The 53438-nt window shown below is 46.5% G+C and overlaps 2 protein-coding genes across 3 annotated transcripts; both read right to left on the reverse strand.

Annotated features, from left to right (window-relative positions):
• Positions 1–723: 723 nt before the first annotated feature.
• Positions 724–41892, reverse strand: SLC9A4 (solute carrier family 9 member A4). 2 transcript variants are annotated; one of them, XM_032474224.1, is made up of 12 exons: positions 41149–41892; positions 34983–35446; positions 21227–21486; positions 19819–20036; positions 17117–17319; positions 16466–16552; positions 15821–15891; positions 12441–12602; positions 6926–7022; positions 2844–2975; positions 2045–2132; positions 724–1569 (listed from the first exon to the last, which is right to left on the reverse strand). In XM_032474224.1, exons 1-12 carry the CDS (start codon positions 41402–41404, stop codon positions 1214–1216), a joined length of 2394 nt encoding a protein of 797 aa, XP_032330115.1. In that variant the 5' UTR covers positions 41405–41892; the 3' UTR covers positions 724–1213. The 2 variants fall into 2 exon arrangements, with proteins under 2 accessions (XP_032330115.1, XP_032330116.1); XM_032474225.1 differs by lacking the exons at positions 724–1569; positions 2045–2132 and adding an exon at positions 3983–4055 and having other exon boundaries at positions 2879–2975.
• A 6785-nt stretch (positions 41893–48677) lies between these two features.
• IL18RAP (interleukin 18 receptor accessory protein) lies at positions 48678–53159 on the reverse strand. The gene is given in 4 exon segments (XM_032474184.1): positions 48678–49122; positions 49124–49479; positions 50225–50398; positions 52964–53159. Coding segments are annotated over 4 exon segments (876 nt in total). The 3' UTR covers positions 48678–48972.
• Between the last annotated feature and the right edge of the window lie 279 nt (positions 53160–53438).

Raw genomic sequence — 53438 nt, forward strand, 5'->3', positions numbered from 1 at the left:
GTAATGTTTATAGATAATCTGCCGTGTATGTACGAGGCCCTGTAATGTCTAGGAGAGCAAATTGATAAAAGCAAAAAACATAGGAAAAGATGAGCCAAGGGACAAGAAACACCACGGATAAATGGACGAGATTTTAAATGAACAAACCACCCTCCTTGTTCTTTAGGCCACGGCAGGCTCGTGAGCGCGTGTGTAAGTGTAACTCCCAGATGCGCTCTGTCTGGGACACGTGCAGCGTGGCGTGGGCGCCCCGAGACGGAAGGGGATCAAGTCAGGCCTGCGGACTCCTGGGATGCGCCGGATCGTGGCCCTTAAAGACGCACAGGGGTAAATCAGTTGGCGATTGCGGCAGGTGACAAGGGCTGCCTGGATAACTGGTGATTATGGATTACTTACGTGGCACAATCAGTGGCACTAATAAAGTCTTGCTCACCTGTGGGTGGCCAGAAAGAGAGAAGGGGAAGAGAGAGGAAGGAAGTCAGGCACAAAGCGGGCGAGCTGGCGTGTGAGGCTCAAGGTCAAGTCTAGGGGATGATGAAGGCGGAAAATTAAACTGGAAATGAGTCTCAGACCCTAGAGAAAGATGTCACCCCCTACAAACGCACATATAGTAAATGCCTGTGGTTTTTGTCGTTGCTATTAAAGCGTGTTTATGGCTGTTTCGTTTCTAATGCTTGTTTCTAAAATAAGCATTCCAGTGACAAAACAGACCGCAAGACCCCAGATTCATCCTGTAGTGTGTACTGCATCTGTCTACAACTGCTACTGATTAAATGCAGGAATGTGATGACAGATTTTACCTCGCCCCGGAAAGGTCATCATTGCATCGTGCATACCAAAATCAAAACCGAATGTATTCCCTTGGGATGGAGGACAACGAGCTGAGAAGGCAGGGACTCACCCTGTGACCCGGGCAAGGCGTGCTCATTTGTAAGCACGGTTGGGGTGGGGGGGGTCTGGCCAGGTCGTTTCCAAAGCTCCCCCTGGTTCTAACTTGATTAGAAGTTACACACGCATGGAGTCGAAGGGAATTACTGCCCGATCATGCTTGCATCTCAATAAATTACATGAATGACACACTTAGGGGATAATCCTGGGGTGACTGACATCCATCGCTTGCAGCGAATTCATCTACGAAGTGTGCCCGCTAGGACCTGGCGGCAGCCTGCCCGTTTGCTCCCAGTGCTCAGAATAATCCCCGGGGACCACGACGCTACTTTCTTCGGAGCAAAGGGCTGTGGGACCTGTGGTGTCCCCGGCTGGGTCGGTGCTCAGCTGACCATTGGGACCCGCCTGCTGAGGCCCCCTCCTCACTGTCCTCCCCAGAGTCACGCTCCTCATGCACCGTGTGACACAGCGGCTTGGGCCTTAAAGCCGCCCTCCCGCCCCCGCCCACGTGCTCGTCTCTGCTCGTCTTTCTTTGAGAACCAAAGCTGGGCGGCTTCCCTCCTCTGGGCAAGCTCTTCATCGGGATTATTTCTTGGGTCCCTCGTCTTTCCTGAAGCCACCCTGTTCGGGGGGGTGTGTAGAACGGGCTGGATGGGAATTCTGAGTCACTGTCACTGTTACCTAGGAAAGGATGACAAAATGGAAGGAAATATCCCAGTCAGTAAATCTGGAGAAATTATTTTAGGAAAATTTAGCCAACTTTGGAGAATTCTGCTAGTATTTATAAGCCGTGGGTGAATCCAACAACTTCAAAAAAGTGCCATTTCATGCTTCTCTAAGACAGGGGTCAACGAATGATGGCCTCCACGTAGACCCACCCCAACGCACCTTTTTATATGGCCCCTGAGCTATGAATGAGTGTTACATTTTTAAATGGCTGTAAAAAATTAAAAGAATATCTCATGATAAGTAAAAATTATATGCATTTCAAATTTCAGTGTTCATAGCTAAAGGTCCGAATTCAATGAATAAAACATTTATTTTCTCTTTTTCTTGTCATACAGGTACCCACGTGACCATCCTGATTTTGCCTTCTGGCCCACAAGCCTGAAAATCTGAGTCTTTACAGAAAGGAGAAGCCAGGCTCGCAGGTTACCTGTGCAGTCAGCAACCCTGGCGTCTCGTCCTGCCGGCTGAGGATCGCTGTAGGGGAAGGAGAGGTAGTGGATGTTTTTGGTCCCAGCCTGAGGGTGAGAAGTAGACATAAAAGCAGAGTTAGCTGCGCAGATGAGTGCCACCCACGGTGGGCGGAGCTGAGGACACGCCCCGCCCTGGAGCATCACATTTGCACCACTGACTCACTCACTTTAGTTTGAGGGAAATGCTTCAGGCTTCAACAGATTCCCTTTCCCCCTAAAATAAAATAGACGGTGATAAAATAGACACCTCTCCAAGTGACTCCACAGCCCCACTAAGATTAGGGAAGAGATGAGGGTCCACTCCAGACCCGAGCTCCATCCAGAAGTCCCAGTAAGACGGCACTGCAGGGCCGCTGGTGGAATAGTTCAGAGGCACAGCAAGGAGATGGAGAGAGGGCCCAGGAGTCTTGGCAAGAACAGATTCCTCCCTGGGAGAGACACGAGCTTCTTGGAGCCCGGGCCCCCAGCCACAGAAGCTTCCCTGGACGGCCCAGTACCTGGCCACCATGGGTCCGGTCTGGCCTCCCAGCCCAGGGAGTGCGTTCAGTCACTGACCCAACCTGGGGGGCAGACTTGCTGCCACGTACCCTGTGGACAGATGCCCTGGACCCAGACAGGCAGGTGTCTGGTGTCCTGAGCCCCCTTAGTTTTGTCTTTCTCTGGCAACAAGGTCATGGTTTCATTGGGTTGTTTAAATACCGCTGGTCGTCGCCTGAGGGTCGTCGCCAGATCTCAGTGAGTCCGCCCCCCTCTTACCGGCTTCCCCCAGGGCAGGCTGTGGCCCTTCCTCACGCTCTCCCTCAGGGTGTTCTGACGGCGGATCAGAATCTCTTTAGCCTGCTTCTCGCTTGTTTGGGGCTTGAGGTTGTATTTGTTGTAGGACAAGGTCTGTGGACAGAAAGGGGACGTCAAATACGTGCAGACCTCTCCAGGACAACTTTCAGCCACAGGAGACCAGGGAGATGACACACAGACAAGCAGAGCAGAAAGGCCACATGGAGGTCCTCGGAGCTCCTGCCTCAGTCACAGGGGCAAGGTGGGGCCCCGGAGGAAAAGTGTGTGCCAGGGTCCACCCGTCAGGACAGAGCTCTGCCTCTGGCTCGCCCAGCAGTGTCCTCCATCTGTACTGTCCCTCTGAGACCCTCGCAGTGACCCACCCCTGCCTCCCCGAGGTACCCACGGACTTCGGCTGTCCCACACCCACACTTTCTTTCTCAGGTCATGTTTGTTATTCTAGACCAGTGGTTACTGAGTGTTCAGATTTAACGGGTCAGGAAAATGTCAAAACTACTTTGGAAATTTCTATATGCCGGTTACTTTTTAAATTTTGCCAATTCACAATACATTCGAATAATCAACCGATTAGGATCACCATCATCAGTTCGAAAAAGAGGACGTCTCTTAGTCAACACAGGAGAAAGGCCATCATCTCAGAGAAAGAAAAGAGTTTTCCAAACTGAATCAACTTAGTTTTATGAAAAATGTCTCCCTTGTCCTCCCCAGGCCAGTGGAAATCTGTTTGGAACCACAGACCAACATCGGTCCTCAGGTGTCTGCAAAGAGCTTAACTGGAATGTCTTTCTCCCTTCTCTCACCAGTGCGAGTATCCTGTCTCCCCTGGGTCAGCGGGTCCCAGGGTAGCAGGATCAGGGCTGCGGGCGCTGTCACGTGGGTTCATGGATGCTTCAATAAGGGTTTTCAGTTCAACGGCAAGAGAGCAACTGCTCTGTGTGCCATGGTAAGCACAGGGCTTTAAAAATTACAAATTATGGTCCTTCAAAAGGCTTACAACCTACTGCTGGAGTCAAACAAATGAGCCCATACTGTTATGTGTGCAGGTTAAGCAGTAAGAAATCGGGGTCCACAGGGAGAGCTGGAGTACAGGCAGAAGGCACCCTATTTGGTCCAGGGGGGGAAGGTGCGCTGCTGCACTGAGCTGAGTGTTGAAAGACGTGTGGGTGTTCGCTCCTGGAAGAGGGAAAAGACAGAGCCGTGAGGCAGCGTGGGGTGGAGGTCAGAGGGGACCCCAGAGGAGTAGAGCTGGGAATCTGTTATCATAGGAAAATGAAGCACTTTATTCAAAGTATGGTAAAGGATGAGACTGGGGTGCAGGAAGATCTGGGGACAACCCTCCAGGCCAAGAGTCTCTCAGGCGGGGTGCACATGATCTCGGGGATGCTGCAAGCTGCCATTAAAGAATATTAAAGAATGAGATATTCAAGAATAAAAATTCTTCTTAAAGATACTTAAGAATTATAGACGACACTACCATAACATTAAAAAATTAAGCATCTAAAATTCCAAGGAAAACTCAATGTTCAATTCATGCAAAATAAAATTCAGTGTGTGCGTGTGTGTTTACACATACATGTACCTATATGTATGTGTGTGTGTTTATGCATTGCTAGTGGGAATTCCCCACACCTTAGCTTGAAGGGAGGCTATACTTCAAGGAATATTTAGGCATTTTTTTCTTCCACTGGGCCTCGTGGCGCATCACCATGAGCTGCCTGATGGGCCTGTCTGCGGGGGGGTGGCAGGTCCTGTACATGCAAGTATCTTCCCGCCCCTTCCTCCACGTCTGCCCTTCAGTGAAGGAGCTGGTGATTGTTTCACGCCTGTATTTCCCGCTAAAACCGCAGCTCTACAGGAGAAAGGTGTGCATTCCAGATGTGCGTTTAATATTTGCTGAAGAAAACTGAAGTTTCAGAAGTACGTAGAAATTCTGAGTGAGACCGATCATTTAGGACTGCCCGTCAGTCTCTGACTTACCTTGGGTCTGGGTTGGGACCCGTTTCTTCACTTGTAAGTTTAGGAAGAGTGTTTCTCAATCTCCCTCCCCACCGTGTTCCTGAGGGCTTCCACTGACTGCCCTCCTGAGAAGCTCCAGAGGTCAATCCTCAACCTCCCCCCAAGGGAAGACCTCCCACTGCTCATGTTGAGGAGTGTGGCTTCCAACCAGAGTGGCCGGAGCCCTCTCGGGTACAACAGATCAGTAGGACCAGCACCGTTTCAGATGGACCAGGTATTAGGATCCCCCAGAATCGAACCCTGCACTCCTGCCAGCCTTGCCTTGAAGTGACTCCTGACTCCCAGGGTGGCCTCTTCCAAGATGTGGACTGAGAAATGTCCCGACCACTCGACCCACACCGTGCGGGGCCTCGTGACCTACCACCCAGGCTAGAGGACTGTAGGTGTCACCCTTTGTGACAATCAAAAGTGTACATTTCCTGCTAGCAATGAAGCAGGCAGACAGTTCTTCTGGGTTGCATCTTTGGAGGGTTTTTCCCTTCAAGAGAGCAAGAGGATCACGGCGGAGGAGAGGGGGTCCAGGACCTACATAAAGACAGGGTGCAGAGGGAAAGACAGAAAGGCCCGGACTGGTGAGTCCCACTCTCCTGAGTAACAGAAGTGGAAGCAAAAGCCATCTCAGAGGTGGCGCTCCCCTCCGGTTATTGTGTGTTCTCCCCCTGGGACTTCCCAGGACCTACTGGCTCACTGGGGACAAGGAAGGAGAAGCCGGCACAGGTCAGAAGGGAGAAACCTGGAGGGCAGACTGAATAGGCGTTTAGCAAAGAAGAAGAAAGATGACTATCAGGAAATCTGCAGAAAAGAAAAAAAAAAAAAAAAACAGACTGGGCAGTTAACCTCATTGTAGACTGGGTTAGAGTCTCAGAATTTCTATTTCTGGACTTTCCTTAAAGGCATCCTCCACCAACATGGGAGAGACTGGGTGCCAGGCACCTTCGGGCTCTGGTCCTCACTCAGCTGACCGGCATTCTTCAACCAGGACGTTCCTAACTACTTATACAAGGCAGAACGTGCTAGTCTTACTGAGACACTTTCACTTGGAACGATTTGAAAGCTGCCGGATTCACTCGAAACGTCTGTGACTGACGCTGACCTGGGTTCCTTCAGCAGGTGCAGAACCTTCTGCTGACACATGCCTCCTAATCACTGACCTTTCCGAAACGCGAGCTGGAGAACTGGCCCTTTCCCTGGGTCGTGTGAGGCTGGAGTCATGGAAAAATCAGCGGGGAGGCAGGTGGAAGACCCGGGTGCTTAACTTGTATTTGGTTTGTGACCTTAAACAAGTCAAATAAAACAGCTCCGCCAACCTTGGCGTCTCCTTCTTGAGAATGGGGACCTTTGATTAGATGATTTTTTGGGTCCCATGACATAGTCACAAAAACCGAGACCCTCACAGTGAATTCACTTATAATCCTACTCAGGAACTAGAATGTTCCATTGACCCCTCAAACTTAAATACCTCCTAATTAGAGGACCCAAGTTTAAACACCATTTGATTCAATCAGGCCCAGGAGGACTCCCCCGAAATGTTCTTTCTGCACACTTTGGACTAGTTCCCACACCTTTTTCCAAAACTGAAAAATAATATGTCTAATGGGTCCTTTTTCTTTTAGGCTTTCAACACTGTAGTTTCCGTGTCCTAATTAAAGCATCTCGGTTTTCTGAGCTCTGTTACAGCCAATCGCGCGGCGACAGCTCCGCTGTCCCCGGCAGCCTGATGCCGTCCTTCTCCCGTGGTGGGCGAGCTCCACCACTTGTCCGTGCCCGGTTCTGTCTGGTTCTGGGGAGCCCGGGACCGCAGGGCTGGGGCAGGCTGACCCCTAGGGCCGGCAGCCGGACTTGCATTTCTCTGTGCACCACGGTGCCAGTTCCATCGCAGAAACATAACAATTAACTTTCTGTTCTCCACACTAAGCAGAGAGAAATTGTTCAGCGAGAAGGATTCTTTGAGAGGACAAAGTGACCAAGAACTGATTCCCGAGGGACTGGTTCCGAGGACAGGCATAGGGACAAGCCTTTATACACACCCTCTGTCGGACTTGGTACATGTTGTGTGTCAGAATGTCCCTCATGGACTTCACATCTTCAGGGGAGAGTCTTTTGGTTTCCTGTATCCTCTGGGCCCTGGAAACATCATGGAGGGAAGCCAAGCATTAATCTTCCATCGTGGCAAGAGGACCACAAAAGCATCAATATAAATCTACTTTTAGGATTTCTAATTCCAGAACCCCTGTTTTTATATAACCCTCCCTTCGTCCTAGTAAGTTCATAGAAAACATTAGCACATGTGTCTTGACTTAATATGGTTCCTTTGCCTTTAGCTTTTATGTAGGAATTATTCTAACTCATTTTTAAAAAAGGTTGAAAGTGGTGATAAACCTGTTATTTTTTTTCCTCCATATCGAGTATGAACAGACATGTTTTGGGGGGAAAAAACCCACTAAAAATCAATGATTAGAAAATAAATTTTGAAAAAGATACTGCAGAGTGTAAACCGAATGTTTCACAGTTTGATTCAACAGAAATAAGACTCCTCCTTCAAGGCTCAGGGACACCACCATCCAGTCCTCACACTTTGAGTAGCTCTAATCTATGCAGTACTTTAATTTCATGAGTACATTTATCTTGCAATTGTCCCTTTAGGGATTTTATCTTTGGTTAAATAATAATGGTAAGAAACGAAAAACCGTATTTTACAAGGAGAATTTGGACCATTTCCACTGTGAAAACCAGGCCAGCTCAGAGACGTTGGACACGCTGGGATTCTAGAAGCAGTTGACCGCTTGCTGCCTCCTCACTGACCAGCTCCCATGGCTTCCTTCACCAAGAGCCACCCCCCACCCCCGAAAGGGCTCAAAACCCAAGTCATGGCCAGTTTAGCAGTCAATGCACAATTGTCCTCTGAGGATTTCAGTCATGACATCGCTATGTGCAGAATTCTCACGTGACGCACATATTTGATTTCAATCATTGCAGCCTAGTGGTGGCAGTTTCTAAAAACGTATCGTATGAATTAATATGTATTCACTGCAGAACATAAGAACAGAAAAGAGCAAAGTACAGAAAATAAACCCATATTTTAGTACCACCACCTCCCTTAACATCTTGGTATAAACCTTCACAGAGTGGCGATTTTTTTTTCCTTTCTAGATGCAGCTCTTCGAAATGCACACGTGCACTGATGTGCAAATATCTGCTTGCAAAGGTCTTGGGATAGTTGATCGCAGAGACTAGTAGTTATTAGTTCGAATACAGGCCACTTTTTAAGTACTTTTCCCCCCAAATATTAGCAAGAGTGCTATAAATAGCAAGGCTATTCTGTAAGTCACATACAGCTGGTAAAAGACGTTTAAGGGCTTGCGTGGTGGAGATCACAGTGCGCCAGCACTGACTTAGCCATGCTCTCTGTAGGCTGACTAATGCCCTCGCTACAGAATCACTGAACTCGGCTTCCATATCTCAGAGCAGAAAATGTCAACATCGCTGATATTCGCGGACCACCCTTAGTGATTTAAACATTATTATCGGGCTATTTCAACCTAACTGTTTAAATGCCCTTCAAATAGAATTTGTTCTGATTTAGATACACCCACACGTTCCCACAGTCTGAACACATTCCTTCATATCATGGTGGAAGGACTCTATTGCTAAACAGAAACAGCTAATCAAACAGTTCTAACTTCTGTGTTCATAATAAAGTGACCACATAGGAAAAACCCATCAGTAAGGGAAATGGTAGAGTTCAACCTGAGAGAGCAGATCTGACTTGGAACCCTCCCCAGTTTATAACTGGCCACTTTGGGAAGGACCAGACTTAATTAAAAGTCCATTCTGGCTGCTGGCTGGACGTGCCACACAAGGAACGCAGAGGCATGGCCTCCCCCCGACCCATGCTGAGAAGCTGCAGCTATAAAATTATAAGGAGGAATGACTGACTTGGCAGGGTGATAGGCAGACTTCCCCACCTGATCTTTCCTTAGCAAAGTCATCCCTGAAAAGATCATACCATGAGCACAGGAAAGATACAGTCCTTAGAAAAACTGACTATTAGTAACTTCCAGGTCAAAAGACTGTAACCTGAAAGACTTGTCACGGGAATGCTCACTCATTATCCATAAAGGAAGTCTCTGTCACCTTAAATAAGTCCCGTAGTAACTTCGTGGTCATTAAAATCAAACTGGAAAATCTGAATCAAAATCTATTTGAATGAAGGGTTCCTATTTCTCTTAACCTTTTTTTTTTTTTAAATCAGATGCTATAATCATGTAATAAAAGGTTTCAGTTCTAAACACAGCAAGATCGACAGAAATCTAGTAGACGCTACATTCATGCTGTGGTATGCATTCCCATAGGATCAAATAGGTCCTGATTCATTTAGATGCATCCACCCTCTTTGAGTAGCTTTATAGATGAAATCCAGGAAATGTATGCTGGACTGACGGATGGAAGGCCCACTAAGTAAACAGTGGTACCCAGTGGTTCTCCTCTGTGTGTGGCCACCGTGCGTCTTCTGAGAAAGCTCACCAAGATGACCAACACGCAGGATAAGTGGAGAGTGGGCCCTGCCCCGCACAGGGCACGGCTCCACCGTGGATGTGAAAATGGCATTGCAATCTTCATTGCAGAGTCTTTGGTGTAAGAGTGCACGGCTGTATCCTTGTACCTGCCAGCATGCGATCAATTCAAAAATTCTTAAACGCCCATAAATTAATTCGTGTCCTTTTATAAATGACATTACAGTTATGGGGGGGGGTTAAATACAATATTCTGAAATTGCAGAGCTGCAGTGTGTTATGCCTATCCATTTATTACAAATAGTTTAATATCTCTTTACAATTAAGCCAATATTTGTTCATCAGCTCGAGTGTCTACCCACTGACATTTCGAAGCACTGACTGTTTACTGGTGAAAGGAGGTGCCTCATATTTAAAATGATCATCCAAGGACATAGTCTACCTCCTCCACAGCGGTGTTCTAAAAGTCAAATTAAATAACATATGTAAAAGCAACGGAAGTCCATGAAATCAGCATCACCTCAGTGTGTCAGAGAGGGAGTGTTCTGAAGGCCCCAGGGTTTGGAAATCTGAACCTCTCATAGAACAATCGTTTAAACTTCTAAAGAAAAAAATATATGTGCGTCTTGTTGTTACCAACTCATACAGAATAACAAAGAGCGAGCTGAGTGCACACTTCTTTTTCCTATTATTGTATGAAGGTTTGTTTTTTAAAAAATTAGCTGCTTTGATCTTAAGAGAGGAATTCCTTTTTGCTTGACGTCCAACAGTTTTCTGATGAGATCAAATAAATGCGATTTAAATACTAAACTTGTATTAAACATCAGTTTAAAAAATCCCCTCTCCTACCTCAGTGAACTACCTGGTTATAGGAGGAAAAAAAAAATGTCTCTAGCCTGGAAGGCTCTCTTAGTAATTCTGAATAAATGTCTGAAAAGTAATTGACTCAACACAAGGACATCCTCCAGAGAAAGCTGGCTTGAAACTGCCTTGAGGTCAGGAGCTGGGGCTCCTGCTTGCAACCAAGGCGATGCAAGACAGAGATTCAAAATGTGTTTTAACACATGAGAGACTGATTCTCATTTGAGATAAGCGTCCTTGCATTCCTAGACCCGGTGCTCACCTAACTAGCAAGCAAACATTTGGGGAAGTTCCTAATGGTCTAAACTGCCTGGGCCCGTCCAGGTCCGGCCCTCCTGCTGAGCACTGAGTTCACTCCATTCATCCTTCAGTGAGCAGGTCGAACACCTGGGGACCAGGTGAGGTTCCCTCTGCCACTCTCATGGCTCCTGGCCTTTGTGGTCCTGGGTCGGGGGGAGCTATTTTATTAACTCCATGACCCTGCTCTGGGGGTGAGCTCCGTGGGCAGGGGCTGTCTCCTTTCACAGCCCCCTCTCCCCCATGGCACAGAACAGATGCCCGAGGAATGGGGCTGGACCTAGGAAGGCAACTGAGGCACTACCTTCGGGAAGGGGGTGCCCAAAAGTTCAGTAATCAAGGGACATGGGATTTGAATTCAATATGGTAGAAAATGAAAGTCAATGCAGAGATCACATTCCCCGTTTTACTTTCTGTCTCGGCTCTAACGTGGCTGAGCACGGCATCACCAACAAGTATTTGCTCGCACATCCCGTGTGAGTGTCAGAAGCTTCCTTAAAGCCACGTAAGGGGCAGTCAGAAAGCAAACAAACAAACTGCAGACACAGCCCCACTGAGAAATGAGGCAGAAAGCTTTCTGTTTATGCGGAGATGCCCTCAGGGACAACACTTTAGATTTTTTTCCCAGGCTGGGATTTTTCCCCCGTAGGAAAGGTGACAGTGTTTCTGACTCATTGGCAAGTCAGGGCTGGGAAATAACACTCGGGCATCAGTGACAACTTCACGGCCATCTACTCTTAGTGCTTCTCTCAGTGCGCTTTTCAAACGTGAGATCACTGAAGCTCATGATCTTCTCAAGAGGCCACGATGGAGGAGCGAGTGTCCCTTTATGCTAAATATATATATATTTATATAAAAATATATATAAATATAAGTATATTCCTGTCCTCAGGAAGCTCCTCGTTCATACGCCTCTCACCCACGCCCACGGCTTTGGGTACCAAATACTCATGGACCACTCACCACTGTATATATATAGTGACTAATTCCTCTAATTCATAAACTGCTTCTTGGAAGAAAACTAGGCATCTTTGGGGAGTGGGGGGGCGAATAAATTCTTAGGACATTGAAGGGGTTCTAGTTAAGTGGCAGAGAGTTAAAGCAGCTTTAGAAAATGTTCTGCCAGCTCTTGGGACAACTGGTTTCCAAATGTTCCAATGGAAGCATCAGGCTTCAAAGGAATCATCTTGTAGTGATGGGTGTAGACACTGGTCCTACCCCTCCCTGCACCCCACCTCTTCGCCAACTCCCGAGGGCCCTCTGCTCCACAGGAAGCCAGTCCCCTCTGCTCCTATGCCAAGCTGGTCTCACACAGCTCAGGCAATCTCACAACTACACACAGTTTTACCTTAGACGCAGTTACAAACGCCGCCTCCTCTTCAGACAGCCCACCCATCACCACACCCCATCCCCAAGTCCAAGTCAGCATTGCAGGATGCCAACCTGGTCTCTCTTCACGCGAGGCAGGGAGAGAACTGACTTATGGAGAAAGGCAAGGGTAGGATTACAGAACCAACCAAATGAGCCGGGGTTAAAGGGCAGACGTGTCGAATAGGACGAGCCAGAAAAAGACTTGTAAAATAGGCTATAAACGTTCCATACACTCACTTGCCCCTCCCTCCTGAGGACAGATGTCATTCAACTATAGTAGGTAATTCTACCAGAAGGAAATTTTCAGAAACGAGGTGAAACAGATTGAGTATGGACCCAGCCGCAAAATGCCAAGATTTGGATCATATTTTTAAATTTTTTCCTTTGTCATATATCTGTCCCTTCACTGCTGGTATTATCTTTAAACAGAACAGTGGATTTTAGTGCCCCTTGTAATTCTGACGGTGACAGTCGAGATCAAGGGGCAAGTGTGACTTACGGACGGGGGACGGAAAAGCCTGCAGAACTCAGAACCCCAGTCTCGGCCATCTCGATGGCTTGTTTCACTTCCAGCTTCTTGTACAAGGAAACAATGCTCGATTTGGGCAGGTTCTTTCGGATTAGGATTTTCCGCAAATACTTATGATCGAACTTCTTAAACCTAAAGAAATGAAAACCAACATTTTGGAAATCTTTCACCTCTGTACATGTTACGTAAGAGTGTATTTTTCTTAAAACAAACTACCACTTAACTTTATTCTGAAAAACACCAGGACTGTGCCTGGAATTATTAGACTTGGAACCCATTAAAAAAAAATCATAGAATGTATGTATTTTTTTAAATAAAAAAATGACGCCCTAGTGGCCTGAATACATTGAAAATCAACCAAACAAAAGGAAGGGACAAGCTGTAATCAGGGCGAAAACTGTGCATTAAGTAGGGAGCAGGGGAGGCCCGGCCAGGCCAGCTCCCACTGTCAGAGGAGAAATAAGGGGGCTGGAGCTTGTGAACACGTGTCCCGGTCTAACAGCTCGTAACAGTGACAGCTGCGCTTACACTCATGCTGGCCTGTCCAGCCAGAACCCAGTAAGTGTAAACGGCCGGGTAGCTGCAGTAGTTGTGCCCATTATGCTGGAGATCGTTTTGCACCCTGCCAATCAGGCGGGGCTGCGGGGAGAACCCTCAGATACCCTGACAGTCCGGATGACGGAGCATCTGCATAGAGTGGACCTGGTGACAACTAACTATGGCAGCAGACCTCCGGCCAATCCACTGGCCTGAGCTACACAGAGCAGATGGTGTCTTCAGATCGGCCCTTTGTTGGGGGAAGGAATTTTCAACCCCTGCAGTCATTCTACAAGCAGAGAGTGATGTGTCTGCCTGTTTCACTTCCTGGGCTGGTGGCTTCTGCTCTGGTGATCGGTGTCCTGGTCAGTGAGGTGGGGGGACCCTTCATCCATCAAAGCTCCTCTGGGTTTGGAAGGCAGTGATGCCCTGAGCTCCACGATCTGTGTTTGGCTCATACCAGGCCCGCCCTGGCTCCAACTGGATCACGCCCTCGCCTGCTCGTTTTCTGCCTTTCTTCATGAGGGGATGTTGCTCCTGTCTACTCCTCACTCCACTGCAACTGGTCCGCCAACCATCAGGACTTCTCTGACACCCTTCGCCTGAGCTCACCTTGAACCTGTGCCGTTCTCGGCCAGCGGTTGCTGTTGCCCTGGTCCCGTCAGCCACCTGCTTCACTCCATCCCCCCTCAGGACTCCCTCTGGGTCTCCTCTGCTCCTTCCTCTTCCTCACCTGCCCCGCAGGCATGGGAGCTTCTCAGGGTCCTGTCCTCAGGAAGCTCCCCATTCACACGCCTGTAGTCCTCTCACCCACACCCACGGCTTTGGGTACCAAATACTCACCAACCACTCACAAACTTTATCAGCAGCCACGATGTCCTCGTAAACTTGGGACTAAATTCCCAAAGAGGGCAGAATAAATATTTGAGGCATCTTAAGCAGAATCTGTTCTTTAACTCTCAACCTTCTTCTACAGTCTGTAATTTAACCACAGCCGTGTCAGCAGCCAGGATCCCCACCTGGAGATCCGACGGCCACTCTCATTGGCACTTCCCTCCTCTCCCTTCCCTACGCCTCAGTCAGCCACCACGCCTACCTGAGAAGGGTCCTAGGACCCCTTCTGCAAGCTCCTGATCCTCACTAGCCTGAAAGCTCTGTGGTTCAAAACAAAAGGCTTTAAAACCAGACCTGAACTCAAATCAAGGTTCCGCCACAGAATAGGTTAACTGCCCTCTCAGAGTCGGTTTCCTTGTCTTTAAAATGAGAACAGCAGTGATAACACAGGGCTGTCAAGGAGAGACGTGAGAGATAATTCCTCACTGTACTCCTTCTAACCCAGCTTCCATATCGCTGCTGTAGCTTGCTTTCCAAAAGCCACGCGTGGTCACGCCGCTCTCCTACGTAAAAGCCTCTGGATGTGAGTTTTAAAGGTCAAGTCGAATTTCATCGCAGTAATGGCTGTGCAGAGCTCCGTCGCACTGCGCGCCGTAAAAGCACTTCTGTCCTTCCTTGTCTCCCCTTGTCACCTCTCTGACCGCATCCAAACCACGACACGCTCCTCCTTCCCTTTGCAGATGGAAATGCACTGCCGCGGCTGCTCCTGTGTGGCAGGTGTTCCCGTCTTCTTTGCCTGGAGAATTCCTTTATTTTCAAAACTCACTCCCATTTGCTGTATTGTTATCATTCTATGCATTTGCCCCTGTTATGACATGATGCTTTGTTGACCATAATTATCTGTTCAGGTTGCTTCTCTCTTTCCTCCCCGAGGGCCCCGTCCACGACATTGTGAGGAAGGCACCGAGTGTTCCTTCCTGCTCTTAACATCTGCCTTAGTGTTAAGAAAATTAGCTACAGATTTGGCTAAATGGGAGAATACTGAACGATGTTTCATTGGGGTGACTCTGGGATTTGGACTTAAAAAAACCAATGGCCTAAATTCTAGATCAGGGAATAGACACGTAATTTAAATTCTACTTTAACACTCAGAGGAGATAAAACTCTCCTTCTTTCTACCTTATATTTTAAAAAGCCAACCCAAAAGCTGTCATTTTCCCTTTTTGGTGCCACCACCCGACAAGAGCCAGACTTTTAAAGATCTAGTCTCTCTCGGCATCACAACTTCAGTTCGCTGGCAAAGCCCTGGAGAGGAAATGTCTCGGTCTGGCTCACTCAACTACTGCTAACTCCTGCGTGCTCCTAGTGGCTGTGCACAACTCCAGGAGACTCATCTTCCCCGTCAGCCATCAAACTCTCCTCAGAGCCACGTCATTAAGACATGGGGCTGTAACCAAATCGAGAAGAGACTGCGTTCTGAATGTGAGACACGACAGGGAAGAGGGGCTTCGGCATCCGCGAGAATCCTGACGTGGGAAGGAGCCTTCAGGATCTTCCACTGCAGCCACCGCTGTGATGGGGGACTCTCTTCCCCAGGGTCCCTGATGAGTCACCAACTCCCTCTGCAGCCTCAGGAAGCCTCTCACTCCCCAGGCGAGCATCTCTTATCGCCGGGAAACTTATCCTTGTTTTAAACTTGAACCTGGCATCTCTAATTTCCACCTGTCAGTCCTGCTAGTTTTGTCTGAAGCAGCCTGGCCTGAGTCTACAGCCTCCTCTGCCTGGGAGCCTCCACTCCCAGGCTGGGCGTTCCCAGGACCTCCGAGGCTTCTTGTAGGGCCTGGCTCCCAGGCCCTTTATCTTCCTGGTCCCCTTCCTTGGGATTCCTTCTAATTTGATGTCAGCTTCCAATGGAACCTCCTGAGGTGGCCCATGTCCCATGCATCCTCCCTCGATGATGAGACCCTCAGCCTCCTTACTTGTCTCTCACTTGGTAGTGGCTCCATTGTCCACACACATCTTCAATCCCAGCCTTCAGGTGATCCATCAACTGCCAAAACAAACGGAAACATGATTGCTGGAGAGACGTTAACACTGAACCACCTTGGAAAACAAAAGAGGCTTGACTTTCCCAGAGTCTATCTTCTTTTCTATCACTCTGTTCACATAACTGAAACTCATGCCTTTCCCAGTAATGCAGCTCATTCTCGTGACTCAAAGCCTCTGCAGATAAGCTCCTTATTAAAGCACATAACTTGTAATGAGAACAAGGTACCCGCCATTCGCTTTGAATAACATTTTTCCAGAATGATCTAGGAAATTTGAAATCACATGGATGTAAAGCTTAATAATTAACTGTTACTTTTAATTTCACAATTAATATATACAGTTTCTGAAAATACAGCTCTACAGATACCTTCTATGATACTAGTAACAAATATCAACCAAATGTAACTGTGTGCCTCATCTGATCATTTTGTCTCAGTATTTACACTTCACCATCCAAGTCAATTATACTACATTTGTTTTCTCCAAATTGTTTATAGGAATTTAGGAATGAGTGCAATCTCTTCATAGTTTTTGTCTACCAATAACTTATTAATTATGGCCAAGAGATGACTTACACGGGTATGAAGTTCTTCATTGATGGATTCTTTTTTATTGGTCTTTCTAACATCCAGGTACCTGACCAGAGGCCCAATTGTGATTCCCTGGATCGTAAATAGCAAAATAAAGGGGTCTATTATAACGAAGGTTCTCACTATAGCAAAACGATTAGAACTTCCAACTTCTATGTCTTCGTTTCGTACTAGTTCCTGCTGGATAAATGCCCCAGTGTTTACTTTCATTCTTACTTAATTCTTTTAAGCTGTGCAATGAAAATAGCCCTTAGTCTGTATTTTAAAGCAGGAATTTAGTTTATTTCCTTAAAACAACCTCTCATTGGTTTGCTGAGAGATAACTCAGCTAAAATAAAAGCATGTGCTACTGACGACTAACTGGAATCTCACTGTCAGCAATCCACATTAGAGCAGCTGTCATTCACCTGTCAGGGAATGTTTTGATGAGTATGTTCTATTGATTAAAAGGCAACAACGTTGAAAGGTTACAGGATGACCAAAAACATGATCTAGAAATATTTGGGAATTTAGATTGGATATTGAGGGCATGCCTGAAAATCAGATAAAGTGTCCCTTTCTTGGTTAAATTAAACAAATTTAATACATAATCCTGAGAAGACTCTACTTATGTCAAATATGAAGAACTCTACCAACCTGAATAAACACAGTAAAATATATAACTACTAGAGTAGCAGTGACGAACATTTTCTTCCTAGGAAAAAGAGACAGAGGAAGCAAAAACGCAAGTGAAAAACTTCCAGCTCCTCGGACACCACTGTAGAAAATGATGCACTGGTCCTTGATGGAGAAGGGGAAAGTCCGAAACTGGTTACTGACATAGAAGAGAGCAAACACGCCTAGAAAGGGGGAAATACGTGTTAGAGCAGAGGGCCACGAGCGATGGAGCTACAGCAGCCTGGTGAGCCCAAGCCGTGTGCACGTGCCCTCAGATCAAGGCAGTCTAACCCCAGCACACCCACGATCGCCCGTCCCCAGCAGAACGGCTTAGAAAACGCAGTAGGGCTTCACGCTGGAAGTCTTCCCTGGTAGCTTCCAAGCATGCTTGTGTGTGTGTGTGTGTGTGTGTGTGTTTAGGATAATAAATATTAATACTTTTGGTTGAAGAAGTGGCATATATTTTCTAACTTATTTTCATAAATTTTTCTCTGCCCTTGAAAACCAACATAAAGCCAAAGCAGCACTTGGAAGATGAAAACATTCTGATCAGCTCAGACTCTCACTGAGTCATCAGAGGACCTCGGCGACCTGACAGGCGAGGGGAGCCCTCGCAGGGGCTGGGGTGTCTACCAGGGGAGCAAATCTTTTGTAGGTGGTTTGGTTCTTCTTGAGGCTCAACGAGAACAAGAAAGGAAGTTGGCGCAGGTTCCCGGGGGACTTCCTGTTGTCAGTAAGGGGGAGGTGGGCGGCGGGAGAGCTTGCTGGGCACGTGAAGGTGGCTTCTACCACCTGGGTTCTCCAGCCCCGAGCAGCCTGCCCGGCTGAGCTGCCGCCAACGGAGTGGCTCCCGGTGAGAAAGGTCCCTTCACTGAAGCTCTGACTGATTCAACAAGAGGTCTCACTGCAGAATGATGCAGCTCTTGGAATCCTCATGTGGCTGCTGATCACACAGACGTCACAGTGAGGATCCCCTGATAACAGGCACGTGGGCAGCGCAGGAGACAGTAACATTTAATTTTTCTCATTTTGCTGTGTTGGCCCCAGGCCCTCCACAAGCTAGTTATGTGACCTTGGGCAAAGGACTGTCATCTTTCCAGAGACCTGTTTTGTGGAGGTCGTGACAGTATTTACCTCAAAAGGTGGGTGTAAGATTTAACAAATTTAATGCCTATAAATAACAGGAAGCAAGTCCTCATAATGTTATCAGTCTTCATGAGTGGGAACTATCCTTAGCTCTGATGAGTCAGGCTGGGCAGGGGACAGCTGGACTCTGACACCTGGCTCTGTCCCTCACTGTCATGTGGCCAAGTCAGCCATTCTCTTGGGAGCTGGTCCATCAAGTCCCTCAGCTAGAAGATGAGATGGTCACCAAGGGTCAACCATGATGAGGCCACCACAGCGTGAACCCCTATATGCTCTCTATTCTTGTTGGCTGGGCTGACGCTCTGAAGTGATACTTCTCTTGACCTCAACTCTACTCCCCTGGCAATCCCTACAGTATTAGAACTGAAGGGACCTGAGAAATGTGTCCACACCCGCCATTTTGTGGTGGGGAAAATGTTGAGTAGTTGGCTGTCTGCTTAAGGTCAAACAGTTATTAGCAATGATACTGGGACTTGGTGTGAGATTACAAATATATATCACAGGATCCTTAATTCTTTTCTCCCCGGGACACCCAATACATTCAGAGTTAATTTTATGAATATCTTAAATATTTCTACATTCTTATTATCCTTTCCTAGATCCTAAAAACCATTCTAAATTTAGAATTGATATGCTCAAGATGAGTTCTCTGCCATTTCTCCTAATTTCTCTCTGAGTAATTGGCTTGAAAATAATGATCAAAGTCAAATTTAAAAAAAGCTTCAAATGTTGGTCAAAATCATTTAAAAATACAATTGCTTCTAGTCAAAAGGTAAAGTATATCTTGTAGTTCAGTACTTGGCATTCTCTCTAGCTCCAGAAACAAATGTACAAGATAAATCAAAAGCCATTCAAGACATTTCATGTTTAAATTAGGCATATTTTATAGAGGTGATACCACTCATATTGTAGAGTTGCTTTTACTAATTACTAACTAATTATTAATACTTAATAATAATTAATACATGATTAATACTAAGCACTTTTCAAAACTAGAGATTCATTTCCTTTGTTTTCTGTGCATCACACTGAACCCTTGGCTAAAACTACCTGTATCATTTAGGGACTGTCTTCTAACAGCACTTGCCTTATGTAGACTACAGTTTATGAGAGCTCACTTTTCTTGTAATAAGAGTGTAAAGGAAAGCCCACAGAGTATAACTTATATCTGATTTGAGGTACAAGGGGGTGCAAACTGGCAAAGAAGTGAAGAGCAAGGGATAAAGATACTGAGTTATATTTAAATGTGTAGATGTGAAAGTTCTTGCTTTGATTTGAAAAAAAAAGAAAGAAAGAAAGAAATGTGCTCCTGCCCAGCTTAGGTTCACTGCAGAAGCTTATCAGCCACTAATTACTCAGAACTGATTAAGGAAGCAAACAGAGAACATTCCTGGTCGCTGCCAGGTACCCAAACCCCCGTGACCAGTAAAACCAGCTAGCATCACCTCGCCGCCCATGTTTTAACCTTGCAGGAAGGAATAAGAAAAATTAAAAAAGAGGCAGGCCAGAGGCCCCCGGGCCCTGCCGTGTCTTACTGATGGCCCTCCAGATCTGGCAGAAGGCCAGGGTGAAGCAGACGAACGCCCAGTTCCACTCGTGGTTCTTGCCGACGGTGGACACGCCCATGAAGATGAAGATGAGCGTCTCGCTCACGCTGCTGAGCATCTTCATGAAGTACTTGATGGTCGTGTAGGATTTCTGGGACACGTTCTCTTCCACATACTTTTTCATCGTCACCGCACAGGCTGTGATTCTGCAAAAGGAGTGGAGTCTCAGAGAGAAGCCACAGGGCTTTGCCCCTCACTGAACCATCCTCCCTACGAGTGCTGGCTGGATACACGAATCCTGTTTCTACCCAGAGAGAACATCGTCTCCATCCCTCTCTCTGCCTGCAGATTTCCCACAGACTTGCTTTCTTCGTCTTCTCCCACCTTAAGGAGTCTGCACAAGGTGAGTGTGTCTGGCAAGGTTTTCCCAAAACAAAATGGCACACAACTCAGGCACCAGCCGCAAGTTTCTGTCTCCACCTCCTCCATCAAGGGCTTTGTCAGCCTCACCTCTTACTCTCTACTTCACCTGCCTTGAACCACAATAAATCCAGGGCAGGTACCTAGAAAGAATAATTCAGTGAGTCCCGTCATATCATTCCATTTCCTACAAAAGTTTAATGAGAAAATTTTTATTTAAAATCTTTTTGTTATGGAGCTACTTAGCAAGTCTGGAGGGAAAGAAAGGCTTTTGTCCTGTCTTAGCTGTTTGTTTACATTTAAGGTGGGAGAATGATGAGTGCCTAGACTTTACACTATGGTGTTTAATTAAAATAAGTTCTTCTATCGAATAAAATTCTGCCCAACGAGCTAAGTATGAGGATAATGTCATCAAGAAAGCAGCACATTCAGAAATAACAAGCCAAGATGAAAGGCCTCATCCCAAGACTGACCCAAGAATAAGCATTTCAAAATCATTTTCATTTGGGAAAAAAAAATCTGAATTTCTATTCTCACCCCATCTGCCTAGTTTCATTCCACACTGACCAGTCCTGAAGCTGTGATGTGATCTGAGGGAATCAGTAGAAGCCAGAGCCTCGTGGCATGCTTCCCTTTAACTTTAAAATCATGCACTTTTCAAGGAGAAAAAAATAATGACTGAAGTGAGATTTTAACCTTGAGCTTCTCCCAGCTCTTCACTGCCATCAGCTTTTCTGAGCATTATACACTGACCTCATAATTGCTACGCCTTCCTCAGGCAAATCACCAGAACAGAGCACACACAAAAGCTGGAGAGAACATTTGTTTGGCAAAGGACCTGAATCGGATTTCACAAAAATTCAAAAATCCTGACTTCTGCCACGTGCTAGGAGTCAGGCTTTCCCCAGATGCTGGTCCACAGGACGTGGTCCTAACTTCTCTACGGCATGACAGTTGGTCCCTGGTTGGTACTCACGCCAGGATGCCAGAGAGATACAGGGTCTCAGCAACCAAGTAGGACAAGTAGCTGAACATGAAGACGATGAGGGGTTCAATCGCCGAGATGTTCTCAGTGAAACGCGTGATGAACGCAGAAATGAATCCAAAGACGACACCGAAGAAGACCCCCCCCACCCCCACAACAACGAACCGGGCGCATCCGGCCAGAATGTCCACAGGCTCTATGTCTTCAAATTTGTGCATCTTTGTGAAGGCGATTAATATATTATATAAGACCTAGACAAAAAGAAAATGAAAAAAAAAATCATGAGTTAGGAATGAGAAATATTTCACACGCAGACTCTTAACTTTGTGTCTAGTTAAATAATACGCCACAATAAAGCACGTCACAAGGAATATCAGCACGGCTGCCTAACTTTTAAATGCATTCCAAATAATTTAAATGTATTCAGTTTCGCTGAGTAGGAAGTATAATATTCACGGTTTTCAATCACTGAGCACCTACTACGTGCCGGACTCTTTACTAAGCTCTCTGTGCCATCATCAGTCGGTCTCCGCTCCAAATGCACCCTTCAACATGGGCTCCGTAATAAACGATGGAATTCCTTGATTTCTCCTTTAAAGTGAGAAGCGCCTTGCTCTGCTCTCTCGGTAGAGGGCGCTGAACGGCACTGCAGGGGGAAGGGGCTTCCTGCAACTTCCGGTGGGAGGGATGAGGGTCAGCCCTGGCGGCAGGAGTACTTCCGGTGGAGCCTGCCAGAGCCACACGTCCTGGAAGTGGTCCCTCCGCAACCTTGCAGCCTCCACCTGACTGCTAACCTGTTCACAGACCTCTTGGCACAGGAAACAAAAAGCCCCACCACGGCCCTTTGCAGCCAGGGGTCCAGCCCTCTGTGAACCCTCCCCTCTCCCCGGCCATGCAGCCCCCCCCCCCCCGGAAGGCCCTCTGCCCCCCAGGGCCATGCTGGGTCAGGGCTCCCAGGCTCCCACTGCCCAGTGCCACTGCCTGCTGGTGCCCGCTCCCCGCCTGCCCTGTGGGGGGTGGTCTGTTGTTTGCCCAGGGCCTCCTCCCCGCCCCCCCCAAAGAGAACTCTTTTGCATAGCTCTCCAGATTCTAAGTGGCTACCCAGTGACTACCCGGTCATGTTCCTAGGGCCTGGGAAAGTCAGCTGGGCCAGCCCTGTCCCCGGACACCAATGTGTGCTGCCAGAGAGAGGCCATAGCCATTTCAGAAGCTAAAGTGGTGCCTATAATTAAGAAGACTACACTTCCAGACACAATCAATACGACTGCACGAAAAACAGTTCTTATCTTTCAAATTATACGGCTCTGAGTGTCATTACAGTTGTGAAAGATTTTCTTTGGACTTACTTCAAATCGCAAGCATGTGTGTGTGTTTTTTACATATTGGAGGGGAAAACTCAGCCAGCGCTGAATCTCGAATATGTCCCCGGCACTAACGGAAAACGAGATAGATTTACCCTCTTCACTTAACTGGGATGTGATAAGAATATATATTTTGTCTTTGTCCCTGGTACCCGGCACAGAGTTCCTAAAAGCCTTGTAATTTCCTGAGTAATAAGAGTGTGGAGAATATCTTTTATTTGTAATGAGCCTTTTTCAGCCACAACTGAGTTTATGCTAATGGGGTGACTCTTGCCTGGGTCCCAGGTATCTTCTGGAGGTGAACTGGTTGCCCGAGGAACTCCCCACGTGATTAAAGGGTTGTAACTTTCACCCTCCACCCCCTAACCTCCAGAGAGGGGAGAGGGGCTGGAGCTTGACTTTAACAGCCAAGACCATAATCAACCATGCCTGCATGATGGAACCTCCAGAAGAGCCCTAAACAACGGGGTTCAGAACACTTCAGAACTGGGTTATAGCTCAGTAGTAGAGTGCATGCTTAGCATGTGTGAGGTCCTGGGTTCAATCCCCAGTACTTCCATTAAAGGAAAAAAACTTGCATAAAATTAATAAAAAAAAGTTTTAAAAGCACACTTCCAGGTTGGTGCTAGGAGGGTGGTGCACTCGGAGAAGGCACGGAGGCTCAGTACCTTCCCAGGTACCTCGCCATCAGCATCCCTTCCACTTGGCTGTTCCGAGTTACATTCTTTCTAATAAACTGGTAATAGAAAGCAAACTGCTCCCCTGAGTTCTGTGAGCTGTTCTAGCAAATTATCAAACTGAAGGGGGGGGTGTGGGATCCCCGCATTTTACAGCCAACCAAATTTGTTCTTTTGATAAAAACCAGTGTATTACCTTTTTTCTTTTGTTGTTTATGCCTTTCTGTCCTTTGCCTACTCCAACATTGTAAAGATTTTTTTCCTACGTTTTCTTCTGGGAGATTTCTAATTTTAGCTTTTATACTGTGGTAATTTTTGAATTTGATTTGAGTTAAGGGGTAACTTGCATCTTTTCCCACATGGCTATCCAGTTGTTTCAGCTCCACATCCTTTTCCATTGAACTGCTTTGGCCCTGTGGCCAAAAATCAATTGGCCATGTATGTGTGACTATTTCAGACTCTCTGTTCTCTTCCACAAGGTCACATCTATTGTTTAATCAATATTGTAATTTTGCTTCTTTACTGTAATTTTTGTAGCATCATAGCCAGTCTTCAAATAAGTCTTCTAACTTTGTTCCTCTTTTTAAAAATTCCTTTATGTATTCTGTCATTTGGATTTCTAATCAGATTTTGGTAACAGATGGTCCATTTCTACCAAAAAAAAAAAAAAAAAGTCTTCTGGGATTTTACTGGGAGTTTATTAAATCTACAGATCAGTGGGGAGAAAACTGCCCTCTTAATATTGAGTTTTCTGTTAACAAACATGATATTGTTTGGGTCTTCTACAATGTTCTATAATATTCAGTGAAACAGCCTTGCTCAACTTTTTTGAACTTCTAAGCGTTTTCATTTTGACAGGACTTATAAATGGAATTTGAACATTACCTCCTGCCACCAGTATTTAAAGTTGTTTGCCACGACTGTATTAAAGTGTTCTGATTTTTGTGTGCTAGCCTTACATCCCATGACCTTGCCAAACTGACTTATTAATTCTAGTCAGTTGTTTTATATATTCCTTGGGATTTTTTTTTTTACATAAACCATCATGTTATCTACAAATAGAGACATATACACTATGTCCTTAGTGATTTTTGTCTTTATGCTTTTTTCTTCTTGCATAATAAATAGAAATGTTGAGACTGATATGTTGCTTTGATCCTGATCTAAATTTATTGAGGCATCTTTTATGGTCAAATACATGGTCATTTTGATGAACATGGTGTATGAACTTGAAAGGAATGTGTACTCTGCAGTTGCTGGGCACAGTCTTCTATAACTGTCAGTTGGAACAAGGTGTTGATGGTGTTCAGATCCTCAGTGCCTTGCTGATAGCCTTGGTGGCTAAGAGGACTTCTACCCAGAGACCTCTCATTCAAGAACAGGAGTCGACAGACCCTTGAGAAGTGTGTCCGTGGACTGGGGACCATGACATAGCCTGAGTGAAACCCTCTGCCCAGTTATGCGCTGTAGCAACCACAGCTTCTGGGAGGTACAGCGAGAGTGGACCAGACGGTCTAACACTCACTCACAACCGAAGCTGACCCAGGGTGACAAGGGGAGAGCTAGGGAAACCGCAGCCTGGAGCCAGAATCAGCATTCCGTCTCCGGACCCTCCCCTGGATGTGATGTTAGCTGCACAACAGGTTCTGCCCGATCCTGTTCGTTTTACATAATCATTGAGGAAGCTACAGGGAAACCAGCTGTCAACCAGCCAGCTCTCAGGACTCCTCAAATGATCCTGAGCATGTGGTTTTCCACAGCAAAGCCCAACACAGCTGACGCACCTCTGAGAATGCAGGTAGGCGTGCTGTGGGGGGTGGGGGCGTCTCCTGAAAGCCACTGAACTGGGAAACTCTCTTGGCTGTTTGGGTCCTAGGTAGCTCTCCCAAGTCAGTGATTTCTATTAATGTATTATGTAATCTCCTAGAGTTTGAAAGGGGTATAAAAAATACACACTATTATATATAAAATAGATACACAGAAAGGTCCTACTGTAGAGCACAGGGAACTATATTCAATACCTTGTAACAGCCTATAGTGCAAAACGATATGAAAAGGAATATATGTATGTATGTGTAACTGAATCACTATGCTGTACACCATAAACTAACACAACATTGCAAATCGACTATACTTCAATTAAAAGAAAATCCAGAAGAAGCAGGTCTGCAGTTGCACAGGAAGAATAATCTACAAATGAAAAGAATCAGGTCCCAGGCTCCTGGCTTGTGGCTCTGCCGAGGCGGGGAAAGGGCTCCTTGCTTCTCCAGCACTGACTCGCAGCACTGGGGGACAGAGCATGGTGCCACGGCATTGAAGGATCTGCTTCCACATGCTTTTCTGCCATCATTCTGATCATTTCCTAAACGTTTATAAAGAGTTTGCTATTCTCCCTAAGTGTTTCTTTTCCAAATCCATTTCCGCAGCCGCTTGGCCCTGCCCCCTGATGAGGGAAGGCCCCGACGACGAGCGAGGGCTCCTTCATCCTGCGCTTGTGAGCTGGACTGAGGTCACCTCGCCTGTCCGTGGCTCACAGCACAGGCTGCTGGAAACCCAGTTCGTGGCACCCAGACTTCAATCACTCTGCATCTTCATCCAGAAGAAAATGAACCAAACCAGTGTTTCTGCATCAAATTGGAGGCATTCCGGCATTCCAGGGGACACAGGGTTGAATGTCCCCCTCCCACCCGGCCCTGCCGCTGCGCATCTCTGAATTAGAAACAGGGGCCTGAGGAACAGACTTTCCAGGCTGCTGGTTAATAAGAGCCCCCTGCACCTTAGACCCCGGACATGCAGAGGTAAAGGTGTCTCCCAGTTGGGGAAGTGTAGACTCAAATTCGCCTCCTCTGTTGGTGAACTTTTGACCCCTCCAACATCCAGGTTTGCTGGGACCAACATGGGCTGCCCTCTACCCCTCATTTCTCCAAGCTCCTCCCACTTCCCCACCCTGGTCCAAGTGCATCCCAAGCTATTGTATGTGTTGCAGCCCCTCCACACACACACACACCACAGGCCCCCACAGCCAGCACCATCTCTCACCACCACGGTGGCTGTGGGCTGAGCAGAAGCTCACCAAGCAGGCCTCAGGTGCTTTGATGGGAGCCAGGTCTGAAAAGGAAAATGCCTGGGTCCCGGCTGAGTGGTCACCAGACACCTGCCCTGCCGCCTGGGTCAGAAGCAGCCCTGGGGGAGACGGCACAGCTCAGGTCCACGTGCTGAGTCCTGGCAGCGGGTGACGCTCGCTGCCCAGGCGCCTAAAGCCGCCCAGCCACGGCCGCGTGGCCCTGTCTGTCTCAGGTTGAGGCCGGATCCCCATTTCCAGGGGGACAGACACCAAGCAGCTTGACTTTCTTGTGTGGAACCTCCTCTGGGGCCCGGGAAGGGCACCGGGACCCTGATTCCTCACCTCCTAGGGGCCCAGTGTCCCCATGTCTCATACCCACCCCTCCTCAAAAGCACCCCTCTGAGGTCAGACTACTTGTTCCCATCTTACACGTGAGGAAACTGAGGCACAAAAGGATAGAGTCACATGCTCGAGATCACACACCCTGTCAGATTCACGCCCCCTCCTACACTGAGCTCCCCACATCCATGGCCAGAGGAGACCGTGTACCTGGAAAGGCACCTCTCACCTCCTACCCTAGGAATCTGCAAAAAAATGTGACTAAGGAGATAAAAAGAGGACAAGACCACGATGCCTTCCTCTCCTCCCTGAAGAGTCTGTCCAGGTCAGTGCACAGCCCTTCTCACGGAAAAGCTGAGACCGCCAAGTCCAGACAGTTGGGCAACATGATGCAGCATCACTCAGGGTGCGGGGGGCGGGGGAGGCCTGTGGCTCCGAAGTGCTCAGGGAGGTGATTTCTATTAATAACTCCCTGACTCTGACAACAGTTCCGATGTGTGCGCTTTTCTCTCACACCACCAAGTAATGAACTCAATTCTGACACCACCTACTTGGAGGTAGTCAGGTGCCACAGGGGGAGGGCTCAGCCGCACAGACAGCTCCCTGCCCCCATTTCAGATGCCAGCTGCAAGTCCAGGCTGTCATCGGTGCTTCTGACCCACCAGCTACAGATCAGGCTCCAACCGCCCCCTCCTTGGGTTCCATGAATTTGTGAGAAGAGCTCACAGAACTCAGAGATACATTTCACTTGCCAGATTACCGGTTTACTGTAAAAGGGAAGAGGCAGGTGGAAGAGAAGGGTGGGTTGAGGCTAGGAGCGCCCAGGACAGCAGAGGACAGCTTTTCACTGTGTCTGTTGGATACTGAGCTGCAGAGGATAAATTACACTCAATACATGACTGCTCTGACAGTCTGTGTTCTCATAATAAAAATAACCATGAAAAACCTTCAGCCCTGGAGGTCTGGTAATTCACTGGAGAGGTTCAAAGGACCAAGGATGAGCCAGTACAGAGATGAGACCAAAAATGGTCGCTTGCCTTCTGTTCCACAAGGATGAGGCCACCGGCCACCGCAGTCGCTGACCTTCAGCACACCCTGAACGGGGCTCAGGGCGGAGATCAGGAAACAGGCGCTCTGGGCTCAGGGAAAACTGACATATTAGAGGCAGCAAAGGCCTGCAGATAGTCTGGTATTTTCTGGAGGAGATTTTATGAGCCCAGTTTCTTGCACTTCTCATACGTAGAAGAGCACTAAAATCATTCAGGGAGACACCTGCTCCTTGCAACGAGCAGCAACCTTCTGCCAAAATGCGTGCGTGACTGCACGTGCCCCCTTCACCAAAGTCTCATACACGCTGGCCTCCCCCAGCCCTCCTCGGAGCAGCTCCTCGGAGCTCCCTGAGACACTGTCTCCCAGGCTGTGGTCCTCAGTTTGCCCCAAATAAAACTTAACTCACAGCTCTCATCTTGTGCATTTTTTCAGTTGACAGACATCTGGGGTTGGGGTGGTTCTCTCCCTTAACCCCTAGGCACTGTTCTTTCCAAACTGGGGACAATGATCCCTGCCGCCTGGGGTTGTTATAAAGCTCGAGGAAGGAAAAGTACATGAAATGTCACCAGTGTGACTGGTCCAAGGTTTATGCTTAGAAACTTCCATGTGCCTCCCTCCACCTCTCTCTCACCCACTGCGTACCTAGGGGACGGACTACAGTGGCAGCAAGAACTCAAACCAAGACATCACTAGAGGAAGGAGAGAAAACTGGAGAAAAATAAAGTGGGGGGAGGGGGTGAAGGGACAGTATGGAGGAGAAGTTAGGAGCAGAGGCACCGGGAGCCAGGCCGCCTGGGCTCAACTCTCAGCCCTGGCCTTCTGGACCTCTCAGAGGAGCTGGAGGAGGGGAGATGTTCGGAGGGAGACGGGAGGTGATAGAGACCTTGGTGCCATTGCCTTGTTCCTTATTCAGCAAACTGATGCAGGAAAATCAGGGAGGAATACAAATATAAGAACCAATTGCCTACAATAAATGAAGCTGTGCCAGATTTAAAACCAACTGCCTGTTGAAAGGGAGCCAACCAGAACGCATGTCCATAAGTTGGTTTGATACAGGACAATAGCCTGCATGCATGAACTGCTCACTGCATCTGAGCACGCACTGTACTAAAGGCTTGACCCCAGGAGCTAAGTAACAGCCTCCTCCCAGTCTTCCAGGAGCAAAGCACAGAGACCACCAGCATCTTTCCTGGAGCCACAGTGAACTCAGCCAAACAAGGCAACTCTGTTTTGGAGAAAAAGCCCTGGATTCACTTTTAATTAGACATGAGTTCAGTCTCTTTATTGATAATATACGGGTTCTCCCCTGTCCTGCCCAGCGCCGTGAGCTGAAAATTCAAATGGCAAAAAATAAAAGACAAGAGGTTGGGAAGAGACAGACCTGTGCACCCACGTCCAGCCCATCATGGCCAGCGGGATGCCCTGTTCAATTTATTTCACTTCCCTTGCTGATTTGCTTCATCTGTGAGATGTGGTTATGAATTCATGCCTCACGGTAAAATCTAAGGATTTAATAAAATAGTCAAGGTAAAAGTGACCCCATGCAGGTCCTGGCTATGGTGGCTGCATCCTTTTTCCTGCTGTGATGTTGCCACGAGATTCAACTGGGGGTGCTCGTAATTATTTTAAAGCTATAAAAGTTTTGCCTCTGGTCCCTTCCCTCACCACCAAGGAAGTTTTCATGATTAGAGTCATACCCCAAAATATTCAGCAAGAGGGAGAAATAAGTGGACAACAGCCCTGGGGGATCGTGTCCATCACTCTTTCGGCAGTTCTAGAACATTTCCTCTTTAGCGAGAGGCAGCCCTTTCGTGGATAAGGATCTGCAGAGTTGTCACATGTAACCCACAAATCACAGGTCTCTCTCTAGATGACTCAGACTTTCTGCTGAAAAAGCACGCTTGTGACTGCCCCCGGCAAGGCTCCCTCCTCAATGAGAGGGTGAGTTCAAGGCCCTTGGCTCAAAATACAACTGGACTGCATTAAATACCAGTTGCTCTCAAACTGCCTTCTAAATCCGGCCCCGAGCTTCTCCGGTTTCACGCAGGGACACAGAAGCGCCCCAGCGCACACTTAATATCACTGTGCTGTGGGTGACCACAGAGTGACCCGGGGTGACGTGTGGGCAGCTCCCCCCGGAGCCAACACAACAGCAGCTTCGCCTCGTGGGGGCCACGGCCGTGCCCTCATCAGACACTCTGGTCAGCCAAAAATGGTCATTTTATTTTCAAATGATCATGAAAAAAAAAAAGTCCAAGTGGAAACAATTAAACTTGGGGAAAGGCAAACAGATGTTGTTAACAAAGAAACTCCAACCAGAAACCAAACTGTGACGGGCTCTCGATGTAAAATCTAGAGACAATTCAGGCTGAAGTCAGAGTTTCAAGTTGAGGGCCGGCACCAGAGGGGCAGCAGAGGCAAATGCTTTCACCGGCAATTGATAAAGACGAAGTCTCGGCGAGAACTTCTGCAGGTTGTCTCAAGAAATAGTGTGTTTGGTGGAAATTAAATAACATGGCATTTAGAAAGTCATTTCTAAGCCTCTCTAATGATTTAGGAAGGGAAGGTGGGATCACTGCCTCACAATGGCCTTGATGTTATCACAGAAAAGCACCTTCAAGAGCATTGCTATCAGAGGGTTGCAGTAAGCAGGGACCCCAAAAAATGTAGATGGGAGTGAAAGGAGATTGTCCCCAGAGATGTACAGTGAGACGGAAGCATCTCAGAGGGGCCCCCTTGGGAGATGGGATCGGTTCCCAGCCAAGGACACTTACTCCATTGTAACAAAACCGAAAAACACTGACAGCATCTAAAGAAAGAATGCATGGCAGCAAGGAGACCTCGGAGGTGACCCAGCCCAGTCTGAGGAGAGGGGTGCAGCCCTTGCTCTGGACGTATCATTGTTTTACACCAGAATATGTCAGCTTCTCACCGCCTACAGGTAATGAACGTCAGCCCTTGTCGGAAGTACTCGTTAAAACTACAGATTCCCAGGCTCCGTCCCCGGGGACCGTGGGTCGGGAGCTCTGGGACAGGGTTTGGGCATCCGAAGTCTCGTCAAGCCCACCTGGGTGATTCTGAGGCACATGGCTTGAGGGCCACACGCTGAGGAATGAGATGTCTGGATCAAATGGCCATCCGGAGTCCAGGCTCCCCTGACAACTTGCAGACAGTGTGGCTTTTTGTGATGCTGGACCAGCAGGAAAGAATGTGCAGGCCTGATGAGTGCAGCATCTTGCCCAACAGTTAGAGTTTCTCATTATGAATAAATAAATGGCTTACTGACTCCAAGTGTGGGTCTCCTTCGCTTAGCGAATCCACTTGGGTTATCTTGGTTTAACTGGTCAAGACCCTTTTCCCCACCTGACCCCTGGACCATCTATTTTCACATGAAGTCCTCACGATAAAATATCATGTGCCAGATGAATTAAATAAATTTTATTTAAGAGTGAAATAATAATTTAGTTATTACTCTAATTCTTAAGTTATTATTTAAGACTTAAATTCTAAATAATTTATTTAAGAAATGAATAAAATTTAAATAATTTTTATGTAAGAAGAGAAATAGCTGTGAGTTCCTCGGGGAGGCACACTCTCTGGAAGCAAAACAGAAAACCCAGAGGCAATAAAAGAGTTAGTAGGCTTGACTACATAAACATTTAAAACTTTTATAAGATAGAAGATAACATGATTTCAAAAAAATTAAGTGACAGAATAGGAGAAAGTATTTGCTTTTTATTTTTATTTTTTTATTTTAATAGAGGGACTGGGGATTGAACCCAGGACCTCCTGCTCTACCACTGAACTCTTACCCCTCCTCCTGAAAATATTTCCTTTTAATGCAACATTCAAAAGTTTAAATTGTAGATAATTTAATGTGTTCCTATAAGTTAATTAAAAAAGAAAAAAAACAGCAAGTGGTCTCAATGAAAAATGACCAAGAAGCAATATTTGCATAGAATACTTGGAACATACTTAGAAAAAGATCATCCGTTGTTTGTATAAAATTCAAATTTAACGGGTTTGCTGTATTTTTTTTTTTTTTTGAAAGTCTGGCAACCCTGAAAAGGCATGAACTTCCGATTTACAGCATAAGAAACACTAATCGTCCACAATTGTTGAAAAGGTGCTTAATATCATCGTGCAAATGACAACAAACATGTGTAATCCTTTTCTGCTCATCAGAAAGGAAAACATTAAGAAAGCAATGTCCCTTGTTGACAATAATACAAGGAACTATGCACTGTGTAAGGAAAGTAAGCCCACAAGATTTCCGAAAAATCATGGCAGCTGTGTATGTAAAAAGTAAAATTAAGATTCAGTATTTTATTTGGTACAACTGGGCTGGTTCTGAATGACCTACCTGCAAGTTCCCCTCCCCAATCTGACCCCACAGTAAGGTCCCCCAGCTAAATAACTCTCCTTTTTTATCAAGGGACCAGGCACAGTATTTGCATGTCCCTGAGTGTTGGGGACCAGTCCCCTGCCAGCCAATGGGATTATTCAAAATAAGTCAATCACATCATCCCGTAGGAGCCAGGAGGTACCCTATCCTTTCACTCCTTCCTCCTGCTCTGTTCTGGAGTACAGCACCCACGTGGCCCTGCCAGGTGGGCGGGGTCCTCCTCTACAAGGGCTGTGAGTATAAGTGACTAACAATACACTGTTACTCATGTTCTCTGTTTAGTGTCAGTGTCACTGCATAACTCTTGCGTGTGAATCCCACCATCAGCTGAATGAACAGGAGCTGTATAATAGACTTGCCATGTGACCCAGGAATCCCGCTCCTGGGCGTATATCCAGAAGGAACCCTAATTCAAAAAGACACCTGCATCCCAATGTTCATAGAAGCACTATCTACAATAGCCAAGACATGGAAACAGCCTAAATGTCCATCAACAGATGACTGGATAAAGAAGCTGTGGTATATGTATACAATGGAATACTATTCAGCCATAAAAACTGACAACATAACGCCATTTGCAGCAACATGGATGTTGCTGGAGAATGTCATTGTAAGTGAAGTAAGCCAGAAAGAGAAAGAAAAATACCATATGAGATCACTCATATATGGAATCTAAAAAAACACACACACACACACACACACACACAAAAGCATAAATGCAAAACAGAAACAAACTCATAGACATAGAATTCAAACTTGTGGTTGCCAGGGGGATGAGGGTGGGAAGGGGCAGACTGGGATTTCAAAATGTAGAATAGATAAACAAGATTGTACTGTGTAGCACAGGGAAGTATATACAGGATCTTGTGGTGGCTCACAGCAAAAGAGAATGTGACAACGAATGTATGTATGTTCATGTATAACTGAAAAATTGTGCTCTACACTGGAATTTGACACAACATTGTAAAATGACTATAATGCAATAAAAAATGTTTAAAAAAAAGTATCACAACAGATCAACTGAAGTAACATGTAAGAATATAGCAATCTCTTTTAAGCCACACATTTGAAAGAATGGCAAAAATATAAAACAATGTTGCTCTTTTCACTAATCTTTTGCTTTGAAAAATACATTTTCATAAATTATGCTGTTTATGTTAACATGTAATGGGTTTAAGTATATTAACATTTTTTAAATTTCTTTTTTAATTTCTAATATGGTAAATATCAGTAGGTATAATCTACATTAATAAAAATTCCTTATGATTTTCAAAAAAAAAAAAGGAAAGAACATAAATACAAAACAGAAACAGACTCATAGACGTAGAATACAAACTTGTACTTGCCAAAGGGGAGGGGAGTGGGAAGGGATAGACTGGGACTTCAAAATTTGTAGTAACTGACAGGCATATGTAGAATAGATAAACCAGATTATACTGTAGAGCACAGGGAAATATATATACGATCTTGTAGTAACTCACAGCGAAAAAAAAATGTGACAATGAATATATGTATGTTCATGTATAACTGAAAAATTGTGGTCTACGGTGGAATTTGACACAACGTTGTAGAATGACTATAACTCAATAAAAAAAGTTTTAACATAATAAATAAATAAATAAGTAAGTAAGTAAACAACAAAAAATAAAAAATAAAAAAATAAAACAGCAGCCTCTCTCCAGTGTTTAAGGGTGCCCACTTTTTAACCCAGAAATCTCACTTCCAAGAATCTATCCGATAAAAATACTCACACATGCAAAAACAGACGTATGCCGAACCAAGAATACTCATTGCAACATTGTTTTTTTAAAATAAAAAATCGGCAACGACCTAAATATCCACCCACCATGAAATGGTGCAATAAATCACCATAAACCTAACCTACGGAGTCCTCCGTAGCAGTGGAAGTGTTCCAAGGTGTTACATCTAAGCCGCACACGTGATGTAAGCCCACCCCGTTTACGTAGAAGCTGATACGTCCGCATCCGGGTATGTAAATATATGGGTCCAGGATGCAGACCCGGCAGCCTCTCGCGTGGAGGGTGAGGAAAGTGTCAGAGGCTTCCGTGTTTTATGCTGTATGATTCTGTACTGTTTGAGTCTTTTATACTGAGAAGGCATTCTAGTATTACTTAACATGATGTGATATAAAGGTAAAAATGAGAAGTATATCAAAGCATATATAATATCGCATAGAATAACCCCCGGGGAAGCCTTGAAGTCATACAATGAAACCCAGCAACGCAACAGCCAGCCTGGAAGAGTCCAGCACCTCCAGACAAAGACACCTTCTGGGCCTTAATGCTGTGCACAGATCTGGCCTGGAAATCCTTCTCTGCTTCTCTCGGGAAGGACAGCCAAGCCACAGTGCCCCCCATCACACTCTCCATGTGAGTCGTGCACCTGAGACCAGTGCAGGAGCCCACGCATTTTTGCATATCCTCCGTCATCTCTCTCCCTAAGCCTCTTTTAACTGCACCATCTAAAGCAGCATTAAAAGTTAAAAAAAAAAAAAAAGTATATAAGGGAATGAGGATGAGGTCTGGTGACTGAGGAAATAAAAACACTGCTTGTCGTAGTGTGAGAATGCAGAAGAGCCTCGAGGAACGGTTTCTGCGGGCTGAGTGCAAAACCGTGTTAACGAGAGAAACACACGTTCTCGCTCCTTTTTCTCTCCTTGAAGAAGTTGGCGGATGGCACACGGTGCTGAGCGATCGTGGGCACCGCGCAGACCCAGAGAGGAGGACCACGCGGCCCTGGCCAGCTCCGTCCCGCTGGGCCCCGGCCCCACTCCCCAGTTCCCGGGGCCCCCCACGGCCCCCCGCGACCGCAGCCCCGGGCGCGGCCTCACCACACTGATGCCGTCGTTGAGCAGGGCCTCCCCGAAGATCATCATGTACAGCGGCTCGTTCACGCGCGCCTCCTCCAGCACGGCCAGCACGGCCACCGGGTCCACGGCCGAGACCAGGCTCCCGAACAGCAGGCTCTGCAGCAAAGTGACGTCGCCCAGGCCGAAGGCCGGCACCCGGCAGACCAGGTGCAGCGACAGGCCGACGCCGAAGGCGCTGATCAGGGCCCCCAGCCCCGACCACCACAGGACGGAGCCGACGTTCTCGAAGAAGGGCCGCGTGGGCATGAAGTAGCCGCCCTCCAGGACGATGGGCGGCAGCAGGTACAGGAAGTAGATGCTCGAGTCCATGACTGGCGGCGACTTGTGGTCGGTGCCGAAGATGATGGCGCCCACCAGCGCCCCCACCGCGATGAGCAGGCAGCTCTCGGGCACGAGGCTGGGCAGCCTGGGGTGCAGGTGGAAGCCTGCGGAGAGCACGAGCCGCGGTTACAGGTGGGCGGGGAGCACGCCCTTCCCAGCCCTAGCGTCCTCCCGCACCGGGGGCCGGGGCCCTTCCCAGCCCCTGCGTCCTCCCGTACTGGGGGCCAGGGCCCTTCCCAGACTCAGCGTCTTCCTGTACCAGGGGCCGCAGGAGTGCCGGGCGCTGGACAAGGTCAGGTGCTTCACCTTCCCTGTGCGAGGTCCGGAATCGGCCTCAGTCCCCCGCACCCTCTGCTCCCTCCTTCCTCCTTTCCCCATCCCAAGGGGCATGAGAGAGTGGAACACTTCTCTCTCTCTCTCTTTTTTTAAATTAAACTATACATTGTAATTGACTGTACTTCATAAAAATTTTTAAACTAAAAACGTATATAGTTGGTTTACAATGTGGTGTTAATTTCTGGTGTACAGCATAGTGATTCAGTTATATATATATATTTTTTCCTTTTCATATTCTTTTTCATTATAGGCTATAACAAGATACTGAGTATAGTTTCCTGTGCTGTACAGTAGGTCCTTGTTGTTCATCTATTTTATATATAGTAGTTTGTATCTGCAAATCCCAAGCTCCCAATTTATCCCTCTCCACCCCCTTTCTCCTTGGTAATCATTAAGTTTGTTCGCTGTCTATGAGTCTGTCTCTGTTTTGTAAATAAGTTCATTTGTGTTATTTTTTTAGATTCCACATACAAGTGCTATCACATGGTATTTTTCTTTCTCTTTCTGGCTTACTTCACTTAGAATGATGATCTCCAGGTCCATCCACGTTGCTGCAAATGGCATTTTATTATTTTTTATGGCTGACTAGTATTCCATTATATAAATATACCACAACTTCTTTATCCAGTCATCTGTCAATGGGCATGTAGGTTGTTTCCATGTCTTGGCTATTGTAAATAGTGCTGCTGTGAACATTGGGTGGGTGGTGTCTTTTCAAATTAGAGTGCCCTCTGGATACATGCCCAGGAGTGGGATTGGGTCATATGGTAAGTCTATTTTCAGTTTTTTTAAGGAATCTCCATACTGTTTTCCATAGTGGCTGCACCAAACCACCATTTGAGTGTCGAACGCTCCTGCTCTCATGCAGAACCCACTTTTGAAGCTTCTGCAGAGTCGATCCCAGCCACCTTCACCCCAGCTTGTTCCAAGCTTGCCTGACCTCACTGCCTTATTCACCAAACAAATACATAAATAGGAAAAGTCTTCATTTTTCTCCTTTATTAAACAATGACACTGCCACCCAGTCAACCACTTATGAGGAAATCAAGTCACGTTCTCAGGACTCCCCCTTCATCACCTTTGCCCCTTCATGCTATCAGCAACCCATTGCATCAGTTAGCCTCCCATCAACTGCCCGGAAAGCCTGCCTCCTCCTCTCCACTCCCAGCCACTGCTTTTACTGAGTGCTTCCCCATTTCTCCTCCTGCTTCCTGCATTGTCCTCCCTATCTCCCAGCTCCCTCCTACCTCCCAGTCCATCCCATGCTGCCCATGCTGCCAGAGGACTCTTCTGCAACCCCTGCATCTGACAGTCTCGTTCCCCACCTAAGACTCCGAAGGCTCCCAGCATCTTACAGAATTTAAACCAAGATTATTTGTGAAGCATCCCTGTGCCAAGACCAACCCACTGAAAGCTCTGTGAGGTGTCGGACTGAACATTTTCTACAACTCCAACTGTTGGCCAAATTTTAAGAAAGAAGACATTAACAAATAAGGAGATAAAATATAATGTTTCCGTATACAATGAAATGCGTATTGAATATATTAAGGAACATGACAAGGGATCCAGGCACAGCAGACCCCCTGAGGGGTTTCCCTGAGTCCAGATCCCACACACCCTGCACTGTCTTCTTACGTCTTACATCACAGCCAACCTCATGCCTTTTCACCCTGAAGGCCTCCTTTTTCATCTCTAGGTACTGTTGTTGCTGCCTGGGTCGTCCTTTTGTTCAACCTGTTTGGTGGTACTCAGTCCTTGAGGTTGAGCTTTTCCCCACCTCTTCCCAAGGGAATAATGTATCCTCCTCTGAATTATTAGAACACTTCCTCTGTGCCTGTCTAACAACAGTGGTCCCTTTCTACCATTTGTAGTCTGCGACTTTTCTTCCCTACGAATCTCTAATCTCCTCAAACTCAGGCAGAATAGCACATATCTTTACATCTCCCCAAGGATGATGAAGGCATCTTGTCCATAAGCTTGTCTACTTGCCGAAAGAATCTAAAAGTATATAAATGAATGAATGAAGAGGTCTGATGTTCATCAGAGAAGCTGTTGCATGAGAAGGAGATGCCGAACAGGTTGGTGGAGGACGGCTGGGCCTTCCACAGTCGGACAACAGAGGTGAAGATGTCTTAGGTGGGGAGACCTCCAGGAGAAAGAGGGGAGAGCCAAGAATGGCCCAGCAAGATATTTCTGACATTCGCTAAGTTGCCCATTTGGCTGGAGTAAATTTGAACTGGGAAGAGTATTGGGAGAAGAGTTGCAAGATGCTTTTCAGCCAAACCATGGAGTGCCTGAAAGTCAAGGTTAAAGTCTAGTCTAGTCTATTGTCTTGGGGGGCCATTGAATGTCTCCTTAGGAACTTTTAGGTTCAGCCATCCAAAGAGCACGTGGGTTTCCCTGACCAGAGCTTTGAACTTCCCCACCCCCGGGCTAATACAATAGTGTAACTGGTACCAAGAAATGTTGTTCCAAACTGCATGCCCAGCCCAATGGCTTCACAACCAGCTTTAGGCTTCCTTCTGGAGTCCTGCGCTCCCCTCCTCCTGAGGACAACTTCCTCCTCCTCCTCTTCTTCCTCTTCCTCTTCCTTCAGCTAGTGCTGATTTTAACATTTAACTTTTTGAATATGTAAAGTAGGCGAAGAGCCCAGAGTGTGATTTTCTCAGGCCCCGCGTCTCCCTGGTCTGGTCCTGCTTCCAGGAACCGAGCTTCCTGAAATGAATCCAGCGTCACCTGCCTTAGGCTGAGTGGCGCTGACGCCCGGGTAGCAGGAAGAGCCTTCAACCTGTAAGCCGGGCCCTTGAAGGGAAGCACGATGTGAATTTCACATTTCACAATTCCTCCGCTCCCCGTTCAGGAGGGACAGCAGAGTTAGTCACTTTGAGATTTCACAGTTCTAGCGCCTGGAACTTAAATGGCCACGAATAACAAAGTCCTGCGTGAAACTCAAAGATGGCCCTACAGTTCCGTTCTGCCCAAAGATTCAAGAATCGTCTTTCTATGATGTTCTCAGAGTGGGAACTGAACTGCAAGATAAACCACAAATCCTTCGTGTTTTCTTTGTTCTGTAATACTGTTCTTTGGTAACACACGTAGTTGGGTGTTTGAAAAGGACTGGAGAGAGCTGTGCTGTTTTTCTGTCGAAGTACCTACCGGGTAGTTTCAGATTTACTCATCTTCCCCCTTCAGGCCAGGGACCACAGTCAACCCCACATACTGCATGGATGCTCAATAAATGTGTCTTGATAGAATGACTGAATAAAAGAACAAATGATGCGGAAGGGTACAGCTCAGTGGTAGAGCATATACATAGCATGCACAAGGTCCTGGGTTCAATCCCCAGTACCTCCACTAAGAAAAAAAAAAATTAAAATTTTTTTTATATAAAAATTCATTCTAAAAAAAAGAATGAATGATAATATTAATGATTATTAATTCTATTTTGACTCAAAATATATGATAAAAAATCTAAAAAATCTACATGATACCTTAAGTGTTAAAGTTTTATGTGATTAGCATTAGCATTATTATAATTATTATTATTATTATTTGCCCCAGGTGAATGAGGTACCATATATAAAACTACAAGCCCAGTACTTGGCACATGGTATACATAAATATGACCTTCATTTCACATACAATATAAAAATAACCTAAATTCTTAAAGACTAGCAAATAGGAAATTGTACTTGAATCAGCGTGATCCCACTGAAAACCTACTTCAGTTTTCTTTTTTTAACGTATGTTGAATTGCATCAACAGGAAAATCAAGGACATTTAATCAGCAGTCCTATGAGCAACAGTGTCCTCACAGGAGTTCTGAGCCTGTGGACATAGTGAGTCTGGGGACATATACCTCTAAAGAACAATCCGAGTCCTACGCTAATATAAAACCAAGCAAGATATGTCCTTTCTGTATTGAGATGTTTACTGACACAGAATGGAAGCCTCTTTCCCATTCGAAAATCCTTGTTTGCACCAAAGAGAGATCTCAGAAATCATTTCACAGGTGAACATACTGAGATTTAGAAAGACAGAGCGACTAGCCGGTCAGTGGCAGATCTAATTTTCTGACTCCAGACCCACTTCACCCATTATTGTGAAAAGGAAAAGAGAAGTGGGTGGGACCAGCGTCTCTGGCATTTTTACAAAGGAAAACTCTAGACCCACATAAGATCACTTGGGATGTTCTCAGCATCCATGTGGTTGCCTGAAAGATGTTAGACCCCTAGCTCTGTACAAAGAATAGTGTCCCTTCGAAAAGCCATTTTCACTTGAGCATTTCTTAGAAAGAATGTAAAACCCTCTTAGAAATAACATGGACTAAATAATGTCATTTAGTCATTTGACAAACTCACGAGAGTCCTTCAGGCTAACGATTTCATTCTATCTTCACACCTGACTAGCTCTAAATGAACAGCAGTCAGGAAGGGCACCCAGTGAACTTGCCAGCGCCCCCAACATCCCCAGGGAGGGAGTTAGGTGAGGAGACAGAGCCCGCCACCCTGATGCCAAGGACTTAAGTGCCTGATCTCATGACTCAACCCACATCTTGCAGCCATTCTGAAGGAAAATATAAATCAGTATCAACTCGTTTCACAGGTTCAACCTCAGTAAGGCAACCTATCCACTCAAATAACAAAGTTCACGACCGAGGCCCAAGGAGATGCTCTGTTTGACAGGTGAGACAGTGGTAGCAGTTTCTGGAATAGCTGGTTTCAAGGATACGAGAGGGTGAAGTTGAAGAGTAAATGGTCACAGAGTGGAAACCATCACATGGCTTTTGGGCACAAAGAACCCTGGTTAGAATTTAACCCATTAACTTGAATCCACTTTATGTCACAAAGGAAACCAGAGGAACTCCACGAGCTGCATTTGGCGGGTGTAAACCAAGACTGTATGGACAGATCCCATCTCATATGCTCCCGTATCCCATCATGGAGTGATATGAGTTGCCCGTGGTTGTCTTGTTTCTTGCTTTCGGCTAATTTGCAAGGAGCACATGCCATTTTTAAAGAATCAACAATAGAGGTCTTTGATGGAGCCTGTAGCTCCATGGCCAAGAATGAAGGAAGCACATTTTACAGAAGAATCATTATGTGGTTCCTGAAATTTCCAGTGGGCATCATTCCAAGGTCTATATGTTTGGCTCTACATTTCTTAAAGCGTAGAGCTCAAGATTTTTACATGCCAAATAATGTCACATGGTTGTCACCCTGAAATGAGAGGAAATCAAAGTAACCCAGAGCCCAGAGTTAGGCTCTTAAATTTCAAAGCACAATTCTGAAGCATTAAGTGCCTTGAGAAAAATCAGTCTGGACTTTCCCTTGACTCAAGGAGACAGCATTTTTGATGTAAGAGCAGTCACGGTTAAATCCACCAAGCCCACCCCCTAAAAGGCATTTACACACACATTGTCTCAGGTGGGAAACAACTCCACAAACCAGGTGGGTGTTTGGGGCCTTACCTATTTTTGCAAGGGATGCTAGAAGTATCCAGAGGGTGACCTCATAAGGAATTTGCACGTAGTCATAATCCAGAGAGAAAACAGAGATCGTCTCAGCTGGCTCAAAGCTGGCAGCAGCAAACCGCACATTCAGGTCATGCTGGGCAGAGGAATTTGTGGATTCGTTCAAATCAGAGGATGCTCTGGAACACTTAAGGGCCACCAGCAAGAGCAACCAATTCCAGGGCCTGAAAGGCACACGCAGCTGAAAACCCATGCTGTGGGCTTCTCCTCCCCTGTGCACCTGCGAGTGCCTCCCTTCTGAAGTGAGGAGGGTTCCCAGGGAGCGGTGACGCCCACCTGGGTCACAGGTATTAGACGTGCAGTCGGTAGGTCCTTCCAGGAAGAGTCCAGGTGTGTCACTGAGTTCTGAGTATCGATGTTTTCAAATCATCTTTGAAGCATTTGTGTTCAGACAACTCAGCCTTGGGCTCAAAAGCACCCAGTCGTTCAATAGATTCGAGAAAGCTACCTGTGCGACGTTCATCCGATCACAATTTGAAGAGCAATTTATGAAGGAAAAACACCTCTTCACTCAAAGCTGTTTCCTCACTTCACTGCGCACTGGTTTCCTCTTGTGGGCGAAAATTGAAAAGGGTACCACGGTGCTCATTCCAGGTAATACCAGAGAAGGGAAGGGAATCCTTCCCTTTCTACCAGACCCCAGGAAGGGAGCCACCAGTCCTGCACTTGCTCCTTCTCTCCTCTCCCTGCTCGCTCACCTGTTTTGAATAGCCAAGGCTGCAGGTAGCTCTTGAACTACACTTAATTATTTGCTCAGATGTGACTTTGGTAATGAAATGCTTTCCCTGCGTTCCATGGAGGCCACGCTGCTGACACCTAATGGGCGGCCGCAGTACAACACCTTGGCGGACCTTGGTTAAGGTGACCAAGGTAATTCTCATCGACACCAAGGCACTTTTAAGAGTCAAGAACAGCTATTGATAATTACGCCAGATGTAAGTGTAGACCAGGACTGTCATGGAAAACTCCACCATATGGTCTTTATAAATGAGGGAGGAGGAGGAGGAAAACTGGCCTCCATGAGCAATAATTCAAAGTATGAAGTTCCAGCTCTCCATGAACTTTACATGGTATTAAAAAAAAAAAAATCAGAGAAACCAGTTCCATGACTGGTTTTGAAACTGGTTTTGAAAAATTCAGCGGCACATCCAATCTTTTCATTTTAAAGAATTGTGTTATAATGGCCTGTTTGTTGTAAAGGCAGCTCCCTCAGATTAAAGTAACCCCATTCTCTCTCCCATCACTGCCCTTAAATACATTCTGGTCCTTTAGGATGCATGGCAGAAGCATCTCGCCTCCTCCCACTTTGGAAGAGGGTTTGTCTTGAACGTCTCCCACCAGACGGTGAGCTCATCAAAGCAGGGCTGTTGGGCTGACCTTGGAGTTTGCAGTGCCCAGTGCAGTGCCTGGCACAAAGGGGCTACACTTGATTGATAGACATTGCAATATCCACATTGAAATGAGAAGTTTTTCACACCAACCTCGTGTGTTCCACCACCTGGAAAAATTAAACTCTTCCTTTAAAACTTCACAGCAAACTCATTTCCATCAAAGAATCAAAATTAAGGGAGGCAACATGAAGAAGCGTTGCTAGAAAAGCTGTATTTCTAGGAAGCTTCTGAATGAAGCAATACTGTGGTGGTTGAGGACACAGGTGCTAGAGCCAGGTGACCCAGGTTCAAACCCCAGCTCTCCCATTTACTCGCTGTGTGACCTTGGGAAAGTTACCTAACCTTTCTGTGCCTAGGTTTCCTCATGGATAATGTAAGAAAAAAAACAAAAACAAGTGTTCTGTGGACTAAATGAGTTGATATTCATAAAGTGCTCAGAACAGTGCCTGGCACAAAAGAAGCACTAAGTCAGAATGTAAGAAAAGGGGGAGAAGGTGGGATGAAGATGAGGAGGGCCTTCCTTCATTGAACAAACATGAAAAATTGTTGTCATATGTCCTGGGGATAAGAAGTAGGAAAACGTGTTGACTCAGGTAGTGAAGGTGATGTTTCAAGAACATGTTTACATTGTGCAGGTTTTCCTGACTAGAACCAAGGGGATGTAGACATTTGTGGGTGCGGGGTGTCAGGGCAATTGATAAGGAGCCTTTTAATTTCTATCCTTATAGCTTAATTGAAACAAATTCTTCCTGATGTGTCTACATTGTAATAAGATCCAAATGATAATCACCAGTTAACAGTAATTCCTTGGGCAGGACTGATTCCCGAGGCATCAGAGCACCATAGGCAGCTGAACACTTACCTGCCTAGACTTGTACATAGAAAAAGAGAGTGTGAATGTGAAGGAAGGAAAACCCAGCTCTGACTTGCAAAGCAGAGCATTAAAGGATTTCTTCTGGAATTTTCGGTCAGCAGCAGACTACCAAATTATTGAAAGGTTTTGGTCTAATTATCCAGGTAATTGTATTGGCAGCAGAAACCTGACCTGCTCTGACCCTCTTTGGGGCCAGGTCCCAAGAATCCTTGTGGTCCTTGTCATCTGCCCTTCTAAACCCGTCTACTCATAGAGTCCAGGGTGGGGAAGGAATGACCTGTCATCCTCTCCCCAGTGGATCCCTTATAATTTAAGTGACCAAATCCGGTCCACCCTCATGAGACTAATTAAGGGGTGACGCACTTAGCAGGGGATTCTCCCATCACCCAGGACTCCAGCTGTGCACAGCTGGAAGCAGAGTTTTAGGGGGTTGGTTGTCTTCCTTTTTACCCTCAGTTTCCCAAAGCAACTTTTGTCTTTGAGAAGTTCCAAAAGAACAAAACATACTATTCTTTGCCTGCTCACGATGAACTGGAGAATCGTCTCCCCGAGAACAGTTTGAAACAAAATGATCAGCATGTCTTTTCTTCCTTCCCATAGTGTGTGGTAGTAACTGACTTCCCTGGAAAGGATCCACATGACACTTCTGGAACTCAAGTATCTGTTGCTTGCCCCTGAGCTCTTGTTACGTTGCTGGGGCTCAAATTGAATTCTTTTTTTAGGAAGAAAAGAGAAGAAGAAAGCAGTGATAGGGAATTGGTCAGTGCTGTCCAGAAACATGACTTGCTTTCCAAGCCCACAGCTAGCAATTAGGTTGGATGGCCTTGGACGAAGTTCTGGTCCATCATACCCCTAAATTGAAAGCCTGCAACCCAAGCTGGAGTGAAGTCAAGAGCTTTGACCCTGCTTTCAGGACAGGAAAGCTGAGCTCTGTCTCTGCTCCCCAAAGTCAAACTTCTGTTACTCAGAGAGAAACAGAGGGTGCCATGGAAGGGTGTCCTCAACTCTGGGATATTCCCGATGAGGAGGAGGAGAAGGGAGGCACCATGGTGGTGCAGTTGGATGGGGTGGAAACAGGGATTCTATAGAGGGAGAAACTTGAAGTTGTGTGGTCCTGGGCATGTCCTGCACACTTCCAAGCCTCAGCTGCCTTATCTGTGATGAAGATGACAATGACAATGACTATGAGGAGGACCATCTTAAGGATGGTTTGAAGATTAAGTGACATAACATATGACAGAGAGGAAAATGCTTGGTACACGGTAGGTCCTAGATGAATTTTAGATTGACTTTACTTCAAAAAGATTATAAACTCTATATGGGCATCAGTCTTCTATCCCTTTATAGTTGCCATAATTCCTAAGCAATGTCCTTTCTGCAACATCCTCTAAATGAATGAATTAACTGGCCAAAGTAAGACAGCAGGGGATTCGAAATGAAATGCGTCATCTTCCTCTACCTCCACATAATCACCAGTCACAACTGTTCAGAAAACGAGTCACAAGGCTGGCTGATCCCAGACTAACGTGGTGAACTAGCAACTGTGCCTTCCTCATGCTTTCTTCTCTGTTTCAGGAGCTGTCACCTCCCTTTCCCCCTCCACAGCCACCATCCCTTGTGCTAAAAAATACCTAGTGTGTCCTTCTCTTCCTTCTGAAATCTCTCCTCCTCTTTTACTTTCTTTCCTTAACAAAAGTATTTTTCCTTTAGGGTGACTTTGACATTGGGTTTGGAGGAACACTGACTCTCACTACGGTGGGTGGTTAACGTGAGCTGCCACTGGGGAGAGGCTTCCTCTGATGGCCCAGAAGAATTGGTTAAATGGAAGTGGCAGATACAGGCTAATGAGATGTGGGGTGATCTCACAGGCCAGCGGAGATTTCCAGCCTTCTCCCCTAACTGGGCTTCAACATGTACGTACCTAACATCCAGGCTTCCAAATACAGAAAGCAAAAACTGACAGAACTAAACGAAGAAATAGACAAATCCACAACATAGTCTCAAATCGACAATTCTCTTCAAATTGATTTAGACGCTTAACACAATTTCAATCAATACCCAAGAAGAGTTTTTAGTTGCTAGGAGAACACTGATTCTAAAATTTTAATGGAAAGGTAAATGTCCTGGAATAATCAAAGCCATTTGGAAAAGAAAATAAAGTTGGAGAAATTACACTGTTCAATTCTATAAATCAATATAAATTACAACCACCAATACAACGTGATATTGGTAAAGTAACAGATCAGTGGAGCAAAATCAGATACCTTTTACTTTCAATCTACTTATATCATTATATCTGAAATGTGTTTATTGTAGAGAGAATATAGTTGTCACTTAAAAATGTGTTCTAATAATCTTGGTCTTTTAATTACTATGTTTATACATTTTACATTTAATATAATTATTGATATGTTTGAATTTATGTATATCATTTTATTATTTAATTTCTGTTTATTTCCCCAGTTTTTTGTTTCTCTGTTTTCCTTTTCCTTCCTTCTTTTGGGTTATTTAAGCACTTTTATTAGTCCATTTTGATTTATCTGTTATGTTTAAACAATATTTGTTTTTCATTTGTTTGTTTCAGTGGTTGCCCAAGGGATTAAAATATAGCATACATGAGCTTTCACTCTCTTCTTAGAAGCAATGTTTCACCACTTCAAGTGGTGTGTAGCTACCTCACCACCATGTGAGGTCCCCTACCCTCTCCCTTTCGTGTTGTAGTTGACTTATGTCTACAAACGTAAAAAGTTCCATCAGAAAATGCTATAATTTTTTTCTTTCAATGGATTGTATCCTGAACATTTTAAATATTGTATCATGCAACTCTGGATCTTGTGGAAACCCTATGTAGAATGCTATTTTGATTGAGTAGGCAACTGACCCAGTTGGATCCAAGTCTAAAATTCTAACCAGCCTTGTGGTTTCAACATCAATTCCGTTTCACTGTCCTTCAGTTCTATTTAGACTTGTCCCTGGGACTCAGGAAGCAGTCTATCTTATAGTTGAATTCTCAGAGTTTACGGTATTCTGTTTAAAGTCAACTTCACCCATATGCAGCTTGGGGATGAGCCCAGGAGTTTTGCAAGCAATTTTATGGGTTTGCTTCCCTGATCCGCTCTCTGTCTGCATCTCCAAGGTACTTCCCAGCTCTGCAGGCCTCTTACCCTCCTCTTCGCAGTCCTCTGGCAAGAATGTTGGCACTTGACATACTGCACTCTGCAGTGCACTCCCTTCCACTGCTCCCATCTCCCAGCCAAATGGTAAGAGGAAAGAGAGACCAAAAGAAAAAAAAAATCAATAGAGATTTGTCACGCTCCCTTGAGGCCACAGCCCCTTGTATCAAAATGGACAATTCCTCTTTGGCAGAGATGCAGGCCCTTGAAGGCCCCTCTTGCCTCTGCTTTTGTTGGCCCCGCTGCCACCGTCTCAGGATTGCACGGGGATAAAATGTAAAGGAACAAAAAAAGGAAAAAATACGGGAATGTTAGGAAACTCCCTTCCCAGCCTTCCAGGCAGCACTAGAGGGCTTTTTGTGGAATGCTTTCTGTCATCACTAATGCCCCTCTTCTGGGTTTCAGAGCGTGCTGAGTCTAAGCCAAGAGATATTAGAGGAAAATAAAATCATGGAACTTTGAATTCTTGTCTTCTCCAATCTTCCTGCTTTGATGTACTTTTCAGATTCTTCAGCTGCTGGTTTTTCTATGCATTTTATTCAAATTTTATAGCTACAATGAATGGAAAAGGGAGGCGGTTGTATGTTTATTCCATCTTACCTGGAAGTAGTTTATTTAGTAAATATGGGTACCAAAACCCAGAAGAGACCAGGACAGCTGTGAGATCTGCCTGAGATGCCATCCAGAGTCAGCAAGGGCTATTCTGTGATGTGTGTTAGAGGTAAGACGATCATCGTCCAAAGTAAGACAAAATTTCAGAAGGCAAAATTATACTTGGACTTTGAAAATTATACCTGGGCAACAGGTATGAAACAGGAACTGGAATGTATGGATGCCTTATTTAGAAAGTGCGGTGGGAAGAAATATTCTTTCTCGTTGTATTGCACAGAGATCAGTTGTTTAATTACCATCAGTCTCCTGTCTGTAGAACATCTGTTTCCATTGTCCACTCTTCTGATCAATTTACATGTAAGAAACACTAATAAACCTTTACCCTGGCTGCTTGCCATCACCTTCAGGGTCCCCCCTCACCTGGAAGGGCGTGCTCTGTAAATGTGAGACTTCTGAGATAGTCCCTTGTGTGTGTGTGTATGCACAAATCTGAGGGTCAGTCTGAGATTTGTCTAAGCTAGGAACAAGCCTCTGGACCTCTGGATAGATCACTTACAGCAATACTTATTTTAGAATAAAATAAACCTGGATAAACTGGCCAAGAGAGGTTTCTGAGTCTTAGATCTTTGAGAGCGGTTGGCAGGAAAACCAGGGATTCTGGTCTTCACCAAAACACAATGACACAATGACAGTGTGGATTTCTCCCTTCTGAGGCCCTGCAATGAGCCTCCCCACAAGAAACTTCCTCCAGGAATAATTTATACCCTTTAACTCATCTTTAACTTTATCACTGAAATTCCCAACAAGGATGGTGCTCGGTGCCAAAGCCACAGTGGTTCTTATGATGTGGGTGCCTCTGTGAAAACAGAGCCCTGAAGCCTTCACACGGGCACCCAGCAGAGGCCAGATGACAGGGTCTTAAGCCGCTCCAAGCCCGCATCACATTCATACCAGTGGATGCGACACATTATGGGCAAATGAGTCCAGAAACTGCTTTTCTATGTTGCTCAGGTTGGGTCATCCCATTCTCTTGGGGAAGAGAGAACACAAAGGTTATACATTCACATATGACCAGAACAGTATGTTAACTGCAGCTTGAACTCCGATGGGGCAGGCACACTCAGGAGAATAAACGGAGCGTGGTCCATCCGGAACCACTGCTCGGTACTCCTGCCTCCTGCCCATCACTTTGGAGGAGCTCAATGAGACCAGTGGGCCAGGAGGCACACACAGGGGGCTCCAGCCTGCACAAGCAAGCGGCTCAGTCTTCAGCTCCGCTCAAACCCCAGTCTTGCTGTCTTTTCACCAGTGTACACATTTATTTCCCAGACGCTTACCAGTCCTCAAGGGATTCTTCTTCACAGAGAAGCTCCTGGCAAAGCTTAAACCATTAGTTTCTAATAAAGTAATATTTATTTGATTGCAAAGATACATAAAGTTATGTGTACAATACTTAGCAGACATGACAGTCCAGAGCCACAAAGCCAAGGGGCTGTATCTGCTGATTCCACATAGATGACCAGGGAAATCTTAGGAGCCTCATGGGCTGAGTGTGTATAAGAATCTGGAGAATTCGCTCTCCCTCTGTCCAGTCCAAGGAATCAGAGGCTGCCACCATAGCTCCAGTGTCTTTCCAGGGCTGCCAAGCCCCCTCAGGGCTGGAAGAACTCTTCTCACTTACTATCAGCCTGGTCCGTGCCGTGTGTTCTGTTCATCGATGTCTCTGCTCACCTGGGATCTGGGGGAGGGGCCCAGGGCTCTCCTCGCCTGGGATGGTGGGGGAGGGGGTCCGGGGCTCATCCCCCCATCCTCTAGGCTGGGAGCTCCTCCCAGTGGCTTTTGTTTTCCTGAGTCTTTTCCAGAGAAAAAATTCTTGGAATAATTCTGAGCTGGTCCCATGTGAATCCTTTAGAGCTTTTCACGGGCATATGATAGCGCATTTGGGTCCAGAACCTGGAATTGGGAGGGACCGATTTTAAGCCCCTCCATGTGACTGTGGGCAAAACCCTGAGAGCTTTTTTCACTAGATGAGGTAGACACTCTGGCTCTTGGAAGGGAGAGAACTTAATTAAAATCAGTTTCAGTGTTTGGTCGTCCAAGGCGAGATTCACCGCTGCTTGTAGTTCAAAGATCCTGGGTCCGTTGACATAGTTGGGGCTCAAGATAAATACTCCTCTCCTACTTTTCTTGATCATGCTCACAATGTCTTCTGCATACGCTGGGGACAAAGAATTTAGTTATTTGCAATTGTTATTGTTAAACTTTAAGTCACAATAACCCTGAATCTCCCAGATCCCTCCAAACGGTTCCTTGCAATAGACATTCTTAGGCCACGAGGAAAGGAGGCCTGCTTTTCTCCATCACTCCAACCAGATCAACTCTACCAACAGCTGAAGACAAACTCTGGTGTCTGGTGACTCTCAGTTTCACCTTCCTCCCCTGTGTCCTGTCTCCTCAAATTGTCAGTTCCTCTAGGGGCAAAGCTCGTTGGAACAAGGTTGGCTGGGATAAGAGAGGGGTGTGGAATGTCCCAGGCTCCTGGGTGGGGGCACCTGTGGCAGAGCAGATGAGCAGGACAGGATGGGGTCTGCACATCTGATGGATGCCCAGGGCCAGGCCCAGGGAGTCTTCTGGGCCCAGAGCCGAGGCTGTGGCGGGGAGAGTCCCAGAAAGGGACTTTGGGGGACTGTTTCCGACTTCCTGCAGAGGAACCAAAAAAAGGTATCTTCATTCTGGAAGGTTCCCTGGGCCCTTATATATATATATATATATATTTTTTTTTTTTCTGAAGAAGGATTGTTTTAATGATGGCATTTGTCTCTGCAGCACACACTTCTCTGTGTTGTCACCCTTGGAAACTTCCAGAAATAAATCATCCACCAGAAAGAGTCACAGGAAAACGCAGATATTGCCTGCGTGTGCCCCTCCTTGTTCTGTGCTTTCCGTCGGCATTCAGAACCTACCTCCTCCTGGGACCACGTCTCTTTCAAGCAAACACAAGGTGTATCCATACTTGTTTTCCAAAACTTCAGGGAATAGATTCAGAGCCAGATCTTCCTCGCTCAGAGACGGAGTGGCCTCACTCTCCAAAGAGCTCAGTTTCGCATAAGATACGAAAGCATCAAACTCCTTTTTATCTGCGGAAGAGGAGCAACAGAAACTGTAAGGCACGGGCACCGGTTTTACTCCCGTGGCGTACCTGCACCCCCCGAACCAGATGGCAGACGGGTAAGAATCACGATTTGGGACCCTACTGAACTGACTTAACAAACAAAAAGCAGTGTCTGTGTGCATTTCAGATCCACACTGCTGAGTGGCACTGACTGTCTACCCAGAATCGGGGTCTAATCGATGGGGCTCCCCTGCATGTTCCCCTGAGGTCCGATCAAACAGCTGGGCCTCCCCTGATTAAATCACAGGGCCCTGGAGTTCCTCTGGGCTTTCTTTGCATCCTCATTGTTTCTGTTTCAGTTGCACATCAAAGCAGAGCCCGCTCCATCCCCGCGTGCTAATATCCAGTGAGCAAAGCCCGGCGAAGACCCAGCGCATGCGCGGGCTGAGGGCACATGTATCTGAGTCCCCATGTGTCAGATGAGATAATAATAACTTCCTGGCCGGCTGCTATCAGGGTGGCCTGGGATAACGTGTGGGAAGAGCTCAGAGTCTGCCTTATAGCACAAGATAAATGTTCATCCCTCTCCCTTCTAGGTAGAAAACTACATTTTGGAACTTATTTGGGAATATTTTTAAGGTTTCATATGCCTCTGTCGAGTCAACTATTTCAAATGCACATGGATTCTGGGATGCGCTAAAGAATGAACTGGAAGTCGTAGAAAAATCTCAGAAGTGGACCCGTGGGCTCAGGAGCTGGGCACAGTTGTCTCAGCCTCGAACATTTCGCACCACGCCTGGCAAATTGTATCATTACAGAGCCGTGAACAGCAGGGCTGGTTACTGCTGCAGCTTGGCAGGTTGTTCAACGTGGACCCGAGGAGATGCCTTCGCGGGTGGAAATGCCAGCAGCGAAAAAGGAAGAGGGAGTGGAGGTGATCTGGAGTCAAGAGAAGAGGATGCCAGAGGGTGGGGCCCGGGAGGCTGGGCCACGAAGCTCCTCGCTGCCCAGGTGGGGAGGAGGCCGCTCTGGGGGCGTGGCCAGCAGGTACCTGCCATGCAGCTGAGCTGTGTGACACACCGTGGTCACCTTGATCTTTAACCCCCACATCTCTGTGACACTCCAGCAAACTAGGATTTTTCTATAATGTGAAAGCATTAGATTTCTCTAGAAATAATATTTGGGAATGGGAGAAGGAGGTGATCTCCACCATTCTGACTTTCTATGTCTCTCTAAAACTTGGGACAGTCAAAGGAAAAGGTCTTTGTGGCTGAAAAACATTAGAGTGGACACAGAGTGCACTGAGTCACTGGGTTCTGCCTCCCTGTCAGGTTACGAAGACGCTGTCTGTGCAAAGAGAAGCGAGAGAGGACACATTTCAAATGCTTCACAGTTGATGGAGTCTTCTGCACAAGCCCAGGAATCTTAAGATAGGTAGCATTTTGGTAAAAGAAGTATGAAGTTGTCTAGGGGAACAGTTAAGACAGGGATTAGATAATTTGCTCAATTCAAAAAAGCTAAAAAGCTGTTTAAAATGTAACTTGGAAACACTCTTGGCTTAAGGACTTCTAGGATATATTTCTCAATAATTGGTCTAAAGAAAAGTGTGATTGATGCATTTCTCCGTTGTCCTTTTCCCAGCAATCTTTGAGCTCTTCGCTGAGATCCTCGTGTGGGAAAACCTTGGGCGTGCTCGGGGCGTCCCAGCCAGGGACGTGCATGTCCCCGGAGTCCAACGGGAGGGATTCTGCTCCTTCCAAAGCAGTAGAATCACTCACTAAAACCGCAAGCGTCCCACCTAACCTTAGAGCCCTCCGGGACTAGAAAGACACACAGGCAGCTCTCTAGTCTAAAGAAGTGAATGTAAAGAGTCCACTGTTATCCCGCCTCATGAGAACATTGACCAATACTTCATGGATGGTAATAGTGCTTGCATTTTACCCAACTCCATGCTTTTAAGGACATTTCCACCATCTCCAAGAGGAGATGCAGAAGAGGAATAGCTACTGGGGGCTTTAAACCAAACTGCCTGGGTCCGTCTCTAACCCTAACACCCATGATCAGTGCCCTTTGGGGCACAGGATCCATGTCTCTACCTGGCTGGTATGGTGTGTGTGACAGTGACAGCAGCGAATCCGGGTGCCTGGCAGCACTCGGTCCTCAGACCGTCAGAGCGGGCGTGCACCTGCTGGGCCTGCTCTAAGCGCCCCTCGTGTCTGACTCAGTGAGCTCACAAGCACCCACTGCGACTGGGATTAGGGCTTGCTTCACAGCAGAGAAAACTAGGATGCGGGGAGGTCAAGTCATCCGTCCTGTGGCTCTAGGCTGGTGAGCCGAGGGACTGCCCTCAAGTCCAACGTGTCCTGCAGTCACACCATCCGCAATGTTCCTGGCGACTGGGATGAAAAGAAATTGTTCCTCCACTGGGCTTCCTCCCTCCCGGGTGGGAAGCCACCAGACCCGCAGGAAGATCTCAGATGCTGAGGGGCGTGACTTCATGAATCAGGGAACACCCACGTCTCAAGCCCTCCCTCCCCCTCTGTCAGTTCCAGGGGCAAAGTCAGAGGCCAGGCGAGCTGGGTCTTCTCACCCCCGAGGGTCTCGTCCGTGCTCTGGTAGGTTCGGTACAGCAGCACCAGCTCGATCCAGTACCTGCAGAGGAGCGCGCCTGCGGCCAGCGCGCCCGCCAGGGACGTGACGGTGCCGAGGAGGATGTAGAGGAACAGCACTGGGGGGGACAGGGCGGCCGTGAGCGGAGGCAGAGGCAGCGACCCCCACCCCACCATCAACGACCGTGGCCAGGCCAGCTCTGGGGGCTGGCCCTGTACCTTTTCCGACCCCATTATTTTTATCAAAATCACTGCTATTGAAAACATTTCTCTTGAATCTAGAAACATCCTAAATTACATCTTGGAGGAACGATCTCAAAACGAACCCGAGAGAACGCGGGGAGAGGGGCAGTCTCCGGCTGGCCGGACAAACTGCTGGAAGTCACTTTAGCTTATTCTCCCCCGTAAACTTCCAGGCAACCCACGTGCCTCACTCTCACTGCACGTTGTAAGTTA

Source organism: Camelus ferus, chromosome 36 (genome assembly GCF_009834535.1).
Source record: "Camelus ferus isolate YT-003-E chromosome 36, BCGSAC_Cfer_1.0, whole genome shotgun sequence".
In the NCBI taxonomy this organism is placed as follows: Eukaryota; Metazoa; Chordata; class Mammalia; order Artiodactyla; family Camelidae; genus Camelus; species Camelus ferus.

What these genes read in the sequence shown, in the direction of transcription:
- SLC9A4 (XM_032474224.1), bottom strand. Translation starts at nt 41,404, where the DNA reads ATGGGTTTTCAGCTGCGTGTGCCTTTCAGGCCCTGGAATTGGTTGCTC. An exon ending in CCAGATCTGGAGGGCCATCA is followed by an intron (nt 17,320 to 19,818) that starts GTAAGACACGGC and finishes CCCCCTTTCTAG; the next exon opens with GCGTGTTTGCTCTCTTCTAT. An exon ending in ATGAAGAACTTCATACCCGT is followed by an intron (nt 15,892 to 16,465) that starts GTAAGTCATCTC and finishes TTGTTTTGGCAG; the next exon opens with TTGATGGATCACCTGAAGGC.